Source organism: Taudactylus pleione, unplaced genomic scaffold, assembly GCF_031769625.1.
Source record: "Taudactylus pleione unplaced genomic scaffold, aTauple2 ptg001427l, whole genome shotgun sequence".
NCBI lineage: Eukaryota > Metazoa > Chordata > Amphibia > Anura > Myobatrachidae > Taudactylus > Taudactylus pleione.
In genome coordinates this window covers 486710-554861 of record NW_028285826.1, presented here as the reverse complement: position 1 = coordinate 554861, position 68152 = coordinate 486710, and the positions used below count along the sequence as shown (strand labels likewise).

The 68152-nt window shown below is 36.7% G+C and overlaps 1 protein-coding gene across 1 annotated transcript; it reads right to left on the bottom strand.

Moving 5' to 3' along the window:
* Positions 1-17294: 17294 nt before the first annotated feature.
* LOC148442652 (vomeronasal type-2 receptor 26-like) lies at positions 17295-64292 on the bottom strand. Its single transcript, XM_088463689.1, has 8 exons — positions 64204-64292; positions 59647-59718; positions 38333-38506; positions 32817-33108; positions 28196-28495; positions 26274-26501; positions 23218-23341; positions 17295-18208 (listed from the first exon to the last, which is right to left on the bottom strand). Exons 1-8 carry the CDS (start codon positions 64290-64292, stop codon positions 17295-17297), a joined length of 2193 nt encoding a protein of 730 aa, XP_088319815.1.
* Between the last annotated feature and the right edge of the window lie 3860 nt (positions 64293-68152).

Below are 68152 nucleotides of genomic sequence, written 5' to 3'. Positions count from 1 at the left end.
TTCTCTCTCTCTCAATTTATCTCAACTGATGCAATAATGCATATCAGTTGTATTTCAATTCTCTCTCTCTCTCTCTCTCTCTCTCTCTCTCTCTCTCTCAATTTATCTCAACTGATGCAAAATAGTGGTCTATCATTTAAAAAAAATATATTTTTAAGTTGTAATGTTTTTAAAGCGTGTAAAGTATTTTTTTTCAGATGAATAAAGAAGATATAAGACTATTAGCACCAGTTGATAATTATAACCTTTACCAAAAAGTTTGATGAGAAAAGTACATATGCTTACTGGCATTCAAAATAAAAAGCCCATTAATCATTGGTCATTTGTGGTACAAACCCCCCAAAATTTTCTCCAGTAAAAGTGCTTGAAATTTTAAAACTCCAGCACACATGGACCCCCAAGGTAAAAATATAATTGTAATATAACAACATATAACTAAAATAATTTTCAATAATACTGAGCAGGAATTTGCAAGTACTGTATGTACAGTAACATTGTTACACACTGGTTAGCATTGCTGCCTTACAGTGCTGAGGTCATGGGTTTGAAACCAAGAGGACATGCATCTGTGGGGAGCGTGTGTGGTCTAACCATACTTGTTTGGGGCTGATCTATATCATAGATATGTTTACTAATATCATTATTTTACCTTAAAAATATACAAAAATGTTTTCATTCAAAAGTAATGTGCAGTAAGTTCAATAATTAAAATGTAGACTAAAAATAAATAAATAAGGTAAAACTAAAGTCTTTATGAATGTGCCATGAGTGAGTACTTCTATGGATATGGGCACCAGGGTGCTGGCAAGTTACTGCAAAAATCCCCAAACTTCTGGCTGTACGCTGAAACACATCAACTTCTGGTTACCACCGGAAGCCAGGGGAACTGACTGTGCTGACCAGAATACGATGTCTTCCAGCATAGAGCTGTACACTGTCCTGAAGTAGGATGGGCTCCATTAAATACAAACTCATCCAGGTGGTTGGAAAGGATGGTTCAAAGATTAGTAAATTATAAATACAGTAAATTACTGAAATAAAAAAGATAACATGTAAATAAATATCCATAGCAATTGTATCATGATAGAAATAAAATGGATAATAAATAAAATAGATAATAAATAATAAAAGTCAAATATCTAAACAATTAAAAAAATACCCAAATAGTAAAATGGATAAATGATAATAAAGGCTCACAGGATGAAGGCATTGGAAATGTGTGGATAAAAATGCATACATAGGGAGGAAACAAGATTTATCTGACTGATCCTCTATCTTCGGATACCCATCGATGGAACTGAAAATGACAATTGTGGGATCTGGAGCACCTCAACCAATTGTTCAATTATACCGTCACACCATACAATGCTAAGCTACTTGCTTAAGGATCTTGCCTTGTACTTTGTGTTTGTATTATATTTTGCATTAGTCCATTTTGTTTGAAATCCATTTTGTTGCTAAAAAGATAATACACTATCCAGACACTGTGTTTTCCTTGCATGGAATAGCTTTTTCCGAAACGATCTTCACTTACTGCAAAAATTTCCAGAGAATTTAAAGAAACTTTGTGACATACCCAGATAGACACTAATTTTTGTAAGCATACCACCTGCAGGGGTAATGCCCCCATTTACCACAAATAATTTTATTTAATGCTTAATAATGGTTTCACCTATGTTTGTCCATATTACTCCATGTTTATTTATTTATATTTGCATATGAATGTTGAGAGAACGTCTCGAATACTTGGACCTTCTATATAAGGGAAGATATATTCTTTACTCCATTTTGCATCATTTTCTGAGCCCATCTTTCCCCACCACACTAGCGCCACCTTGTGTACCCACTTGTTAGGTGCACTGTCTGGCCATTAACTTCAATATATTTTATTTTGTGTGCTGTAATTATTAACATTTTGCATACTCTCCAATCGCAAGATATTGTCATCTTAGCCAGGTACGACAGGGCAAGGGAGTCACAGGCTAGGGTAGGGAGACGCAGATCAAATCCAGCAGATGTGACTGACTGTGAAAGGGAATACATTTCAGTCTCACTCTGAATAAGGCCCAGAGTGGTTACATAATATTTCACACCTTAATTACTTTTGTGTAAGTACTATATTAATTTATTTATATTTTCTCCTTATGTGTCCTCAGTCCCTTTGCACCAGATCTCCATCTACATGAAATGTTCCATTAGAGCAAGTTTGGAAACTCATTTTCTTTCCTGTCACCAACACTTACTTACTGGATACAAAGTCTTAACTGGTAGCCATGTTGGTGGAGCCTATTTATCTAGCATGTCAGTAATCCCTGGTCTGTTAATGCAAACATCAGAGACTGCATTTATAAATAAATAATAATATATTATAAAATACTGAACATGACTGAAAAAAATGATAAAAGTTACTGCAATGTTTTTATCTGTTTTTGCCTTTGTTTCCCCCCCAACTTTTTTACTTCCTGTGGTCCTCTTTCTAGATGTGAGGTTTACTGTATGCTGCTTTTAATCACTTCCTGGCATGGTCGCATCCTTTGCGACCACACCAGGCTATGAGTTATCTGATCTGGTCACCAAAAATGTGACCAGTCAGACACACAGTGTGGGTGGCTGCAGTAAGAGAATCTACATGCAGCTGCTGCTCTCAGAGGGATCTTCTGGTCCCTCTGCTTGCCTGCACCCTCCCCCAGTGTCTTCCATGCTGCTGTTCACTGCTAGTCTGTCAGCACAGATGTACTCCCCACCCAGCAGCTGCAGATATTAGCAGCTGCTGACAAAAAGTAAATTAACCCCCCCTCGCCCCCTAGAGTGTACCTGATGGCTGAAGCCACTGATAAAAGGAAAGTTGCGATGGTCAAATGGTCCTGATGTTCCAATGGTGGCGATCCAATGTTCTGATGCTTGTAGAAATATTTTTTTTTACAAATATTGAAAAAGAAAACATTTTTTAATTAAATAATTTTGGATAATTTGAAATACATGTTCTTCACTTACAGTACTTCACTCATTAAAAAAATGAAAATTTCTGAACGGGTTTTAGAAAATAAATTTGTCAGTTAAGTGGTTAAGGAAGTTAATGAATTGCTGGGCATATACTGTCTTAAAATTCAAAGTGGATTTATACCCCAGACAACTATTTTGGTCGACATTTCGCACCTCGGCGGACCCTTTGTCAAGACACAGAGACCACAAAGTTTGTACAAAGCTGCTTTGGACAAACTTTGTGGTCTGTGTGTCTTGACAAAGGGTCCGCCAAGGCCCGAAACGTCGACCAAATGGACTTGTGACAATATGCGAGCTATTAAAAGGAGTTTTTTCACTTTTTTAAGAAGACTGGTGAGTGCTCTCTTTATCCTACAATATATTATAGCATGCTGTGAATGATTTCTGCAGCATAGCTTGAAGTTTGACACCCCATCAGAATTGGACAGAATTTATTTGGGAGTGCCACTTTGACTGTTTGATGTGTATATATATATATATATATATATATATATATATACACACACAAGTCCACAATCCGGCACTCGCTGGTATACGTCACTACTGACCCGGGTGCCCTCCTCAATGTACCCTCAAGCTCGAGGTACACTGACACATACCAATCCCATCGGCGGCACTCTGGATAAAAAATACTAGAAATGCATAGCTATGTGAAGCGACGTTTCAGCGCCTTTAATTGGAGCTTTTTTCAAAGCGTATCATAAGCTTGAATATAGCGCTGAAACGTCGCTTCACATAGGTATGTGTTTCTAGTATTTTTTATCTGGAGTGCCGCCGATGGTATTGGCATATATATATATATAAACACAACGATGTCCCCGGCAATCTAATATACTGAAAATGGATCTGTGCCAGTGCCCTCCATGGGTATAACAGCCGCACATGTACAAAAAGCAAATAGCAGCACTCCAGGCATCTTTCCAAAAAATGCAAAAAGTGCTCAACTTTATTTCAGCATTTCAGGCTCATGCCCATCATCAGCTACATAGCTATGTGGTTCTAGTACTTCTACTGTTTCTAGTATTTTTTTCCAGAGTGCCGCCGATGGGATTGTTATATATATATATATATATATATATATATATATGGTCAAAGAAACAGAAGGGATGTGCACCACAATGAATAAAATATAACAAATATTTAATTATAGCACACGTAAAGACTTACACATAAGATATCACAGTCTGGTATACAGGGTCACATTAAGCATGGAATAACGCCGCCACATCAGTAATAATGGAAGCGCCACAGGTGATTGCTGTGTTTGCAGCAAATACAGTGTCCCAGCTCCAGATCCCGGTCACAGGACTACACTTCCCATGAAGCAACGCCATGGCATCATGACATCACCAGGTTACCATGCCCAAACGCATTTCGTCTATTGGACTTCTTCAGTGGGTGTGGTTAATTGACGGAATTCAGCCCATTTTATATGATGGGCAATCAGCGGCGGCCAATCAGCTGGTTAGTAGTATTAAGTGTTTAATCTAAAATACTTTATAGTTATTATAAATCTCGCCTCAATTAGTGCAGCGTTCTCTTTTTAAAAATAGCATTCTCTATTTATAGACAAACATGAGTACTTTTTAAATACATAATAACAAACTAAATTTTTTTTCCAAACAGCAATGACCCATAAAATAGTCTACATCAGTGGAAGCGACCATTTTGTTATAGATCAATCACTATTACGAAGCTCAGCCATATATATGCTTATCCAATATGATGTGGTTTTTACTCCTAATAATGGGGGATACCCATCCTTTTTATAATTGATATTTAATAATATAATGATTAGACTATGTGATGGGAGTAAGCTTTACAAAGAAGAATATATATATATATATATATATATATATAGTCCAGTATGCTGCACTCACGATTAGGGGTGTATCATCCAGGGTGCTCCACTACAGACCGACAAGTCCAAAATGCAGATAACAAGAAATGGGCACTCACCAATCAGTAGAAAAAAGTCTCCAATTTATTGTTTACGAATTACATGCCATAAAGTCGACGTTTTGGTCCCCAAAGGACCTTTCTCAAAACAAACGAACCACCACAAAGCTATCTTCACCAAAGAAGTCCATAGCCCAATGACCCTCCAAGCACCTTAAATAGCCACCACAATTAATTAAGCACCACCCCCAACATAATACCCAGAAGTGGAAACATATACATAACATAACCAGTCAACTGTGGCTAATGTCAATACTTACAGTCAACACATACACATTAGCCATCAAGTACAATCAGCAGCAGCTCTCTGAAGCATAATATCACCTCACTGATGTTATCCCACATGCTGTAGCACACGTGGCGCCGTGCACCGGACGTACCGTGCGTTCCACTGTGTGGAACGCACCCCAACCGGCAGGGACACGGCAGCGCACCCAACTGTCAAATAGCATTTCAAAAAATCACAATAGCCAACCGCAGAAGCGTCAACAGTAGCAGGAGTATCAATAGCAGCATTCGGATACATAACAAATTTAAAAGCCTAAAAAGCACAGCGCCGCAACCCGGAAGTGTAATGCGCTCCACAACGTGGAACGCATCACAACCGGAAATGATGCGGCTAGGCATGCACAATTGCTGGGCAACGCATCAAACAAACTGCTGCTGATACATATCGGATGGCAACATCAAAACCGCAGATCTGACTGTTAAACACAACACAAGTCAAATTGCTGATATTGACACAATAGGTGAAGCAGGGCCAGGATATACCTAATAGCGATAACATGCACTAAACATATATCACAATGGTCGTAACACATAAATATACACAATAATAAGGAAAAAATAAAAAAATAGATAAAAAGTAAATAAACATTATGTGCCAGCATAGCTAATTGTACAATATGCACACGCATATCATATTAGTGCTTGTATATATCGTAAGAAACAAATATGCACGTATAGGCCCACAAGGACACATGTACCCACATATATATGCTATATATATAAAGTTGCTTAAGAAAACATTTTTCTAACAACAAAATTCATATCACATAAAAATATTTCAATTTAATCCAAAACATATAAAATATAACATACATTTTTTTCAAAATATAACAGAGGATACACTAAGTATATAATTCATGTAGTATATCATCTGATTTTTAAGTGTAAAAAATAACAAGCTATTCAATAAATAATCAATAAATACAGATAACAATAACCAATCAAAACACTACAAGTTCTGAAAGATTAAAAATATAATAACTAAAAATATTATTACTATAGAACTGAAAGAAAAAAAGAAGAAAAGAAAGAAAATGGGGAAAAAAATAAAAAAATTCATATTCGGCATAAATAATTTGCACTTAATAAAAGGATTTATATATAGACAACCAGATAGCTATTCCATCTCTTATAGGGATACAATCTGGTGATGTATGGAGAGTAACGGGAGTAAGATATTACTTATACTTCAATCTAATAGAAATGGAACTAGATCACACACTTCATTCAATCCCTCAGGAGTCAGGGTATTGAGGGTATGTATCCAGTAAGTTTCCCTCCTGGCTAGTTTTTTTATTCAGATCCCCACCTCTTTCATCTAAGGAAACATGTTCAATTCCCTTAAACAAGAAGCCATTTAAAGATGATTTCTGTCACTCAAGAAAATGCCTTGGAACACTATGATTAAGAACTTTATTACTAATATTTCTGGTGTGTTCCAGGATTCGTAATTTAAGTTGTCTTTTTGATTTTCCTATATACTTTTTTCCACATTTACATTCAATCATGTAAATGACTGAGGGAGTAAGGCAATTAATTTTACTATGTATTATTCTCCCTTTAGTATTATCAAAATTGAAAAATTCTTTCTTATTTGCACTACAATACTGACAGATTTTACAGTGTGTGCAAGGAAAAAAGCCTTTAAGGTTACAATTAAAATTATTCATGCTTGGGGCTTTTATTAATGGTAATATGCTCGGTGCCAATCTGTTTTTTATTGTGGGCGCTTTACGAAATATTATATCTGGCTTTTCAGGGATGATTTTCTGAAGAACTGGGTCCAATTTCAAAATGTCCCAGTGCTTCTTAATTATTTCCTTAATACATTTTTCATTTCTATTATAGTTAGTGACAAATGGGACAAAAGGAGAGACTTTACTTTTATCTTCCACACTTTTCATTTTATATTCCAGTAGATTATTCCTTTCTATATTTCTAGCTCTGATAATACTATCTTGGATGAGCTTGGAGGGATATTTCTTCTCTAAAAACCTTTTTTCATATATTTTTGCTTGTTCCTCAAATTTATTTAGCTGAAAACAATTTCTTCTAAGCCTTTTCATCTGTGAGAAGGGAATAATTATTTTCAAAGACTTTCGATGTCAACTATCATAATGCAGGTAGCTGTTACTATCTACCTGCTTTATGAATATATAAAAGTTAATTTTATCACCTTCAATCCATCTACCAGTATCTAGCACTAGATCAAGAAATTCGTATCGTGCCTTTCCAAACAATGATTATATCATCTATATATCTGTTAAAAAATGCAATTTTCTCAAAGTAGGGATTATTAGTGTACATGTGATTCTGCTCCTATGCGCTCATGTACAAATTCATGAAACTGGGCGCGAACAGAGTTCCCATCATCGTCCCACGATGCTGAATAAAAAACCTATCTTCAAACCTAAAATAATTATTTTTTAAAATACAATTGATACAATCCAAAATAAAATACTTTTTATTTGTATGTATATTTGGGTCATCTTGTAGATACTGTTCAATTGCACACAGGCTTTTTTCATGAGGTATACTCGTATACAATGATTCTGCATCTATTGTACACCATTTAAAATCCTTGTTCCAATCAAAATAATTTAGAATTTTTAAAATATGCGTAGTGTCTTGAATATATGATTTTAATATATGATTTTAATTTTATTACAACATCATGTTGGATAAGCATATATATGGCTGAGCCTCCTAATAGTCATTGATCTACAACAAAATGGCTGCTTCCACTGATGTAGACTATTTTATGGGTCTTTGCTATTTGGCAGAATGTTTTACTTTGTTATTATGTATTTAAAAATTACTCGTTTTTGTCTACAAATAGAGAATGCTAGTTTTAAAAAAAAAATGCTACCCTAATTGAGTGACAGTGCAGTTTAAAATATAGATGTGTGCGAGTAATTAATAAGTGATGAAAGAGATTAAAATATATGTGAAAAAATGCACCCCTGGGCGGGTCCTGGGCTGGATGTTTTTTGGGGTGCACTGTAGGGTGCAGGGTGCAACTTCCAGATAATGAAAGATGGATGAATCATCTGCTGACACGTTGCATGATAAGCAAGTTTTCCCTCATTATTTAACCCATGGAGTGCTGCCTGTTTGGATAAATTCTATATATATACTGTATATATATATATATATAGTTCATTCAGGGGTGTATTAAGAGAGGAGGGGGCCGTGTGAATTCTCTGTCCAGGTCCCCATACTCTATTTCACTGCACATGCGCATAACGCTGGAAAAATGTCTGTGGTTACCATTTTCCGGTGTTTTGTGCAGGGGTAAGACACCCATTGTGGGATCTTGGAGAGGTAAGTATTAGAAAATATGGGGTGTGTGGTGTGGCCCCCTCCTCGACCCAGGGGCCCATGTGCCCTGCACCCATTATAAATACGCCCTTGAGTCCATTATATAAAAGCAAATAGTCCCATACAAATTGGACTATAGGGCCTTCTTGATGATATTGTCACTGTGATGTTGCATATAGCTACTGGATTTATGAACCTGATTGTGTGAAGCGTCTTGAGAAAGGTCTGAGTTTAGACCAAAACATTGACTATTGTATTGATGCTATCTTAAAGAAATAAAGGATTACAAATTGAGCTTGAACCTGAAGAGTGCCCTCTAGTCCAATTCATATTCATCATTGGAACCTTATTTTGAAAGCAAGGTAGATTTTTGTTGCTCATGACTATGGGCCATAGTGTCCTAGTAGTTTGTGATTGTAGTAGTTGTTCTCTACATGTCATGAGAACTTCTTGTTTTGATTTAAGTAGGGCTCTTTAGTCATACCCCCTTTGTCTAAACTTTGAAATTACTTGTTCCAACGCTTGATCTAAGTCTTCTTTATTGCTTTTGATTCTTGCAGATCGTAGAAGATGCCATTTGGGTAATTTCCCTTTTCATTGCTGGAGGGTGAAAACTGTCAGTATTGCGGTCTGCTTCTTTGGTAAGTAGTAACTATGTTATTATTAAAAATGTTGATGTTAGCATCCAAGTAGTTAATGTCACCATAGTTAAATTGATATGTTAATTTAATTATTTGATGTTATTAACAGGGCTGCCATCAGAGAATGTGAGGCGAATGTGAGGCGAGGGACTGTCGAAATAGGCAGTGCTGGGCCCCACCCACCCCCTCAACCTGCACAAACCCCTCCATGCAATCCCCACCTCACACAACTCCCCCTCCCACAATCACCTTTCCCCTGCTACCTTACTCATATACAATATATATATATATATATTTTTTATATAGATATATATACAGTATATATATATATATATATATACACACACATATATATATATATATATTCTGTAAATGTTTTAGTTAAGACAGGCAGCGGGAGACCCATAGTCTAAGACAGTGCTTCCTAGAGGTCCTCACACACTTTAACTTACCTTACCTCGCTCTATCCATCCGTCCTCTGTCACTTTCTCACTCTCCATGCTCTGGACAATTCCTCAGACTCCTCACACCACCTGCCAGCTCCTCTGTCATTAAGCGGCACGGCATGATGTCACGTGCGTGGCTTCAATGTAGAAAAACTTTATTGAGGACAGTGGGCACACTGGCAACTGCCCAATGCAATAAGGTAGGAGGTGGAGCGGAAGGGAAGCTGAGAAGTGACTCACACAAGTCACTTACTCACTACTCAGTCTAATGTGTGGCGGTGGCAGTGGAGGGAAGGGCCAGGGGGATAGTAATGGGCGCTGGATGCAGTCAGGCCTGTCACTGTCTGCCACCTTCAGCAGGGGGTTAGTAGTGGGCGGGCAGTACGCAGCAGGCACCGGGGGAGCCCCCTGAGTGTCCGGGTCTGGGACTTTAGAGCTGGCCGTCCCCCCTGATGGTGGCCCTGGTTATTCATAATCTTGGTTAGATCAAATTCACTACCAGACCAAAGCATAAGTAAATCACCTATATACTATATATACAGTATATACTGTATATATATTAGTCAAAGGACATATAATCAGAGGTCGCTGAGAACAGTGTATCAATTTGATGTTCATGTATTAATATTAAAAGCCAGAAATAAACTCAAATATGAAAGCTGTACAAGTGTCCTTAGCCTTATTAGTGGTTATTTGTTATCTTAGATCCTCAAGATTGTTTTATTGAGGAAATTGGTGCTCCAATGATGTTCCGAAAGGACATACCCTCTCATCAGGAATTCACCCAACAAACATGGCCAAATGGCCAAATTAGTATTATTTATTTATTATTTATTATCAGTTTCTTATATAGGGCAGCAAATTCCGTTGCGCTTTACAATTTGAATCAACATTAACATTATACTGGGTTGTAAAAGACATACATACATACATAAAAGTGAGAGTGCCCTGCTCGCAAGCTTACAATCTATAGGGAAATAGGTGTTGATACACAAGGATAGGTGCTACATATTGCAAATTGGTCCAGCCCGATTGCAGATGTTCTTGGTGGGCTGTATAATCCAATCACACTGGAAAGTTGGCCTAGGGTTAGAAGGATTTTAACTTGAAGAAAGAGAAGATGTGATAGGTGTTTACTATAAGAAGAGAGTTAGATAGGGAGCTATAAAAGGTTAGGTGGGCGGTCCTGGAATCTGATAAGCTTGTCTGAAGAGGTGAGTTTTAAGAGAACGCTTGAATGTTTGGAAAATAGTGGAAAGTCTTATTGTGCGGGGGAGGGCATTCCACAGGGTGGGTGCAGCCCAAAAAATGTCCTGTAACCATGCATGGGAACAAGTAATGCGCGGGGATGAGAGAAGCAGATCTTGTGCATAGCGGAGATGTCGGGTTGGAAGATATTTTGAGATAAGTGAAGAGATGTATGTTGGTGTGGTTTGGTTAATAGCTTTATGTGTGAGTATAAGTATTTTAAATTGAATACGGTAGAAGACCGGCAGCCAATTGAGGGACTGACAGAGTGGATCAGCAGACACTGAACATTTGGTGAGAATGATCAACCTTGCAGCTGCATTCAAAATGGATTGTAGTGGGGAGAGCCTGTTTTTGGGAAGACCAGTAAGGAGACTATTGCAATAGTCAATGCGGGAAATTATGAGTGCGTGTATTAGAGTTTTTGCAGTGTCTTATGTAAGATATGGTCAAATTTTGGCTATGTTTTTTAGATGTATGTAACAGGAGTTAGAGACACATTGAATGTGGGGAACAAAAGACAGTTCAGAGTCAAGGATGACACCTAGGCAGCGAGCTTGTGAGGTGGGGTTGATTGTCGAGTTGTCAACAGTAATAGAGATATCAGGTTGGTAACTACTATTGGCCGGTGGGAATATAATTAATTCTATTTTAGAAATATTAAGTTTGAGGTGGTGAGATGACATCCAAGATGAAATGGCAGAGAGACATTCAGTGACATGGACCAGCACAGATGGTGACAAATCTGGGGAGGATAGGTAGATTGAGCATCATCCGCATACAGATGATACTGAAAACCAAAAGAGCTGATTAGTTTGCCAAGAGAGGTGGTTTATATTGAGATAAGCAGAGGACCTAATACTGAACCTTGTGGTACTCCAACTGATAGAGGTAACGAAGTAGAGGTAGAATCAGAAAAGCGAACAGTGAAAGAGCGATTAGATAGGTAGGATGAGAACCAAGAAATGGCTGTCTTGAAGAGCTAGGGATTGTAGTGTTTGTATGAGAAGAGAGTGGTCAACAGTGTCAAAGGCAGCAGAGAGATCTAGAAGAATTAGAAGTGTATAATGGCCTTTAGCCTTGGCAGTGACCAGATCATTTACTACCTTAGTCATTGTTGTCTCAGTGGAGTGTTGGGAACAAAAGCCTGACTGAAGCGGATCCAATAAGTTGTGGGTGTTAAGAAAGTGTGCAAGGCAAGTGTAGACAAATCTCTCCAGTATCTTGGAGGGGCAAGGTAGCTGGGAGATAGGATGGTAATTTGAAAGAGAGTTAGGGTCAGAATTTAGTTTTTTCAAAATGGGAGTGATCACTGCATGCTTGAACAGTGATGGAAAGATGCCAGTAGAGAAAGAGAGATTACAGATTTTAGTTAAGTGTGGAATGAGCACAGGAGACAGAGCTTTACTGATTTCTGAGGGTATAGGATCAAGAGAAGAGGTAGTAGAGTAGGAGGATGAGAAGAGTGTTGCTACTTCATCTTCATTAGTAGGGTCAAATGATGAGAGTGTGCCACTGGGTTCAGGTAGGGAATTGAACAAGACCTTGGCTGAGGAAGTGCATACCATTTCATTTCGGATATTATCAATCTTGTTCTTGAAATAGGAAGCAAGATCTTGTGCACTGATAGTAGCAGGTGGGTTGGGTGACGAGGGGTAAGAAGTGATTTAAATGTATTAAAAAGTCACTTGGGGTTAGAGGCTTGGGTAGAGATAACAGACTGGAAATATGTCTGTTTGGCATTATCCAGTGCATTACGATAAGAGTGGTAGATCATCTTATATGTGAGGAAGTCACTTGGAGTATGAGACTTTCGCCACTGACGTTCTACTTTACGTGAGAGTTTTTGTAGGTGTCTTGTGAATTTGGAATTCCATGGTTGATGTCTAAGTCTACGCGGAATGTCATGGGTAGCTGGAGCTACTTCATCAAGGGCTAGTTCTAGGGTCTGGTTCAGGTGTGGATACAGCAGTCTCAGGAGAAGTGAAATTAGAGATAGGTAAGAGTGATTGTTGCAGAGAGGTGGATAGTTGTTCAAATTTGATAGCATTAATATCTCTGCAGGTTTGAGGAGGTTTGGTTGATTTGCTTGGCATTGAGGTTGAATTAATGGAGGAGAGTGTGCTTGTGATAAGGTTATGATCTGAGAGAGGGAAAGGAGAATTAGTGAAATCAGAGACTGAGCATAGTCTGGTAAATACAAGATCAAGGCAGTGGCCATCTTGATGAGCAGAGTAGTCAGTCCATTGGGAGAGGCCAAGAGAGGATGTTAAGGAGAGAAATTTGGAGGCATGAGGGGATTGTGGACTGTCAATGGGGATATTGAAATCACCCATAATAATGGTGGAGATGTCAGAGGATAGGAAGTGAGGGAGCCAGGCAGAAAAATGTTCCAGAAATTGATTGGGTGGTCCAGATGGACGATAGATAGCAGCAATGCGCAGAGAGAAAGGAGTGAAAGTCCTCATAGAATGTACTTCAAATGATGTAAATGTAAGGGATGGTACCTGTGGAATAACTGTGTACAGTATGTAAAAGATTGGGACTGTAGTATTCCTACTCCACCTCCTTTACTATTACCAGGCCTGGAGGTGTGTGAAGTGTAGGCCTCCGTGTGAGAGTGCTGCAGGGGAGGCAGTGCCTGATTGTGTGAGCCATGTTTCTGTTAATGCCAGAAGATTGAGGTTATTTGAAATAAAGAGGTCATGGATGGATGTTAGTTTGTTGCAGACAGAGCGTGCATTTCATAAGGCACATTTCAGTGTTTTGGAGGGTGATGGGAGGCATGTGATGTGTCTGAGGTTTGCTGGATTTATATTCCATTTATGAGTAGGGCATGTGTGTAGGGCCTGGATTTGGTGATATGTCACCAGCTAATAGAAGTAGGAGAGAGCTATAAATATAGTTCTGGGTTTTGTATGAAAGATAAGTAAATAGCTCATGTGTGTTCACAAGAGGGGAGCAGATTATTGAGGCTGCAATGTGTACAGAGGGGTGAGCTGCAGGGAGAGTAAAGGATGCACTAGCCTTAGAGATCATGCCATGGAGTGAAATAAGAATGAATAATATTAGAATTTTTTTACTCCTTAAAAACAATACATATTATTAAAAATGTTGCTTACAATTAAAAAGGTGACAGAATATCCACAACTGACAGAGAAGGAGATGGCAAATTTCACCTGCACCCTCACGGGTATGAGCTCAGTAGGTGGGTTCTTTCTGCTGACTGTGTGGGCACTGCATCAATAACCCTACAGGAGGACTTCTTTATAGTAATAAATTAGGGTACAGTCATATTAAAAATATTATAACTTGCAAAATCCATTAATAAGAATTAAGAATAAGAAAAACTGGTGATGATGGACAATCAATTAACTGGACCCAATTAATTCCAGATGAGCAATTAGTCAGAAACATGTTTCCAAGTTGTCTAAAAGGTCTTTTAAAAACAGTAATGAAACTATTATCCAAACATGTGTGACTCCGCCAACAGTGGTTAATTTTTTAATTTGTTCCCATTAATTTATTGTTCATCATCACCACTAGCACATTACCTATACTGATTAAAATCATTTGGGGGTCTATTTATTATATTAATTATAGGGAGCAGTAAAAACATTTGGGGAGACAGCTGATTTTCAGATCAGCTGTCTCTGCACCGGAGCAAGTATGAATTGATCCAGCGCTCGCCGTGAGTTACAATGTTAATTATTATAGTCCGCCTGGACTGTGAGAACACTTGGGGTTACATAGTGCGCTCAGGCTCCATATCCATGTGTTTCAGATTTTGATAAACTAATAGCAATGGCCTTTTCCCTACCGTGCAGGTAGGAAATTAAACCATGTAACTCAGTAAAAGTGCTCAAGGGAAGATGGCTTATATAGTCCTTTTTGGTAGGGTTATCTATTAGGTTATGCTTGTGTTATTACATATACATATATATTGTTTAATATAAAATAAAGTACACTTGTATTTTTTTTGTTGGTTTCATAAGTGATTCTCAACTCATAAAAAGTATTGAGTACACTCAGCCAGCATATAAGGTTCCATCGGTTTGACCAGCCAGATACAATAAGGTCATTATTGACCAGCCAGCTCCTATAAGCTCATTATTGACCAGCCAGCTACTAAAAGATCATTATTGACCAGCCAGCTGCTAAAAGATCATTATTGACCAGCCAGCTACTATAAGATCATTATTGATCAGTCAGCTACTGTAAGGTCATTATTGACCAGCCAGCTACTATAAGATCAGTATTGACCAACCAACTACTAAAAGATCATTATTGACCAGTCAGCTACTAAAAGATCGTTATTGACCAGCAAGCTACTATTAGATCATTATTGACCAACTAGCTACTGTAAGGTCATTATTGACCAGCCAGCTACTATAAGATCATTATTGACCAGCCAGCTACTATAAGCTCATTATACACACAGGTTTGAATAAACACAATACCAACCATGAAGAATTCAGTTCTTATAATAAAAATAAAATATAGATTAGGTTCCAAACAGTTTTTATTTTTGGCCAGATCGTAACTATCTGGAAAGTTTTTAAAATGAGTTTTATATATTCATAAACACAAATACACAACCAATAGCCTGGTCAGGCTACAGTCTAGGGTGTTAGACATAAGCCTTAATTGGACTGTTCCCAATAAGACTGTCTGATATGGTGATTTTTTTGTAATATTCAGCAGGGAAGGCATTGGAGTTGGAGGCATGTGGGAGACTGGTCATTGACCACCAGACAGATAAATGTATCAATCCCCTTGCAGGTGCTATACACCTTACTGCTACAGTGCATGACCCCTGTCTACTCCCTGATGGCCTCTCCCCTCAGATGCCATGGTGGGGCCATCTACCTTTCTCACCATAGCTGAAGTGTGTGAGAGCAGTACAGGCAGGAACATGAGTAGAAATGGGTGTTGGGCTTGCTTATGAGGGTGGATGTGTTAATGACCTGGATCTTCTGGGGTTATTTAATATGAAAGGTTTATTTTGAGGACACTGAATGAGATTATTAGGGGTAAATGAACATCATTGGAAATAATTGATGATGTTGTGGTTAAATTAGTACAGTTTATTATGGAGATAAGGATTATTAAGTAGCATTTTTTAATTAAGTAGTTATGATAATTAGTGTCAAAAACGTTGAAGCTGGCTCACATGTGAGTTTGGGTACGCCCACCTACTACTTGATTCTGCACTAACATTTTGTATATTGGGTTTGAAAAGAAACCTTTATGTGTTTACATGCCACCTGCTATATAGTGAGTGGGGTATGCGCTACTGTTAAACTATGAAGCAATAAACCATCTGGAGTTTATATTTTAGAGTTGACTTTTATGGAAAATATTTGAATGGATTTTTTGTTTTTTTTTTCACATGTTGCAAAATAACCCTTTTCATGAGCTGACATCGTCAAGAAACTTATATATCTGGACAATATATTCTGAGTATACATTTGATATTTTGCTTTTTGTTTCTGTACCAGTGCCATCTTGTGTTCTGCATTTTTTATTATTTGTATGATAATTAGCGAGTTAATTATTTTGAGAAGGGTTAATTAATGATGAGTGAATTATATTGTGTGGTGGCCACAAGAATGTTGTTTTATGGTGGCCACTAGAAAAATACTCACTACAGTATGTGGCAGTCACAGGATTGCATGCTTTAATGTACATAAGTCAGTTAATTGCTCTCTGTATTGTATATTAAGCATAATGATGCACCCTGTATTGTATTGCAGATACTGGAATATGCTCTCTACTGTATTGTGATCACTGCTATGATCTTTGTACTGTATAGCTGTCACTGGGATGCACTCTGTATTGTGTGGTAGTCACTGGGATGCTTTATGTATTCTATAATGGTCACTGTAATGTTTTCTGTATTATTTGTTGGTCACTTGATTGCCCTCTACACTGTATGACAGTCACTGGAATGTTTCCTGTATTGTATAATACTCTCTGAATTTTATTGTTGACATTGGGATGGTTTTTGTATTGTGTAGCAACCTCTGGCTCCTAGTGCATCTGTGAAGTGGTGACTTTCACTGATTGCTGAAATCAGATTGCAATTAGAGTTACTGACAGTTATAGGTGGCTATGAGTGTATTAGCCCAGTATAACCAGAACTCTTAATTGGGCCTTGTAAATCAGGAAGCTTCAATGTATACTTTAAAGCAACCCTTACAGTTTATAAGCAAAATACCTGATGCTCTACTAAAGGTTAACAGTTATGTCCTTAAATTTTTGTAATGTACTAACCTAGAATTACACAATCAGGCCCATAAGAAAAAAATATCCCTGTTTACTGAAGTTTATTTTTTAAACATGACAATATGTTATATATAGTAACTTTTTGGATATTTGTAGAGGTTCATTTAATCTGTTTGGATTTTAAACACATAGCTTGACTTTTACTGTTAATTTCTGGTATTGTTAAAATAGTATAGCACTTGGGAATAAATATAAAGCTCAAAAGCCCTAAACTTGAAGCTAGGATGGCAAATATTTCAACAGCTGCCACATTCTTTCCCTTAGTGCTCAGGTAGGTTGGAAAAAAGGTTATCCAGACACTGCAGAACACCAACATACTGAATGTGATATGCTGAGCTTCATTGTATATGTCGGGCAAATTGCGAACAAGATATGCAGCAAAGAAACTAATAAAAGCTAAACTAGCAATATAACCAACTATACAGAACAGGGCAATATCAGAACCTTCATTGCAGTGCAAAATTATGCTTGATGTTTGGGAGTTTTTGTCATAGTCTGGAAATGGTGGTGAGATTATGAGCCAACAAGTGCAGATAACAAGTTCGATTAGCGAGCAGAACAGTACTATTAATCGAGGTATCCTGTTACCTACCCATTTTCTTAGTTTGCTCCCGGGTTTAGTAGCATTAAAGGCAATTATAACAGTCATTGTTTTACCTAAGACAGAAGAAATGCAAATGGAAAAATTGACACCAAATGCAGCTTGTCGGAGCAAACAAGTCACTTTCCTAGGTCTCCCAATGAATAGTAAGGAGCCCAGCAAGGACATTGTGATTGAGATAAGGATGGTGTAGCTGAGTTCTCGATTATTGGCTTTCACTATAGTACTGTTATGGTGCTTCATGAAAAGGCACAAAGTCGCTAGTGTGTAAACAGAAAGGAAGACAGTAGTTGATGTTAAAGCAATTCCCAGTGGGTCTTCAAAAGAAAGAAATTCAATTGTTTTCATGATGCACTTATTCCTGTCTTTGTTCGACCACTGGTCTTCAGGACATTTCACACAGTTATCCATATCTATTTAAAGATAAGATAAGTACAAAGGAAAATAAAATAGAATTGTTAATTATTTTTATATTACATATTTCAATAAATTGTTATTTGATATGGCACAGATAAATTTAACTACTAATATAAAAGAACATTAAATAATATATTAAATAATATGAAACCTACTAACACTGAAATCAGGAATGTAGGAGACTATGGATGTGGCAGAGATGTTGTACCAGTGCACATCTAGGATTTCATTCAGACCCGGTCACAAGCGCTGAGCGTTCGCAACCAGGTCGATGTTGATCCACTGGGCATGTGCATGTCGGAGCTGGATCCAATGTGCGCATGCGTGAGGCCCAGCTAGCAATGGGCGCTCCGTCGCTACAGGTCTTGCACCAAAGGGGGTGAGCTGTCCATGTGGAATGACAGCTCGGCCCATTTGGGAGGTGGGCAGGGGGGGTGGCTGTCCAAATGTAGGCGTTCCTGATGGAACGCTTGCCATTTGGGGCGGCCCCACTGACATCAGCAAATATGTCAGTGGGGAGCTTCCTACTCGATCAGAGCAGGAAGCTCCCTGGGGCTTGCGGTTGCCGAGACCCAACCTTAGGGTCTCATCGCAAGCCTCGATGGTCGCGATTGGCTTGACCATCACGACCATCACCCTGGTCACTCGCTAGAGCTGTGGGTGGTAACCCACAGCTTAGCTAGCGACCAGGAAGCCGCACTTCAAGATGCAAGTGGCCGCCCTCATTCAGAGCGACCGCTTGCATCTAATGACTGGGTCTGAATGAGGGCCCTAGTCCCTAAGGATTTTTATGGTTGGAGAGATGAAAGGGGAAAAAACTTTGCACATTGGAAGTTGGGTGTTGATGGTATCCTAATGGATTAGAATAAATGTGTATTTCAAAACTCTCTTGTTATTAGGCTTATCTGAGTGATATTTGCATGTGGGCTTCTCCTCCTGATTGCTTATCGAATACTTTTAATTACTCTAGCAAATCCTCCCTTATACCAAAAGGACTGTTAAACTCTCTTGAATGTTCATAGTACACCATTTAATATATTCATACTGTACTTAATGTTTTCTGGATGATTTGTTTATCTGAATAGACTTCAAACCTTCCATTGGGTTTGATATTTAGTTGATCCACAGTCATGTTTATTTAGTCCTGCAGAAACACCATTGCACCAAAAGCACCCAACAAACAAGGCCAAGGGCCACTCATTGCCCAATATAACAATTTAGTAGATATAAAAAACATAAAAAAACAGGGATTAAAATTGTGTGAACAACAGAACATGTTGGGTGGCTGTACTTTGCTGGACTACAGAGATAATGACTACACCTACCATGAGTTTGCCCCCACTCCTTGGTTATATTAGTCTCAGATGAGTTGATGATTTTATGTAAGGATATTTAATTCTTGTTTTTATATCTATTCAATTTTATACTATGTAATGAGTGGTCTATAGCCTTTTTTGCTGGGTGTTTTAGTGGAATTAAAACATTCAATTCCTTCAATGTAATTGCTATGGCTAGCAGTAACTCTTCTTTAATCCCTTTTGAGTGGTCTAAGATACAAATATTTCAAGATCTGGACCCCTTCACTATTGCTAAACACAGAGATCTTAAATAAGTGACTGACAAACCAGTGATACAAGTATAAATGAAAGTTTCCCTTACATCAGCAAGTGGATATCAGTGGCAGACTGCACAACATGGGCACCATGGATGAAGAAAAATCCATGTTCCTAAATCTTAATTTGCTTTCTTATCCCTCACACCCCCATTTCAATAGCTCCAGTCTGGCTTCTCCTTTGTGACATCTCCAATGACTGCTCATGATTACTTTCTGTTGATTGATTCTGCTCTTCTGTGTATTGGAAATGCTTTGTATTGTGTCTCCTGAAAACATAGTACCATTGTTTGATCTACTTTTATTATTCTCACATGCCACTATATTTATTGGTTAAATGTTTGTGTGTTATTTTTGCACTGTATTTTTCTCTTCCTTTAACATTTTGTGTGGAACTTCCTCATCCAACCCAATTCAATCCACCACACAATTTTTTTTATCAATTACCAAAGCCCTCTCTTTCTTGGGGATCTAACTTGGTAAGAGGTTCCATTGCCTTTGGGATTCTGTGCTACTCTGTTTTCTTACTATCATCATATCCTTTTACCTTATCCCATCTAGCATTCTCTGATGGCTACTATCCTCATGCTGATTGTTAAGTCTCATTTGATCAGAATTTATGGATGACACCAAAGGAATACACAAACCTGCAGCCAATGGAGAACAGGGCACTCCCAATTTGACCCCTGAGGAAGATACTATAAGAACCAGGTTTTCTTCAGTGCTGGAAGGGTAATTAAAAGCTTAGTCTGGGAAATTGTGTCCTTGACACATATGTGAATGGTAGAATATCTCTCTTACTCACCAATTTGTTGAGCTACTGTATATAAATGAGAACCATTCAACACAGTCTATGGATGATTGCATGGTGTAACCAATTGCATTGCTCACCAGTAAATTGAGCCATATATAAACAAGTACAATTGGTAAAAAATAAAAAAAGTACACTTTTAAGGCTACATAAGCATGATGTCATGGAGAAAGAGATTAAAATGTTTTTGCACTGCATTGCAATATGATTTGTTCCTGATACAAAGTGCCTAATTCAGAGGTGGATGTTAAGTCAATTTCAATCACAAGCTGCCAATGTTTTCACTCTATGATACATGGAATTCAGCAACTCCCTTTTTCCCTCCCCTCTCCCCCCTTCCCCTTCCTCATTACTATTTTATTTTATTTATTAACAGTTTCTTATATAGCGCAATATATTCCGTTGCGCTTCACAACTGGAAACATTAATAGAACAAAACTGGGTAATAGACAGACACAGAGGTAGGGAAGGCCCTGCTCACAAGCTTACAATATATAGGGAGATAGGCATTAATACATAAGGATAGGTGCTATATATTGCATTTTGGTCCAGCCTGATTGCAGAGTTTCTATTTGAAATGTTCTGTTATTGCTCGATGCTTTCTTTTTTTTTTTCTTTGTAATTTATACTCTTACCAATTGATTTGTTACTAAGTCTGTTATGCTATAATCTGCATAATTGAATAAAAAAAGTGATAAAAAAAGTCTATCAATAATGATTCAAAATGAATTGAAAAATTGGGACTCAATCTTGTTTAGTATCTCTAATGAACCTCATAACATGTATAGACTTTTTGGTCAGTATTACATCTGGTGTCTTTATGTAGGAAATATTGATTTAACATCAATTCTGTCTGTAACTTGTACTTATCAATTGCCCACTCAAAGCTATCAAACCTTGTGGCAGACAATTCCCTTATTTACAAAATTGCAGTTTCTGTTCTAAACAACATAATATCCTACACCTGCATTTAGTATGTAGTGGACAGATGTATCATAATTTACTCATAATTTTTGTGTCATATGGCACAAGACTTTTGGAACGCCATGGGTAATAACTATCGGACATAAATACTTTTACCTAAATCTCACACTGCATAGCCTCTTTTTTTGAATCGCATCTTCATGCAAACATAATTGTAGTGTACTAGGAGACTAGGATATGTAATTTTATCACAAATGTAGCAGTGTAAATTTGCACACTGAGCATGATGCTATGTGGTAAAATGTATTGTGTGGCTCCGTCATATCAGCCCCCGATCTCTTGCCTTTTTCTCAGATTAGCATCCATGCTGCACACTGCTGTGTCATGGAAATACACTTTTGGTGTTCAGGATGCACATATTTTGTGTTTTTTGTTGTATTAAGAGTTCAAAGCATATGCATATTTGGTAAAATACTGAGCAAAGGGACACATGCTTAGTCACAATTCTTTTGGCATGATAAATGGGTGTAATTTGAGCATACTGTAGGTTAGAGATGAAACATCTGTAAGAGCTGAGAATAAGGACTGGGTTCCACTGTGGAACACGCCTGGTATCATTGTTTGGAGGTGATAATGATGAGCAGAGGTGGATGGATGATCTAATAGATGATACCTTTTTGGAGCGATCAGCTGTGGACCAACATGAGTGGATCCAAAGACCTTAAATAATGAGATAAGTGGGATTGGTTCTATTGAATACTATGGAGACTTTACAAAGGTCCCAAAAGGAACAGAAATGTCTACAAATCATATAATAGTGATTAAACATTGATGGTTCTTTAGAAGTCTTGTGAGAGCCCACTTCTGATTATTATTGGAGTAGCCTGAAGGTGTATAGCAGTAAACCCAAAAAGTAGAGGTGAATATTTTTAACCCTTTAAAGTGTACGTTAGAAGATATAATTTGTGTGATTCAGAGCCGCACACAATGCCGATGTTCATGTAGTTTAATGATTATTTGCTACTGCGCATGTGCAAAGAACCTTAAAACCTCCTATGGCAAAAGTGTTACACAGAGTGTACACACAAAGGTGCTTTTGTGATCAAAATACACAGTATCAGAAATGCCTTGGAAAAGTTATGGGTGTTCCTGGGCTGTGACTTGGAGATGGCTTAGCGCAAGCATGCTGTATTTGAATATAATCAGGATTAATTGAAAAGCTAGATACCAATAAATAAATTTTATTGATTAACTGAAACTGTGTGTGTTGTGTCATTCATATCACTCTATTACTGCACTCCTGAACCTTTTGATTCCACCGGAAAGAGAAGGCAACAAAATGATATGTACTGTGTCTTTATCTATTTTTTTTCTATTAAAATGATGCACATTTAAATCTTATTTCTTTCTAAAGTGCCTTGTGTGTGTAAGGCATTATATATAAGTGGATGCAGACTAGAACTAGCTAAAATGATAGCCATGCCCCCTTGTAGAATGGTCATGCACACTTTGGTGATGTGACATAAGTCCCCGTCCCCTCTAGAATTCCTCCATTTGTCCCAAAACTGATATGATCAATTCTGTGTATTCCAAAGAAAAACAGTCAAAAACATTATGATAATAGTTCTTAGTGTCATTTTAAAAAATTTCATACTTACCAGGTAAGGTGGATATTTCCCCTTCAGCACACTTGATACAATCATAGCAACACACTTGCATTCCTTCCTTTAAGAGTTTTCTAAATCCTGGTGGACAACTTTTACTGCATGTAGAACAAGGAATCTGAGGATTATAATTACCAAATAACATAGCGGATGCTTGATACATGGATAAAGATGAATGCTATTTTAACCATATTTGACTGCAGTATCAAACTTAACACACATCTTATATATTGAAACATATAGGTCTGATGTTAAATCTCATAGTGCAGCCCAGAACAAGCTGTGTGCTGAGCTGCTGTGAGGGAGAGAGGGTGACGCCAGACCCAGGCAATGCCAGACCCCTCTAGCCAGCCCGGGGAAACTGGACCCACTCCCCCCCTTTCGGCACCCATATATATATATAAATCACAGGGGCTCTGCAATCGCCATAATAACTAATAATAATAATAATAATAATAATAAAAAACATAATGAACAGTGGGGTTTTGGTTCATGAATTGATCAATGCATTTAAGCTTGCAGCCCCCATCATGGGACCCTGCTTTACTGCAAGTCCCTACTCTATTGCTCAGAATTATAACATGGAACAAGCCATCACATTAGTGTTAAACTCAGGGTATGCTATCAAGGTTTAAGGCTCACAGCAAGTTTGCTTTTAAGTGTAAGACAGTCACCAAGCACACCTGTTGCAAAGCACCTAGGAAAACAGCTGACACAAGTTAGATTAAACAGGTTAAAAGCTTAAATGCATTGATCAATTCATGAACCAAAACCCCACTGTTTATTATGTTTATTATTATTATTGTTAGTTATCATGGTGAGTGCAGAGCCCCTGTGATTTATATTTAAACAATATATCAATATATATTGATGTTACATTGCTCCACAAAAGAATACAACCAGAAGATTCCCTAAAAGAGTTGGCAATCTGTAAATGCTTCAATGTCCAGTCATTGCAAAGGTCAAGAGCTGCAACTAATATATACTGTACATTAATTTCATAAACAAAAAGGATTTACAGAACTTTTTTTTACCTATCTTTCAGGTGTTAAAATTGGCTAATATTCTGAATTTATTGTCAGCCTAGGTGTCACAATTAGCACTGTTAACAGTGGTGCCCTAATGCAATTTTAAAACCAATTTCACTTATTTTAAATGGAAACTGGCTTGGTGCTACAGCTTTAGGAAGTTCAAAGCAATTCCTGCAGAATGAAAGAGGTGTCAGGATACTGGCATTTTCGGAGATGAACTGTACAGTCTGCTAGCAGGATATCTCACTTTAGATACTTACTTCCTGGTGGTTTATAAGGAAATATTTCCTAGCAGTCAGTGATAGGTGATTGCTCTCTATTTTTTAATTGTGCACACTCCATTGCTTTGTGTTCAACACTGGTTTTGCTAATGTCTGGCTGTTGTTTTTTAACTAACAATGTCCCCTTGCTGATTTGTCGTGCTGTGTACTGGACCTTTCAATTTAGAATTTTAAAATTTGTTTTATCCCTGCCTGATACCTTTATTTTGTACAGACCTATTCAACATACTATTGGATTATCCTTCAGTCTACTCCTTGCCTAATGCTGTTTGTCTTAATCTGCACTGGGTCTTTTGGGCTACCTGACCACAATTAACTATGATACCTATAATTCTAGACAGATGAGCAACATTTTTATATATATTTTCCATACTATATCTAAGGCATTCCCAGTTATTAAAAAAAAAAATCACCTGTAACACTAAAACATGGAAATATTGTAAGTGAACTGATTTTAGTGTTTGGATTTGTTTTTGAGCAATATTACATTTTATAAATTTTTATTACACCTTTTTTATATTGCTTTTCATTTACCTGAAATACTAATGATTTCTTAAATAAATGCTATATGTATCATTGGAATTTGATAACAAATTTATTTTTATAGATAAAATCAGTATATTCTTCCTAAAGGTGTTCTATAGAATACAAATGAGATGAACTGTGCTTTGGTTAATAAAACTTCACCATGCACTAATTGCAAAAGATTACTATTAATAGTTGGAAGAACTTTAACGTAAAGTTATTTCATTTTCCAACTTGGTTTTGTCACAGATCAAGTCCACTCAATACGGCACATTATCTGATCAAAAAGATCTGTGCAGATGCATATAAAAAAGGAAGTTGGGACAACAGCTAATATTTTTGCCTTTTACCAAATAGATATATTTAAAGACAAAGATTTGAATAGTTGGCATGCTTCAGATTTGGCAAGTAACTTTGTACCTGGACAAACCATGTTACAATGCAAGAGGTGCAAATACATACATTGTTTTTGCATGCAGGGTAACTACTGGCTGATTTTGCATGTAGCCTACACATGCTGGACAGCTTTATTTTTACACTACAATTTAGATTTCAGTTTGGACACTTCCCTCCCAAATCTATATATCTGTGCACATTTTAAATCTGCCCCACCTTCAGTGCAGCATGGTTTTACCAAGATGCACAGTTATACCTCTTTTCCACCAAAAACCCAGGTCCGACCTGGGTTTTTGGACATGGTTCCAACCCTGGTCAGACCCATTTACACTGCAGCTTCGATCTGGGTTACTCCCAGCTCAGCCCTGTTCACACTGAACTCAGGTCTGCCCTGCTAAACCTGTGAGGTCATATAAAGTGGGAGGTGAATGCCCCACAACCACCAATCAGCTCATTTTAGGCATGACCCAGGTCAGATAACCTAGGTTGAACCGTTTACACTGCACCATTACCCAGGTCCATCCTGGGTCCATCCCTGGTAGCTACCTGGGTTGGATTGCTGGTTCACTTGACCTGGGTTATTTTTCAGGGTCCCTTTTACACTGAGCTGCGACCCGGGTAGACCCAGCAAAAACCCAGGTTTTTGCTCTGGTGTAAAAGGGGTATTACTTGCGCTTTCTTGCTCTATTCCTAAATCTGAATCAAATCCATTGTCTCCACTTTTTTATGGTCCATTAGACTCCCCAGTGCCTCTTAATTTAACAGCTTATATTTCTTTAGCTATGATAGCTAAATAATATATTACATTATCAATTACCCCATTGAAATGTGGTGGCCATAGTATGTCCTCTTTATTGATGACAAATTGTTTTCCAAGTGGCATTGATGGATCAAAGACTCCAATTTGTCTAGTTGTTATTGTTCCATTAGAAAAATAATTCCAGTTTAGGATGCTATAATGTCCGGGAACTCCACCATCTTCATCAAAATATATTTCATAACCAGTGGGAGTTGTGAAATGGACATTTCTCAAGAAATGGTTTAACTACAAAGCACAAACCAAGTTATACAAAAATTTCAGAATTGATTTAATATTTTTTTGTAACTCTTTGTGAGAAACTGTATGTATAAATGTATATTATGGTGCTTATTCTCAGGCAATATACATAGAAAGGTAATAAGTTGCTTTTAATTGCTTTGTGAGTTTTTCTGTGGTTGTCTGTGCTATTTCTGTATAATGTATTTCTAATTGTGCTGTCTTTCAACATAATTTACCAATTTCTGTTGAATGGATATAGAATAATATAGAATAAATCATTTGCACAATACAGTATCTAAGTGTTTCAGGTGGTATTCTATGAATATTTAGGAATCGGTATCCGGTCATATTGATGACAGTTACCATGCCAACATTCATAATGTCAACACCACAATATTAACACTAGAAGATTGACATGGTTCAGCATGTAGACAAGCACCATGTTGATATTATCAGAATGTTAACATGTTCCCAGTGTCAACATCTAAAATTTCACCATGTAAAATGTTGACATTGTCAGCTTGCCAACACTTAGGTTTAAGTACTGCTGGGGGGGTTAGTATGCAAGGGAAGGGATATGGTTAGGCACTAGAGGGGGCATTAGGGTTACAAGGACACATCTGAGACAAGAGAAGAAACTGTGGCTCAGGTAGTGTGAGACAGAAGTGATTGTGTACCAGTGAGAGTAATTTAGATTGTGGTAGGATAAATTGTAATAGAAAGGTTGAGTTTTGAAGACTGTTTAAAAGGTATATCAGGTTTATAAGAGAGAAATTTCAGGAGTTAGTAGGAAGCTTATCTCATCATTACCATGAAGGCCACAAATGGTTAATAAACTATCCTTGTTATGATGGATAACAATAAAAAAAATGATTTTGATTTTTCTATAGCAAGAAGAAACAAAAAAAATTATATTATTTTAACATAAAATTAATTTGTAAACTGAAACAGTGCCCTGATATACTTGTATAACTTTTCTAATAAATGTAAATTATAATGTTAAATTACTGTTAAGGTTACTTAATATTTAGAATTATTTTTTATCAAAATGTAATCGTTTTGGTGCTTATTCAAATGAACACAATGAGTTTAATCACTGGTGGTCATCAATTAGCTTGAGAATACTCAGTCCTCAGTTTTATTCATCTATGCAATACAATTTTGCATTCGAAACCTAACAATACCTGTAGATGTGTATTGGCAGCTGCTTTTGAAATCATAATATTCTTCACATGCCTGGATTTTTCAGAAAACATATTATGGAGTGCATAAGCAATGACATAAACAGCAATATATATGTTGTAAGGCTTTCTGAAGGCATTAATGTGAAAAATTGAAGATCCATAAAATTCTATTGTATGATTTTCATTACAAAGGGAATATAAACTGCCCTTAGAGTTTACAAACTCCTGTGAAGTACTGCAATAAAAGACAATATACCAGACAGCTGCAGTGAAGGTATCATTTGGAAATTGTAAAGGGCTGGCTTTTAGAAAAAATGTGTTAAACCCAGGGATTTCCTGATTGTGAACATCTAAAATAATGGATCCATTGATGACATCTTGGCAAAGTGTGCTTTCTTTTAGATTAATGGTATGTGAATCAAGACAACTCAACCACAAAATTCTTTTCAGTGGGTACGATTTTAAAACCATTGTAATATGGAAAAATAGCACCATTTGGGTGTAAATTATTATAACATGAGATGTTGAATGAGTTAGTGTTCCAGCAAACAGGGCAAAGGTTTTAGGATCTTTATCAGTCACTAAGATAAAAAATTCCACACAAATGCCTTGTTTGACAATTGCATTTTTCAATCCTTCACCAGCTCTCTTGTAGCTTTCTTCTTTAGAAGCCACAATTCCAACCCAGTTCCATTTAAATGTTTTAAGAAGGTAGATAATGGCTTCATATTGATTTTTTTCACTGACCATAGTTCTGTAGAATTCTGGAAATTTTTGCCTGTCATTGAAGATGGGATCTTGAGCCCCATGACTAATCTGAAAAGGGAGCATCATATTTTGTCTAAAATATTTTTGCTATATAAATTTTTTTTGTCAATTAATATTATTTCCTTTAAACAAATATGACTCTATTAGTCCACATTATCGGGCATTTATGGATTACAAAAACTGCAAATGCCTACTGCATTTCAAAGAGCAGGTATACCTCATGGACTTTGGAGATTCTCCCACAAAATCAATTTGTGCCTAATTTTACAGATGGTGGATGCTCCACATAAAACAATGAGCAACAGCAAAAACATGTACAAACACATTACCTCCTTAAGTCTGCCCCATTATTATTTAAACTTTCCTGTTTTTACCCTAAAACTCCAAGTGATTTAGCTTAATTTATGTATTACTTTAATCATGATCATTTCGGGACATTGGGAACTTTAGGAATGTTTAACACAAGTATCACTTTTTGGTGTCTGGTAAACAAAAAATATTGTGTTGGTGCAAATAACTTTCTTGCACTGGTTCTGTAAAATGGTCATTGCTCTTACAATTTAGCACATACTTTCACAGAAAACACAAAGGATTGTTACTGTTATTTTATATTATCTATGGTGATGGGTCACATGATATTAGATCACTGACCACACTGCATATGACTAACATGATGATGTCATAAAATAACACTGCCTGCAGAGTGATTTGAATCCATCCATATAGTGATGGTGGTGGTGGGGGATAAAGTGAGATTGCTGTGTCCCTGATGAAAGTATGTTGAATAAAGGCACTGAAATGTTAGAAGGAATTTATGACAATGTGATGATTTACTATTGAAATAGCATAGAAAATGGGCCTCAGACTGCACACCCTGAGCATATATATATATATATATAATTGGAGGTGCTACCTGTGGAGACAGACCAGTCAGAGGTACAATCTAGGTAAGTCCTGCAAATATTTAGACTGTGTAGTGCAGCTTTGATTCATTTTTGGGGCGTGGGCCCCCCTGGATTGCTTTGGTTGATCTGCTTCAGGGCACCGCATTATAACACATTTTTCCTTTATAACACATTTTGATGCTTCACTGTCTGTTTTTTATACATGTATTTCACTTTTTATTTTTATTCTTTATATGCAGCTGTGGCTGCTTTTAACTATTTTTTTTACACTTCACTTTTCTTATTAGAGCGGTGCCTTGGGGTGGCTTAGCTGGGATATTTTGAGGGTGTCCTGTGCTTTGGATGTGAACCCTAGTATGTTAGGGACCTACTCTACAGAGATTACCTGGTAATGGTGGGTAGGCCCATAACCTTGGCCAAAATTATGACAAAAACCTCTATTTACTGCAAAATGTATTTATTTATATATAATCAGTTAATTTGGAGTTGTGCACTTGTATTTATTCTTTTTGTGTATGATTTACTGATGCTCAGAGTGCTGCACCTCTAATACTATATTGTGATTTTTCAGGCCAACATACCTATTTGGCAACTGTGGGCCTGATTGAGAGATGGATGATTTGGCACAACTGCTGCATCCTTGTATGCAGAGGCTGTGCTTAAATATGAAAAAGCCATGGGATGCATCTTGTGTAAAATAACACTCATTGCAGGTTTTTGTGACCCATTGTTGTGTCTGAAGACACGGCATCGGATCAACTGCATGAACCATCTGACTCCCTCTGACTAATCATACTAATGTAGGACAGAACAAACACAAACAAGCACTATCTTTCTTGCAGGAGATATCTAGTTTATTGATTCAAATACAGTAGTAGCATAACATTTTACAAAAAGCAATGTAGACTCTTAACAATACAATATTTTAAAATGAATAGGTATCATTAAATCTTAATCATGCATGATAGATATTATTCAACCATCTTGATGTTCTAAAACCACTATTGCCTGTATAGGGTACTCAAGCAAATCAAATGAGTAATATTAGTCAGGATGTTCCTTGTTAGTGGGGCAAACTAATCAGCTGAGTTATTCTTTAGTAGCAGCCATATGAAGTCCATTCAATTGAATATATCATGTTGTTAAGATCAATAGCCACATGAATTGATTAGTAACAAAAAAATCCACTAGTCGAACCATTGAATGGTAGAAAAAATGCAGAGTTTTAAATAACCATTGAAGTTATTGATATAAAAAAGCTTCAGGCTAAATGCCCTCTCACCACTTTGAAATAAAATTCCCTGTATATGCTCTTTCTGGCTCCTGTGTATCGCATACTTTTATTCCAGTTTTGGAGAGGCTGAAACTGGTTCACCATATGTGGGAGCCAGGGAAAACAGTCAGCAGGAAGCACTTTAGAATACACATTCAAGCCTGTCACTTGTGCACAGTGTGATTGGAGCCATGCTGCACTGTCAAGTCTGATGCTTGTAGGCACAGACAGTTCCCCACTGAGTCTAAAAGCCACTGGCTAGGCAGGTGACCCTCGCTGTGGACCTGCAGCATCTGCAAACAGCTGGGTATCCGCATGCAGTTCAAAGTGGTTGGGCACATCTCAGCAACTTCTAAACTCAGTGGGAAAGAAAGGCATGATAATTATAACTAAGGTATGCTGGTATGCCACTGGATTTCTGCTTTTGCTATTAAACATTGTAAAAGCTGACTCATGTGCTTAAAGAAGTAATGCAGACAGATCTCTGCATATGGGACTTTCATATCTCCCACCTACTGAGGGACGATTCCAGGTAATAGAAAATAATTTCATCCAGCTCCCTTTATGTGTATAGTTATGTTATTGGGTTGGTTGGCAGCTTTTCCAGATAGCATTCATAGCAGCTAATATGTCAGTACAGGAAACTGAATGCAGATTCAGTATACCCCAAGTGATTTTTTTCTGACCAAGGTACTCATTTTGCTGGGACTGGTGTTACAGTAAATGTTTTATATGTTTACATGTTATGTATCGAACAACAATTACACACACTTATCACCAACAAGCAAGTAGAAAGGTAGAAATATATAATGACACCATCAAAAACAAGTTAAAAAAAATAACCTAGCAATTTGGTTTGCTGTTTCTTGAACCCTTACTCCTTGTACTGCATGTAATCATGAAACTTCCCAACTTTATGTTGATCCTTACCACAAATGTGGCAACTGCTGAAGATATGACTGTGAGATATTTAATTAAAATTACTAACCATTTGACCAAAGACAGAAGATTGTGTTATGATTTAAAGGTTTTTTTATGTTCTGGTTCTTTGGCAGATTGATGCGAAGTACCCTACCAGTTGCTGCTGACTTATTCAACATCTGTAAAAATTCAGTAGTCAATGTGGACTTACACTTTTTACTGAAATAAGATAACTCTCCCTAAGCAAGCAGCTCAAGCAGAAAATCTTTTATTCCACAACAAGCAAAGTCTAAAATTAGGTCTTAAATAAATTCTGAGATCAGCAGAAGAATCGAAGTACAGTGGTAGGTACAGATTTTCCATTTGAGTATAGACTCCAAAAGTGAATGATTGAGTGTTTGTGTAAAAAAATACTTCAGCAACATGCCTGTGACACTCCAATAACATAATCATAAGATGGGCCATTTCTGTGCATCTTTTTAACCACCCCCAGTCAAAACCAAGGAACGCCCAGCACTATTCCACTTTCATAAGCTGCATACACACACAACGATTTAGTTAATGAACGATTTTAGTAAACGATTTTCTCCCTTGAAAAAATGAACTAAAATCGTTACTAAAGTTGTTCATTTACTATGTTCATTTAAATGTAATGAACAATTTTTTAGAACTACAAACGACTTTTGCATATTCCCTTACTGAAAATCGTTGAGTTGACAAGTCTGACTGAACTACAAACTACAAACTACAAATGTGAACGCGCATGAACGAAAATCGTTCATCGTTTTATTCAGAAAGTGAACGATTTTCACAAACAATTATCGTTTAACGATAATCGTTCAAAAAATCGTTGTGTGTATATGCACCTTAAGACATTACTGACACAGTGTGTCTCAATTGCAACAGCACCTTTATGTGTACACTCTGTGTAACACATGACCATAGGAGTTTTTGCACATGTGTAGTAGCAAAAAGTTGCTCAATTCTGTGAACATCGGCATTGCATGTGGCTCTGAATCAGCAGTACCTTTTTCTGAGTACTGGTAAAGTTTTAAAGATAAAAAACACTTTGGAATGCATGAATTATCAAATTTACTATTCCGATTAACCATAACAAATAATTAATTTAATTAATTAAAAATTAAAAGTAGGTGATTGTACTTTTTTATTTCCTCTGAACTTTACACTTTATCCTTAAAAATGGTGAGAATGAAATTGTTTATGTATACTGTAAATAGCAAAACAAACATCAAATATTCTAGTATGTTACCTGGGGAAATTTGTATATTTGAGCAAATTGAGATATGATGTAAGATATAGAGGATGAAATATGCCCAACAATTGCCATTAGAGCTCCTTTCTTATAACACATGTAATTAGGGACAGCATTTTCTCCCCGTGTAAACATACTTAATATATTGGCCACTGCCTTTCTCTCATTTTTCCAAGAATCAAAGAAATGAAATCCCAAAGTCCTATTGGGCAAAATGTTGGGGTTCTTGTTGACCTCATCAATAGCAAAAATGGCAGCCAAAAGATTAATGTAGTATGCAAATGACATGCTAAAACAAAAATATAATAGTGATATGTTAGTTATCATTTCTTGTGTTGCTCTTAAACATTTTAATTAAATAACTTGAGTAAATTAATGCAGGACACCAAAAATGCTCAGACCCTTTCACTTATAGCAATATTTTCATGTGAGCTCTGTATTAAAAAAAAGTACATTTAGCTAGTAGATTGCAGGAACAGAAATGCACTTTATGTTACTTAGGGGCATATTTACTAAAGTGCAGATTTTTAGAAGTGGAGATGTTGCCTATAGCAACCAATTGGATTCTACTTAATACACATCTAGCACCTTCTAAAAGATAATAGATATAATCTGATTGGTTGCTATGGGCAACATCTCTACTTCTAACAACACATAGTATGGTAAATATATCCCTTACTACTTAGTTTTTTTTTTAAATATATGATCAAAAACCCTAACTTTCTATATACCCAATAAAAAACTTGATCAAAAGTCTACTTCATTAGTTCTATTTAATTTATCTCTGCAACACAAGAAGGTAAAATAATAAAATAAATCCTGTTGTTAAAGACTATATATGAAATGTCTTTTATAGAAACTACTCAAAAAGTATGGTTTGCAAAGGATTTCCTTGTTAATTTAGTTTCCCTCTAATGTATTAAGAGGGTAGTACAGCAGATATCTCTGATATATTCCTGTTCCCTCTATTTTCAATTTGAAAATGCGGTCCCCATAGATGTTTATAGAGACTGTGATATGGCCAAAGTCATCAATCTCCAAAAAGCTGAGCTTTTATAGTTTAGGGAAGTTAATGTTCAGAATAACAGGTTAGTTAGGATAGTTGAGCTATATTTTAAAGGTGAAGGTGTCATTGCTTTTAATTGGGATAATATGAAGCAATTTGCGGCTACTAAACATAAATATAACATATAATATGATGATTAATAATGGGGATGAGGGAGGTAATGTGGTTATGTTGAATGAGGTTCTTAAGAAGAAGCTGAAGGAGTAAATTATTTTAAAGATAGATTCATTAAAGATAAGGGTATGACATTATGTTGCTCTATTCACTGGGATGCTCTGTCTATTGTATAGCAATTACTGGGATGCTTAAGGTACTGTATGATGGCCACTTTGATATTCATTGTGCTATATGATGGTCAATGGGATGCTTTATGAACTGTATGCTTGTCACTGTGATGCTATCTGTGCTCTATGGTGGTCACTAGTATGCCCTATGTACTGGATGGTGGTCACTGGGATGTTCTGTGTGCAGTATGGTTTTTCTTTTTTTTGGGGGGGGGGCAAGTTACAATTTTTCATATGTAAGTCTTACTCAGTAAAAAAAATCACCAGAAAACTGTGATTTTACAATGTGAATCACTTGCCATTCTGATATTTTTTAATGTTCTGAATGCAAATCAGTGTAAGTACTGTAATAAGCAATGAGTTCAAAAATTGCCACCAAATGTGCAGGAATTAACAGCTGAACAACAGAGGTACCTCTAACCAGCTAAATGGCTCAAATTAGATTCATTGGGCCTATTACCCCACAAGGATGGAGAAGACACTTACCACATAGGGATAAGTGAAATAGTACAAAGTTGGTATAATAGCACACAGAAAACAATGAATTACCACACAAGAAGGAGCCTATGGAATTTTACCCACACCACCTTGTAATTTTTGATAATTTAACAATGTACTAATTTGAATTTATTTTTCTGAGCCCTGCCACCTCAAGGAGGATAGCCACAAAAGAGAATAGGAGCCCAAGTATCAGATAGAGGGGTCCTTGAAGGTAATATGTAACCAACTTGTTTGCAACTAGAAGGGCGTACATTCATTTTTGTGGTATTAGCCCCAGGACACTGTGGTTAATGTGGATTGGGAAACTTTGTTGTGGTAATTCAGTAGAAAGGTAATGTTAGACACACTCCTTTGTTTTCCAATAGTTGCAAAACAGTAGCTACTGGTTTCTTATAACAGCTGCTGGATTAAAATGATTAAGAAGGCAAATTGGCTCCCGGGGTCCCAAAGGGCTTCAGTAGTGATAACAAAGAGACTGTCACTCTTCTGAACCCAATTTCAGCTGGGGGAGCTCTGGACAATCAAGCAAGGATCATGGAAGGTATTTTTTTGGGTGATTTAAGGAAATAAATTGCCTATACTTAATGGCACCATGGTGGAGGCTGATTCTTTTTCAAGACAATAGAATCAACCTGTTTGAAAGACATCTTCTACAAGTATTAAACAAAGAATTGTATGTAGATGCATGAGGCACATAGACATTTTGAACTGTTCCCTCTATCTCATTTGAAAAACAGACTCCACAGCACACTGACAGCAAAAACCTCTGTTTGGAACCTACCTGCTCATTTTGAACTGTCTCTTAACCTTACTGTGCTCATGCAGCAATCCAAAGAGCTTGTTAGCGCCATATGATGGCTTAATAATTTGTTTCCAAATGAGCATTTGTGTTTTAGTATCAATTGGCTTTGTGTACATATGAACATTACTTTTAAATTTTGCTGTTGCCATTTACTTAATTATTGAATTTTACTATATTTTATATATTATATTTATATATTTATGCAGTTATCATATAGATATTTTTTATTAATATACATTGTGTAGTTGTTATATTTTATACTTGTTTCATATTTATTCATCCTTTTGTTTTCATTTGAATGTCTTATTCATTTTCACAAATATTATCTTTTCACCTACCTTATATACAGAATAAATATATTGTTTGTCCCCATACAGTCTAAGCACTTTATTCATTCCACATACAGTACATGGAAAAGGATTGTTAAGCATCCTGGTTCTTTCACCAGTTACTGGGCCTGATTCAGAGCCGTTCGCTATTTGCGGTCGTTCGTTCAAAAACAAGGGGTGGCTATTCAAATGATCCATTCGCAAATTGCAGTCTGTTCACACCTCTAAGTCTGAACGAGCGAGCAAAACATACGCTCGTTTATTTGATAAAAACGCCCCCTGGCCGCACGCACCATACGTCATGTCCGCTATTTATTAGATTAATCGAGTACATCGTACAGCGTATGAACTGCTCGCTATTCTTGTGGTTGGTGTTTTCAACCGCTATTTTGCGAGCAGTTTTGAGTTAAAAAAAACCAAGTGACGTGGTCAATGACGCTGCTGTATTAATTATGCACTCCCTTAAAACGCCCGTTTTGACCTTTAAGCACGCCTGCGAACGGATCTCCACTCCCCGTTTTCAAGCACCTTCCCCTGTTACCACCCACATACGCCTCCTCCTGTCATTCAAAAAAGCAGGCACTCGCTATATTGCGTACAAATGATTTTTGGCCGCACTGACTGGTTCGCGCATGCGTATTAAAAACCATACGCATGCGCAGATGTGCGAACATCGCTCGGAACGAGCGTACTGCCGCTAGCGAGTGGCTCTGAATGAGGGCCACTGTTATAATTTAAGGTAGGACCCAAAATACCCCATTTTTTTCAAGGAGCAGCACAATCCTCAAATTAAAAAATTTAAAGGGAGAGCATCTTACAAATATTCCTACTGATGATAATGATGATGACAACAGCCACCAGCACATTCTTGATTGGTGGACTGCAAATTCAATTCTTAATCTGATTAGTATTTTCTTAATTGTTTGTGCATACAGTATACTATAATAAGTATATGCATCCACTAACTCATATATTATATTATTTAGCAGATGTACATTAGCTTTTTTTTTTTTCTTCTTTTGCAGTATGCGAGAGAATTATACCTGCTATATTAAAGAGTTGCATTTACACCCAGTTTCTAAACATTGATTTTGATAGTGAAATATGCATTAATTACTAGGACTGAATGAAAAGATAAATAAATACATATTTCAATATCATAATCAAGGTGTAGAAACTGGATGTAAATGTATCTGAAGTATGTTTGGCACATATGCTACTTGAGATGTGACCAACTTTGCCAGTTCAAGCCAAGTTATTTTTTTGTTTTTTGCATTGGCTATGAGTTGTGTTCTTTTGGATATTCATTAATTTATATTGTAATGCAAACAATATTCAATTTTATTTTTTGTTTTTAAATATAAATTGATATTTAAACCATTTTGTATTGCATATATTAGCAGTTACGATCTCTTGGAACATGTCTTTATTCTAGCAAAGATCACATATGAAGTAAGAGAGGGGCACTGCTTTAAATACATTTTCAAATTTTCACTTTGTTTAGTCATTAAGTTGATCACTTGACATTGAATCATTATCAATGATGCTAATGTCAATGATTGCTAATGTAAATGTAAATAACAATGGGTTTGAAGTGAACTAACATTATATAGATTGCAATACAGTTGATGTTGTGCCTTAAAAGAGTTATCCTCTGTTTAGTAACTTATATAATTTGCCTGCCCTGTGTAGGGTGCTACCTTTGGACCTCATCTTGTATGAAGTTGTTGCACTGGATCACACAACAGGTCACATTGCAGTGTTGAATCCATCTAGTCATCTTGAGTAAAGTTCCACATCTATGGATTAGTCTACCTCCAAAATGCAGGTAACAGATGGCATCTCTGTCAGGACCCCCTTATTTGTTACACTGGTGGGACAGGTTGTAAGTGGGCTTGTTTAAATATTTAAAACACCTTTATACCTAATAATTTTGATATCAAAACAAAGTCTTTTTAAGTATGTAACATAGATAAATGGATATATTTACTAAGCATTGGGTTTTCAAAGTCACAGATTTTCAGCATTTCTGCCCATGGAACATAAAATGGCAATAATATTGATTGCAAAACAAGCCTGATTGTGCATGCAGTTTTATTGTCATTTTAAACCTGATGGAAAAACCATCAAAAATTGGCAGCTTAGAAAGTTGATGCTTGGTAAATATATCCCAAGGTTGTTCAACCATTTTTATCATTTGACTTTGATTCAACTCTGTGATCAATGGTTATGTTTTAATAAAGAATATACTTTGTTTACTCTAATGTAATGTATCATATGCAATAAGTATATTGTTCATAAAAACTATAAAAGAGTATAAAATAATAAAATGGAAAAATAATAATTAAAAAAATATATGCAATCAGTTTGCAAAAAGATGATCATGGTGCTTTATCCTAAACAACAGATTTACCCATACTTTAGGTATTGACTTATAGGTTAAGGAATACTGCCATAGTAACTGTATTGAAGGGTCAAACAAATAAATAAACACCTTATTTTATAATGGAATTAATACAATCATTACTTACATATTAAAGCTTGTGTTTGCCTTGGTAGGCTTTTGTGTAAAAATTTCTTGCCTGACATTTTGGCTGAAGAAAATATCTAGGAGAAAACCTAAGACAAGGTCACCTTCCTGCAAGTAACTCTCCACACTTTGCTCTTCTAGAGAGCAGAAAGATGGCTTTATTGCATTTTGTGATCTGCATGACACAATTAAAAGTACTAAGAAAATAATAAATGATAGTGCATCAAACTGCATGCAAGACATCACTGTGTTCTGGATTTCCAATATAACCAATGTGTAATTATTATCTGGTTAATTACCAATGGAATCCTAAGGATATTAGGAAAAAATAATATTTATCTTAAAGTGTACAAGAATTACTTTTCAAAAGTGATTACAAGCTAAGGGAGTTAATGAACTTTAAGATAATACAATAGTATTGTTTTAGGAAAGGAATGGTCAGTTCAAAATGAGGGTTTGTGTTTGAACAAATAATACAATTTGTAAGAATAACTTGATTGTTATTATCCTAACAAGTTTCAAAGGCAGGAAAACTAGAACAAAAGCCTAAAACAAAGGTTAAAAACTAGAACAAAAGACTAAATAAAGGCTAAAAACTAGAACAAAAGACTAAAACGAAGGGGAAATAAAAAAAATATTTAAAAATCACATTATTTATTGCAGCCTTTCATCTCATTCCATTGAAGTACACTATATTGAGTATTTAATTTAGCAGCTGCTTTAATGTTTAATTTGTCTGCTTCCCTTTACCACTATATACTGTAGATACAACAGAAATATGTTTTGTATTGTCTCTAATAATCAGCACATAGAATGTCACATTTTACAGTACTCACAAGTTAAAATGAAATGATTTTCCCAGGTCTATCAGGTCTGTTAGTTTAGCTGAAATAAATATACAAGTGTAGAGATAAGAACCTTTTAATAAGCAAAGAATAGTTTAATTTTGCAAGCTCTGGAAATAAATCAAATGTTGATCTTTTCCTAAAAGTTATTCTGCAATTCATCAGAGGCTAGACCTAAACAAGGGTCAATAAACATGTTTTGCAATCTAAATTTTGACTTTATGGATGTACTAGGATAATACAAATGTGAAAAGAAATGATTTTTTTAGAAAATATATTATTCACATAGCAGTAACAAAGATGATGTATTATGATTTATATTACTATTCAACATGTATAAATAATGCATTATACAAATGTATCATGTTTTACAATTTTGCCATATTAGAATAAATTGTTCTCAAAGTCTCTTCACTTTCTAATATATTTTAATTGAATGCTTATCTTGCTATGAGCATTGGTTTTGTAAAACTTTTGTTAATTATACAGGCCTTGCCTCATCAAGAGGCCCAATCTGTTACATGTTTAAATAACTATGTGTTAGGAGCTGTCATCGCAGTGGCTCACAGGTCCGGCGAGTCCTGGTTGTTTCTAAGTGACCGGGACACTGTGTCATGCTAGCCACAATGGCTGACTGTCCTGATGGTTGCTAGGCAACTGAGACTCTCTGCAGATCAACTGCCTGTTGGTCCTGGCTGCTACTACAGTCAGGATGCTTTCTTTGTACCTGCAGCTACTCAGCTGCGCTATAATTAATTGTAAGTGGCCTGTCTCTGTTTGTGCAGCTACAAAGCTGCAGTTTAATTGTAAGGGGTCTGTCTCTGTATGTGCAGCTACCCAGCTGCAGTGTAATGATTTGCAAGGGGCCTGTCTCTGTACATGGGCTCTAATTGGCTCCCTGAATAGTTACAGCAGAAGAGTTAGGTCATGGAGGCAACCTAGTACCGGGTAAACATACTTCACCTGGCAAAGGCAGCTGTTATAGAGGAACACCTTTAATAGTCTTCAGGAGTCATGTGGTAATCTATGTTTCTTTTTGTTTCCATTGAAAATATTTGGTTGTGTTAAAAAGTTTTTTCCTGACTTTAGTCAAATACTACTAAATAGTTGGTGGAAGAATTGGACAGAAACCCAATCCTTACTTCATAACAAATTTTGAACTAAGGGTTGAAATAAATTTAAAACAGTTTAAGGTAAAGCAATCAGTTGCTTTAAACTTAAGATAAGAGTGTGTCAACAAAGATCTTGAAAGATAATGAAAAATATACTTAAATTACTTTTTAGGCAATCCAGGCTCAATAGAGTTAAAATAATTAATTTTTAGTACAAAGAAGTCTTACATTTATCTCTTGCAATCCTACAACCATACCACCTCTTTGACATCTTAATTTCCATCCTCTGATTCTGTCCTCCATCGTGATATCTCTTTCATAAACTCTTCTCTTGCTTCTAACTCAATTTTTAATACTAGCCATCTTAACCTGTCCTTCTTCTCCCCCTGATGAAGTTCATTCCCTCCTTTATTTGTCATCCCCCTTCACATTGATACATTCCCTCCCACCTCATACTCTACCTCTCCCTCTGTGCTTGATTCCATCCCATTCATCACATCAAACTCTTTCTCTTGCACTGAGCTCAAAAATATCTCTGGATCCAGACTCCCTCCCTAACTCCTGCATGGTCTTTCTACCCCCATTTGCCACCAAACTATTGAAATGACTTATCTTCCAATGACTGTTCATTTTCCTTTTTTCTCACTCCCTCTTTGAGTCACTTGAATCTGGCATCTGCTTCCTTCATTCCACTGAAACTGTCCTTTTCAAAGTCACTAATGACCTGCTCAATCTAATGACCATTTTTCTATTCTCACACTCCTTAATGTCTGCTGACTTTGGCACTGTTTACAATATTTTACTTCTTCAAACTCTACACTACTCTTTCTTGGTTGTACTCCAATCTTTCTGACCATTCATTCTGTTTTTAATGCCACCTCCCATTTTTTTATTTTCCTTTTGGTGTTCCTTGTGGCTCTAGAATTGGTTCTCTTCTAGTTCTACATCATCTCCTGCCATCTACTTAACCACCTTTATGCTGGCAATACTCATAACAAATTCTCCAGTTGAAGGTGCTTATGAGCACAGAAACGCGTCAAGTTTTGTTCATCCTTGGAACATATTATATCAATACCTTTATGCTGCTATATGGGTGTCGAAGCCGGATGATTGGCTGAGACCAGATCTTAAATTAATATTGGGTGACGCCATTTTGTGTTGCCCCTGATGATGCCATCTTGCGTCTTCAGCATGAAACCATTGTGTGAGATGCTATATGAGATTATTAGCATCGTGCGTCTGCATTGCTACCGCATACTGTTGAAAGTCCTACCATACCCCATATGCACATTAAATCATACATATAAAATATACAAGATGCACAGCGCACAGTTGCGCTGTTTAACAAAAGCACTCTACTCATAAATGCACCATGCATATTAGCGACTATACGCAAATATTTTCACACTTACACATACAATAACTTATAAAAAGGTTCCTCCACATTAAAAGGTAAATATTAGAGGTTTTATTAACGAAAACTTATGTTGTGAAATGTAATGTATATGAAATTTAAGGTACATAAGCTAGTAGACATATCATGTTTGGTACCATTCTAAATCACTGTTTATTTGCAGATTTCCAGTTTAACCCGCAAGGAAATTGCATCATGCGTTCGCAAGATATGAACCATATGAAAATAGTGGTTAGAATGTGAAATTCTATGAAGTGTTTTTTTACTAGTTTAAACCAGTTATTCAGCGGGAAAACCACACAAAGCAACATCTGAGGAACTGGGACATGCAACTAGTGATGCTATATGAACTGTCCAATGATCTGCATCATACCAGAATGTCCAGGAGCCAATGGAAATCCGTTAACTAGTTTCTTTGTTCTGAGAGGGTATATAGCTTGCATACTGGTTCTAGTATACAGCCATTCTCTTTGGATGACCACAGACTTCTGGACTGATGACTGTATGCTGGGACCAGTGGGCATGCGTATGTATTGGGCTGTATCGTATATTCTATATTTAATTGTCTTTGCGCTAATTGTGCTAGATCAAAGCGTGTACCTTTCTTTTTGAATGCAATAAGAATTTTTGTGCTTTGGAACCACAATTATTGTCTGGACAGCGATTATTTCTCTCTAGCAATTTAAGAGTATTCATAGATGGGGGCTCGCAGTTGATATCACGCCACCGTGATTCGCATGATAGCAAACAGCCTTCGCTTCCACAACAAAGGGTGGAAGGCACCATAAGCAGGCAAGAATGCACTGTGTTCGAAATCCTGCTACCATTCAGTGTTGTGGAATCGATGTCCTTTATTGTGTGATCTTAAGGGCACTGATTAGGAATCTGGGGACAAGAGAGAAAGATGTGTTTCTTTTATTGTCTGTCCATGCTTTGTGTGTTAGTCACATTATTGTGTATGCGACTAGTCACAAAATAGCATAATTTTTATTTCCATGCTTTTTTGTATCAGTCGCATTATTGTGTATGCGACTAGGTGCACAATAACGTATATGTGTTTCTGGTATTGCAGCCACGTGTTCAAACAAAATTTTTAAGATTGCATTGTTGTATTGATAGCGTGATTACATTGTTTTGAGTCTCTTAATCATACTGCCATATCTGAGAAAAAGCTTAATTTCTTTTCCATGCAGAAAAGGTGCATGATAGATGTATATTTGTGGTGAGAATAGGGGTACTGTGTGTTCCCTATTACTAGGGGTACTGTGTGTTCCCTAGAGCAAGGAGTACTATGTGTTTCCTAGGGTACACATAGCAGGTGTACTGAAGAAAGGGGTACTGTGTGTTCCCTAGTGATAGGGGTACTGTGTGTTCCCTAGAGGTAAAATTGGCTCTCAGTGTGATTGCAAAATCCATTGATCAGTTAGGTTCTTTGGGCATTGTGCTTGAACCACACAGTTGGGGCAGACCGTGATTGTGAACTGAGTTGTGGTGGAGGAAATCACTGCTAGCAGTGGAAAGTACTCGAAAAGGGATTTGGTTTGGGGTACTGTGTGTTCCCATTGGTTCAGGGTACTGTGTGTTCCCATTGGTTAGGGTTACTGTGTGTTCCCTATCCAGAAGGCAGGATATTGTATAGGCAGCATTCTGCTGCTTGTTGTGTAGGTTAACTATAATGATTAGCAAGTTGGTTGTAGGTGAGTGGACGCAGCCTGTGAATTCATCCACCGGTCCACATACTAGCGAAAAGTGCTTAGCATTTTCCCAGATGGGTGCCAGGCTGACGCTGGGTATGGAGGACAATGTGCTGCTTTTGGAAGGGCCCACAGGATCGGCAAGGCATATAATGCATACAAAGTACGGAGCGTATGCAACTACACACTGTAATGTATGGGTTAAGATGACGAGAAAATGTGTGAAATCTTTTCCGAAGATTGGCAGTTTTGATGAGGAAATAATGAACAATGTTAGTGATAGCATCTGTGTGGTGAAATCTCTGAAGAAAAGAGTAAAATATAATGATTGCTTGAAACTATGGCAGCAAGAGGGAAACATGTGGCTTAGTGGTGTGCACGTGATACAAAATGGTGTCGCGCTAACGATGTAAGGGAGCGCGCATGCAATGCACAATAGCATTGTGTACGCGCCGCAAGGGAGCGCAGATGCAAAGCAAGGTAGCATTGCCAAAAGTACAGTTAGTAGCACAGGTGCACCTCCACCGCCCGACACGGTGGAAGGTGAAGAAACAGCCCATACCAAAAATGATAAAAATTTAACAAGTAACTTGTACCCTCTCCTGAGTAATTATAAGGAAAATGTTTATGAAGCAGATGATGAACCTGTTGTAATGTCAGCCATTTCTCATGCAGTTCAAATGTTAAATGTTCCTCCATAGCAGTTACAGGAAATGCCCTCACCAGTAGTAGTAGCAGAAGTGCTACCACCCGCAGAAGCCATAGCGGAAGCTGGTGTAAATACTATTATACATTGCAGTAATAGACTGAACCCCCCAAATACCAAGGCCAAAGGCCAAACACCATCAAGCGTATAATGTATAACTTCTAGAAAGGGTACCTCCTGGGATCAAGAATCTACCTCCTCCTTCCTGGTTAGCCTGGTTACCTCCTCACTGATTCACCAACGCGTTTCTGCTTTGGAAAGCCTTTATCAAGGTGTATTTGACTAGACTGACTGTTACCTTTAAATACCCCTCCCTCCTCTTTGATTGGTTCATTATACTGGAGAGGGTCAACACAATTAGTTCTCTAGTATTCTCACTTAAAATATATAGACATCCATTCCCTTTCTAATACCATTTGAATTTAATAATCAATAAATTTGTAGATCCAAATAATCTCTTTCATTTAGAATTCTGCGTGCCACTACGTTATACGTGTGGAACGCAAATTATTTCTGGTGCCCGATCAAGGGTTAAATTTAGTTTTTACCTGGACATATTTCATTTATGGCTGGTGGTCATGAATTCCCAGTATAGATCCGGCACATCTATCGATGGTTTACCTCCTCTCCACCGGGCTAAGACCATTAATTTTGTTGCGTTCCACGCAGTAAGCAGAGTGACCCGCATCTCCTTCCGGTTCTATGTAGTGGAAGTGATGTAAATCACACGGTGGAACGCATATTTGCCGTGGAGTCCGGACTCCCTTGACTTCCGGTACAACCCGGCGGATGTAGTCAGAATTAATTAATGCGCTCCACCTGATGTGAATGGAAATGAAAAGAATCTATGAACTGGGCACCTTACACCCTAAGGGAATGAACATGGACTTTGAATTGAAATGGTTTTATGAACATTTTATAGTATTTTTACCTGAGGTTCTTATGTGGTTTTATATATTATATTTTTAGATTTTTATGTATTCTATCTAATAGGGATATTTTTAAGTATATTTATATTTGTGTACCATATGTCTATATGATAAGAACCCATTTGATAAGGAATGAGCAACTTCTGAGGATAACCTTAGTAGTATAAGATTTCATGACTCAAGAAATTATTTAAGCGGAATAACAAGAGGAAATATTCCTATTTTATATTGGATTCTATGCGTTCCACCATTCACATCAGGTGGAGCGCATTAATTCATTCTGACCACATCCGCCGGGTTGTACCGGAAGTCAAGGGAGTCCGGACTCCACGGCAAATATGTGTTCCACCGTGTGATTTACATCACTTCCACTACATAGAACCGAAAGGAGATGCGGGTCACTCTGCTTACTGCGTGGAACGCAACAAAATTAATGGTCTTAGTGGAGAGGAGGTAAACCATCGATAGATGTGCCGGATCTATACTGGGAATTCATGACCACCAGCCATAAATGAAATATGCCCAGGTAAAAACTAAATTTATCCCTTGATCGGGAACTGGAAATAATTTGCGTTCCACACGTATAACGTAGTGGCACGCAGAATTCTAAACAAAAGAGATTATTTGGATCTACAAATTTATTGATTATTAAATTTAAATGGTATTAGAAAGGGAATGGATGTCTATATATTTTATGTGAGAATACTAGAGAACTAATTGTGTTGACCATCTATAGAATAATGAACCAGTCAAAGAGGAGGGAGGGGTAATTAAAGGTAACAGTCAGTCTAGTCAAATACACCTTGATAAAGGCTTTCCAAAGCAGAAACACGTTGGTGAATCAGTGAGGAGGTAACCAGGCTAACCAGGAAGGAGGAGGTAGATTCTTGATCCCAGGAGGTACCCTTTCTAGAAGTTATACATTATACTCTTGATGGTGTTTGTATACACCTGGTTTTATGGTACATAGCCTCGCTGTTGTTTTAAATATAAATTTGTCTTCAATAAAACCTTATCACACTATTGGCGACCTGTGTTTGCCTCCTTTTATCTCTTGAGGAACAAGGGGTTATTACACGTCGGTGTGAAGAGGAAACAAGAGACAATTTCATTTGGCAGACTGACTGGACTGTGAAGTATTGTGAAATACATTTATTACACTCATCTAATGGTGCATACACACGGTCAGATTTTTCCTTCAGATATGAACGATAACGATTTTAAAATCGTTCAGTCGTTCATATCTGAAGGAAAATCGTTCATATCTGACATGCCTGAACGATGGACGATCAACGATGCGCGTTCCCGATGGTCAGATAACGATTTCTGACATCTGATGTGTTTGCAGTCAGACTTGGACGATTCCATTCATTTTAATGCAGTCAAAAATCGTTCAATCGTTCAAATCGTTCAAAACTTTGGTAAAATCATTCAAATCGTTCAAATCGTTTAATCGTTCAATCGTTCATCTGACAAATCTGACAAGTCTGACAAATCTGACCGTGTGTATGCTCCATTACTATTATTTCCAGATATTTTAAAGGATTTTATGACTATTATTCATAAAAGTGGAAATTTCACTTAACTATGACCCCAATTTAAGGTTTCGCTAAGGGTTTATTTCTATATTTTCAATTCTCAGATTTGTTGTTGTGCTCTGATTCGTTTATGTCATGTTTAAATGATACTAAGCTACTGTTGCTTCTTCTCTCACAAACAGGACACAAGGCTGCTGAGGACAAATTATACCCATGCCAGACCAGGGTTAAATACTTTGGACACTGCCTAACCCAGGGGCTATGACATCTGACTACTGACAGAATCCAGGCCATACAGACCATGACACTGCCACAAAACCAACAGCAAATCTGTACATTCTTGGGCATGTGTGGATACTGCAGATCATGGATCCCAGGTTTTTCTATTTTGGCTTTACTATTGCAGGACTTAGTTTCTTCCTCAAAACCCGATGGTGTCACACACACTGAGGAAACAGAGCAGGCTTTCCTTAACCTTAAGGATAGCCTGACAAGAGCACCTGCATTGGGAATACCAGATTATGAAAAACCTTTTGATTTGTATTGTATGGAAACTAATGGCTGCACAGCAGGTGTCCTCACACAAAAACATGGTGATGCTAGTAGACCTGTAGCATACTACAGTGCACAATTAGACACTGTGGCAAGATCACTCCCAATGTGTTTAAGAAGTGTAGCAGCAACTACTCTTTTGGTCAGTAAGAGTGAGGATGTAGTATTAGGCCATGAGATGATTGTTTATACACCCCATGCTGTATCTGCTTTGCTGAATTCTGCCCAAACCAGACATATTTCCTCAGCTAGGTTCACGAAATGGGAACTAGCTCTAATAGCACCTGCAAATATCACCATTAAATGGTGCAGTACTTTAAACCCAGCAACGTATTTACCATATGTGCCTCAGGATGCACAAAGGGTGGAGAGAGGTGAGTCGTCGGTGGAAGGTGAGTTCTGCAGGTATACTGATGCAGATGACTGTATGGAATATTTGAATCAGACCTTTACTGCAAGACCTGACATACGTGATACACCTTTAGATAATGTAGATGTGACATTTTACACGGATGGGAGTTGTCATAGACAAACTGACACTGGAGAGTTATGTACAGGTTATGCTGTTGTAAATGATGAGGATGTTATAGAAGCCGAACCCCTTGGTCCACCTCACTCAGCCCAAGTGGAGGCGCTAGTGGCACTAAGAAGAGCGTGTGAGTTTGCAGAAGGCACATCTGCTAACATATACACTGACTCTAGGTACGCCTTTGAGGTTGTACATGATTTTGGAGCTCTATGGCGTCTTAGAAATTTTATGACAGCAGCAGGCACACCAGTAGCACACTCAAAACATATAAAAGGACTATTGACAGCGATCCAAATGCCCAAGGCCGTGGCCATCATTAAGTGTAAAGCCCATACATGTGAGGATGATCCAGTGTCACTGGGCAATAATAGAGCAGACAACGCTGCCAAATGGGCAGCAGGGTTAAGAGTTAACATACCAGTTGATCAAATGATGATGTTTCAAACTATTGATATGCAGAAATTAATTGAGATGCAAAATTTGTGCTCCATTTATGGAAAGGCAGTCTGGAGATCCAAGGGATGTGGGCAAGATGGACAAGGTAAGCTGGTGGCTCCCAAGGCATACTATCCAAGCTTGGCTGAGGCAGCACATGGCCTGATTCATCTGAGTAAACAAGGTATGTGCAAGTTGGTGAGGGCGTACTGGTGTGCACCGGGTTTTTCTTCTCAAGCAGAAAAGAGGGCGATGTCCTGTCTGACCTGCTTGAGGAAAAACGTTGGAAAAACAATACCAACCAAGCCATGTCACATCCCTCCAACAGACGGACCTTTTCAGGTAATACAAATTGATTTCATCCAATTACCACCCTGCAGGAATCTCAAGTATGTATTAGTTTGCACCGATGTGTTTTCTAATTGGGTAGAGGCATATCCAGCTGTCAATAATACTGCTGCGTTTACTGCTAAAAAGATTGTTCAGGAATTTGTATGCAGGTACGGTATCCCTAGAATCATAGAAAATGATAGGGGTACTCATTTCACTGGTGATGTCTTCCAGAACATGTGTAAGTTGATGGGTATTAATAGTAGACTTCACACCCCCTATTGACCGCAAGCCAGTTCCAAGGTGGAGAGGGTAAACGGTACTATTAAGAATAAACTGAGTAAGATCATGGCAGAAACTGGACTAGGATGGCCTTACCACTAGTCCTTCATAGCATCAGGACAACTCCTAGACCCCCTCTTAATTTGTCCCCCTTTGAGATACTGTTTGGGAGACAACCTCATCTGATTGTAAGTCCACAGGAAGACTTGAAGAGTAACAATGAGGTTACTGTAAAGTATCTTATAACAATGAGTAAACAGTTGAAACAGCAGCAGCAGCAGCAGCAGAAACTGAAATTGTTGTCACATAATATGCCAGAAACAAACTGTCATGATGTTGAACCTGGAGAATTTGTTATGATCAGAAATTTCTTACGTTCAGGTTGTATGACAGATCAGTGGGAAGGTCCGTATCAAGTGTTTCTGACAAGTACAACATCCTTGAAAGTGGCAAAGAGAGATACCTGGGTCCATTCAACTCACTGCAGGAAGGTCAACTATCCGGTGGAGATACAAGGCGGAGTCGATGCAGATAACGCAGACCTGGCAATTGCGAGCTTGTTCCGGGAGAGTTAAAGACTGCAGTGAGATACCTGAGCTATGGAAATTTACAGCCCACTAATCCAGCAATGGAGTGGCGGGCTGGGGTTGAGTTCCTATTTTCTTCCAGAGTTCTCATCATCCTTGTTTGGTTCGGGATGTCCTGTTTCTGTAATTGTGGGCAGATGATGGAGGGAGAGGTTGATGGTGATACCGATCGAGTGGAGTTGGGAGAAGGAGCAATACATTCACAAGGGTGGTATCTGACCAAACTCAGTACAGTAATTAAGAGATCTGTCATTCTAGAAACTCGGAGTCAGTGTGAATGAATATTGTCTTAGGAATACTGTATGTGTGCAAACTGTGGATCTCTAATTGATGAAAAGTGCATCCAGCGATGCCAGTCCAAGAGTAACCTGTATTTGGGCGAGCATCCTTTAGAGGATTACCATTCCTTAGTGGGTAAGGTCTTAAACCAGACTGTGTATTGGGTTTGCACTCATGTGCCTAAGGGACAACATAATGTAGGTTTAGTACCACTCCCGTTAAATGTCTCTGAAGTTCTTGGATCACTTAATGAATTTCCCATCCAGCATTTTCCCCTTAAGTCCAAGCCTCCAAATTTTAAGCTCCATCAGTACCAGGTGGATAGATCCCTGTTATGTTTAAACATCACCAATTCCAATAAACCAGGAAATTGGGAGGTGTCTGGGAACGATCAGACAATTACCTTCTCACACAGAGCTGATAATGAACCAGTAGATGGTGGACTTCTTCCGGTATAAGTATACACTTAGTTCTACCAAGGTAATGGTTGGCAGAGTACCTGAAGGGTACTGTGCGGCTATTGTACAACCTAAAACGTGTATCAGTCAGATGGGAAAATCTGGGGTAGGATTATTTGTTAGAGAATTGTGTCTGATGATAATGATGCATTCTATCCCTTATGTACTCCCAGACGATGTGTATTTTATATGTGAAAGGAAAGCGTACACGTGGCTCACTCTGAGTTCTGAAGGTTTATGTTATGTGGGAAGGGTACTCCCAGGTTATGACCCTTACACATGGTGAAATGCTTGGTATTCATAAAAACACACCATCACCATATCTTCACACACAGCATGAACACAGAGACAAAAGAAATATGATACCTGGTGATGTACATACAGCCACACAGTTGATTAGTGAAACAACTGGCTTCCAAATTTTGGTAGCATTATATCCCACCAGGATTGCTCGGGGTACTTTAAATTTTAGATACATTCAAGACCTTGCTAAATTAATAGATAATATTACCGAGATGTATGATGACACGTTCAGGTACACTTGTAAGGAGCTACAGGCCTATAAGAAAGAACTTGTGCAACATAGACTAGTATTAAATTATTTAACAGCTGTTACTGGTGGATACTGTATGACTCTGGCCACCCAAATTGGTGTCAAGTGTTGCACTTACATCACAAATAATACTGGCGATCACAAGGAGGTGATAGACTGGAGAATGGATGAAATTCTGCAGCTGAAATAGGAATTTTGAAAGAACCATAATGCCTCATTGACTGAGGTAGAGGGAAATGTTGAAGAGTGGTTCTATTGGTTGAACCCTGTAAAATGGTTCTCCGGTCTAGGAGAGTGGGTCCAGGAAATGATTGCTAGTGTAGGTGAACTCCTGATCCTCATATTGGTTGTCATCTTAGTAATTGGCTTATGTGTCAGATGTGTTCCTGCTGTGTTGAAGTGTGGAAAATGTAATGCTAAGGTAAACCTTGAGAATTAAATTATGATGGTGGTTAGTAGTAATAGTATGCATACTAAGGTAAATGAAGAACTGCATTACAATCCTGAACTAGAATGTACCATCAGATGATGTATAGATTTAGCCATGCATGAAATGTATTATTAAATGTTATTTTAAACATCCTAAATAATGTAAGTCCCTATCCCCTTCAAGACCTCCTTTATAGGTTAGGTGCATCCCCACATCTTTCCAATGATCTTCCAAGATCCGCGGTGTGCATATGAGGGTAGTTTTATGTCCCTCCCAGGGACACATTATTGATGGTTTAATGACCACATTGTGCCATCCCCTAATATAACTTTAAATAATATTTCATAGTGTATGACTGAATAAATTTAAGACCAGAGTGTGATAGCGTATTATTTGCTATCAAAGGGTGGACTGTCAAAGCCGGATGATTGGCTGAGACCAGATCTTAAATTAATATCGGGCGACGCCATTTTGTGTCGCCCCTGATGACGCCATCTTGTGTCTTCAGCATGAAACCATTGTGTGCGAAGCTATATGAGATTATTAGCATTGTGCATCTGCATTGCTACCGCATACTGTTGAAAGGCCTACCATATCCCATACACACATTAAATCATACATATAAAATATACAAGATGCAATGCACACAGTTGCGCTGTTTATCAAAAGCACCTACACATAAACGCACCATGCATATTAGCGACTATAAGCAAATATTCTCACACTTACACATACAATAACTTATAAAAAGGTTCCTCCACATTAAAAGGTAAATATTAGAGGTTTTATTAACGAAAACTTATGTTGTGAAATGTAATGTATATGAAATTTAAGGTACATAAGCTAGTAGACATATCATGTTTGGTACCATTCTAAATCACTGTTTAATTGCAGATTTCCGGTTTGACCCACAAGGAAATTGCATCATGCATTCGCAAGATATGAACCATATGAAAATAGTGGTTAGAATGTGAAATTGTATGAAGTGTTTTTTTACTAGTTTAAACCAGTTCTTTGGCGGGAAAACCACACAAAGCAACATCTGAGGAACTGGGACATACCCCTAGTGATGCTATAGGAATTGTCCAATGACCTGCATCATACCAGAATGTCCAGTAGCCAGACCCAATGGAAATCCGTTAACTAGTTTCTTTGTTCTGGGAGGGTATATAGCTTGCATACTGGTTCTAGTATACAGCCATTCTCTTTGGATGACCACAGACTTCTGGAATGATTACTGTATGCTGGGACCAGTGCGCATGCGTATGTATTGGGCTGTATCGTATATTCTATATTTAATTGTCTTTGCACTAATTTTACTAGATCAAAGCGTGTACCTTTCTTTTTGAATGCAATAAGAATTTTTGTGCTTTGGAACCACAATTATTGTCTGGACAGTGATTATTTCTCTCTAGCAATTTAAGGGTATTCATACTGGCATCCAGCACAGACTGCATCTATTGAAAGGGAAAGTTTGCTAGTGCAATCACACCAGACACTCCAATGAATGGTGAAGCCTACACTACCACCCTAAAAGAGTAGTCCATCCAACCGGGCTGTCTGTGGATCCCAGCAACAGAGTTCCATCACTACATCAGGTATATTACCACCCTGACAGCCACAGCACTCATCGACTGAGGTGTACTGTGCAGAGCAGACTGGAGATAGATCACTGGATCTCAGCCCAACTCCCCATCATCTCTTACTACAGAGCCTTGCCTTTACCTCTACAGGCACTGGAGATACCACGGGCGTTATACGCATCACGGTTGCTGCCACCAACAGTGCACTGTGCCGAGTACACTGAAGACAGGTGAGATACTGGCACACAGGACATTGACACTAGTCATCAGTCCCTATTGGGTGGTCATACTCACACCATCCACATCATGTGAGTAAGCAGTCAGGACATGAGTGTGATCCATATTTGGCAATAACGGCATCAATTAAGGTGACACTTTAGAGACTTTGAAATTCATTCACTCTTCTATTCACAAGCGGTAATCAGTATTTTGTTTCAGGACATTTTACTACAGCCATATCAAATTGTATTTTATGTTCCATGTAGATTCTATTTTTACTCAAAACTTTTTTCATACATTAATGTTAATTAACTCTTAATTTTTAGGACAGTAATTCGTAGCTGTTCAAGACTGTACCATATGTTTTTATATACTGTGTTTGATTGTTAATCTCCATACGGGATTTATTAATAAATGTTTTTTTATACATACAAATTGTTATTGGTTTGACTAGACTGCGCAGCCAATTCACCATATGTTGTTTTTTGGAGACATTGCACAGACTTCTTTGATTGGCAGCTGCACTCTGGTCAATTAGTATATATTATATCTTTGCAGTTGTGAGCGCCATTGTCAGTAATATACATATATATATATATATATATATATATATATTGGAAGACAGTAGACCTCTGGTTATTTGCAAATTAAAATTATGTCCAGAGAAAGGGAAATATTAATTAATAATTTCTCTATTTTAAATATGTAAGAATGTCAATGTTACTTAGAACTCAACATTGTATCTGGCTGGATACAGGGATACAAAATATTGAATGTAGATGCTAAACTGTAATGTTTGTATTAAATTGTGAATGAAGCTGGGTTTATACATTTAAAATAGCAATCTGTAATGATCTGGATGAATGAAACCTGGCCCTATTGTATGCATTACTGAATTGAACTGAACTGAATTGTATGCACCAATCTGATTCCAGCACAACCACTACAAATGGCACTGTGCAGGAGTAAAGGGGACTGTCACTTGATTGTCCATGCTGATGACACCAAACTCAAACATATCTATGCAGCACTCTCTGCATTATTCCATTCTAGAATATTAAGTCTCACTGTTTTACAACAGTTTATCTGTTATTGTATTGGATTTCCTGTGTACCAGACACCTGCTTGCTAGTGACTCTGAATATTGCTATGTTCCTCTGACTTAAGCCTGTATTACCTATTGTGCATATAAAATTTTATTGTGGATGCCAGGGTCATTTATTGGTGGAATTTCCCAGCAAGTCCAAAGGCTATATTGTAATGTAGAGGCTATTCTATATTCCCTCTGTTACTGTCCATCTTTGAGAAATTTCCCTCAGTTTTCCACAATGGTATCTCTCAGTACACTTATAATACAGTTTTTGAAACATCTGCTCTTTTTGACTAAAGTATCCAAAGGCTCCATTTTATGTAAATCTCAATCTCTCTCCAAGTAGGATACCTTCATCTGAAAAATATGTCTTCCTTATAATTCATAAGGTCTTAAATTCCATCATCCTGCACTTACCAAGGCTTCAACTTCATACCCCAATTTGAACAGGAAGACTAGTCAGCTACTATCTTGGGGTTCCATATGCTATAGATAATGTACAATTAAATGTTTTTTACTTTGTGATTCCATGGTGATCTGTAAACCAGTGTGTAAATTAGTGAATCCACCACAGTATATGGTGTTCACTGATGTTTTTAACAAACCACGAGCAGAAAATAATTTTTTTGAGACTTTCTATATTTGAGTGTTGAGATTTATTTGGAAAATATAGTAATTTCCTCACAAACTCTACCTGCCCATTGGATCCATGTTGAAAAAAATCATTACCTGTGTTACTAATAAAATCCTTTCAGACCAAGGTCTACAGATGGAACCAGAAAACCTCAATGCAGTCAAAGGATAGCCAGATCCTTCAGGACTAAAATATATCCAATGTATTATAGGATTCAGTGATTATTCTTCTGTAGTGGCTCCCACCACTACAGACTTGTAAAAGGAGCCAGATATAATGTTTGGCCATAAAAGGCCATTCCAGTTTTCAATAGCTTGAACAAAGCCTTTCCTTTGGAGTAGGGGAACGTCTGTCCCAACACCCAGGCAAACACCATCCTCTTGCTTATAAAAATATGAGATTTGTAACAACAGCTATTAGCAATTAATCTTGCTCTTGAGGAGTGACATCATCAATTGGAAGTAACAGTATTTTCCATATATATTGATCATAAAAATTTACTCTTCTTACTTTTCTTCAACATTTAAATCCCCATCAGGTGAGATGGACATTCAACTCTTTCCCATTTCAATCTGGTCATCACCTTTAACACTAAAACTAAAAATGGAAAGGTGGATGTACTCTCCAGATTCTTTGACCTCAACATTGAAGAAAAAGTTTCTGAACCTAAGAGGGATTCTAGAACCAGATTGCATTATGCTGACCAACACCACCATAAGTCTCCTCCTTCAGGGGAAACATGTGTGTCACCCAAGGTCTAATCCAAACTAATGCTCTGGTCCCCCTGTTCATACATTTCAGGACATGTGATAGTCAAGAAGACCCTAGAACATGTCTTTATACATTATACCCACACCAGAAATAACTTTAGATACCTACCAACTGCTATACTCTATTGGACTTTATTCTTTCAAGTGTTCCTCAATATATTTATTAGGAGTATCTTATAGTCCACATATGGTATTTTTATGTAATAATTATTAAGGTTGCACAGCACACTTTTCCGTTACTCTGTGTGCTTTGCACTATTCATGTTTTTAATTTTGTCCTCCATTTTTTATGTCTTATTTTAATATATGTTTACATTATTAAACTTGTTATATTATTTTGACAAAACTGGTCTATTGAAATTCTTAAATTATTCAAGTTATGATAATATTTTTTTATACATATTAGCACCATTCTTACTGATAGGAGAATAAACAAATATTCTTGCATTTAGCCTGGCAGCTCCTAATTATATTTTTATCACACTTAAGGGCCTATTCATCATAACATAATTATCACTAGTGATAATTATGTTTTAAACTCGCTGCAAGTTTAAAAAATCTTTTGGAGACATTCATCATGCCTCACGAACAAAAGTATCACTTCTGAAAAACTTCTCTTTTTATGGAGTCAGCTTTTCAAAAAAGTGATACTTTTTCCCCTACAGATGAGGTATCTATAAGAATTTCCTCACTGCGACTGCCCCCTCTCTCTATCCCTCCACTGTCTTTCACTCGTCCGCAGCCTCCAGTGTCCAGTGCAGCCCCCCTCCCACCCCCAAAGCCTCTGGTGTCTGACTTAGCCCCCCTTGCCGCCCGTGTGGGTGAGTGATCCAGCCCCCCATGGCCACCAAAGATGTTTGATCTGGACACACCTCCCACCCCCTCAGCTGCTGCATTGAGGGTGTCCGATCCTGATCACACCCTTCCACTGCTTACTCTCCCTCCACTCCCTCTCACCTGTCTCATATAATCAATCATGAATTCCAAAATAAAGTTGGACACCCAGGAATAGTCCAAGACCACTAATTAAGGATGGTGTAAACTGGTGGTCTATATTATGCAGTCACTATGGGACCATGTGATGCAATCTGATAGCGTGCACAGAAAAATTGTAAATATGGATAAAAAAATAGCATACAGATGTGTCTTCATATATCTAGCCTCAATATCAATGTGGCATGAGATGCCTGGCTTGTGTGAGCCACCAGGTCCTGTGTGACTCTGTTAGTGTTGAGCAACTTTTTCACTGAAAATGCATCATAGTCACAAAATGATGCAGCTAAGATGCACCAGAAAAATACACTGATTAATTTGATATGTAACACTTGTATATCTGTGTTTCACTGAGTCTGTAAATGAAACACAATGGAACTTAGTGTAAGAAAAAAGCTGTGGCCGCTGCAATGTAGCACTTTACATATGATTCAGATTCAATCACACAAAGATATACAAGAGTTGCATATCAAATTAATCAGTGCAGTGTCCTGGTGAAAAAATGCAAAAAAAGTCACAGTGTAAGCAGAGGAGCTGGCGAGCTGAGAGGGGTTGTTTTGCTTCACTGCAGCAACAATGTATGAAGACACATCTGTATAGTATTAATATTACCCACTTGAAGAAAAATTATAGACTCTGTGCAGTCTCTGTTAGCAAGAGGTTCTCACATTGTAGTGTACGCTGACAGCAAATGCAGCTATGAAGATAGCATCCAAAGATGAGGCTGGTCAGAATAGTTGGTAGCATGGATACTAAGGTGTCTGGATTCAGTGTCTTAACAGGTTTCATTGTGGAATAACCCCATTACTTCCTAAGAAGCAAGTGACTTTACCTTGTAATATAACATTGAAAGATTCAAAAAGCATATATTGGAGAACACCCAAAAAAAAGTTAAGATGAGATCTTGAAGATTATAAAAATTATTCAGTGACAACCTACACAAAAATAATTTACCAAAATAGAGATAACAATTTCTAACAGGGTAGAACTAGTTCATACACTCAGTATAATTCAAGGAACATTACACACAGAAATGGGAGGAGTGCTAGACCATAATAAATTAATAGGTTATGAAAGGAGAGAGAAAGTATCTTCTCTATGGCTTTTTAGTAGGAATGCCCCTGTCCCAACCATTGGGATCCAAGACCCCAGTCCCATAGACACTTACTGTAAGTAGACCCAAGAGACAAACAGACTGAAGCCTAGGGGTAGAAGAGTAAGCATACTCACAAAAGAAACATCTAATAAGATTCTAACTAAGAGAAATATCAATATAAGGAATGAGGAATTCAATTCCCCATGTGTTTAATATTACATCTAAACAGTTAGACCAGGACTAACTTTCCATATTAAGTAAGTGTCTTAAATGTACAACAATGACTGGCCCTAATATGTTGGGGATCTGAACAGATATGTTCATTCTCTAAGCCATAAGTGATATTTTGCCAATAAACATTAGGATGAGTCCATACTTAATGTTTTATATTCATTTGATAGTGGGTAATATTCTATTTTGTAAGATTTATGGGAAGAAGGTAACATCAAACCCCTATTTTTGGGAGATTGATTTATTACGTTAATACACAAGGGACTGACAGCTTTAAAACCAAAGCTCACATTAGAACCAGGCCATCAACCAGGCCATTAAATTTATGTAGGAAGGAGAAGAGAGCTCTTAAAATGCTCATGCAGGACAACTTAAATATCAACTAGGAAGCAGATAAGGATGGTCTAGTGATCCAGGAAAGGAATGATTAGATAAAGGCAGCCTATAACCAATTGGATAATTAATCATTTTACCAAGTCCTGAACACAGACCCGACCTTTCTAGGTGAATTAAAATCTCTCCTTGATTCAGCCATGGCCGGGTCATATTCAGGGAGACATGGCTATTTCTGTATACTATCACCTCCCCAAAATCACCAAATCCCTCACCTAACCACCTGGCCAACCCATTTTTTTCTGGCATCAATTCTCTTCCCTCTAATCTCTTCCTTTACATTAATTTTTCTACAATCTCAAGTCCCTTTGCCTAGGTCCCACCCATTTCCTACAACGTATTCAATCTATAGTGTGGAAGGACACATATGCTTTCCTCACTTTATATGTAAAATCTTTATACACCAAAATTTCACATCAGTAGGACATTCATCATATTTACTTTCAATTGTATCGACACGGTGACCTAACATCGGGAGAGGAGTCCTTTTACGTGTATATATTTATTTGTTACAGGTTTTTTTTGCTGACACTTTTAATCTCCAAGTCATGAGAGTGGCCATAGGAGCTAGGTTTGCACCCAGTTACACCAACTTCTCCATGGGGGAGTTCAAGGACCTCCATCTTTGACGTTTGGTGACATTCACACATCCCTGGTTCTCTGTGGTCACTACATAGCTGATCTTTTTATTATTTAGGATGGGGATCTTTACACTGCACAAGATGGTGTTTCTTCCTTTAACAACAACACTTTTAATTTATTTTTCACATTCACCTACTGTACAACCCTTGAGGCTGCTGTATCTACCATACAGACATCAAATTACATAAAACCAGTTAGCACCTATTCATATATATTTCAAAAGTGCACATCACAAGTCCTGGAAGTTGAATATTCTGAGTGGCCAATTAATGTGCCTTTGAAGGAATTGCTCTCCTCCTGATGTATTCTTGAAACAAACTAACAAGATAATTAATAATTTATGTCACAGAAGTTACCCAGAAGCTCCTAGTTACTTAAAAACTTTAAGGACATCCAACAATGAGAATATGCATAATACCCACCAGCAATTGGTTTCTATAGATGTGCGAAGACATGGTGCACCATGTGATCACAAATGTTAAGGAAAACTACTTAACACTGAGAATGATATACATTCCACCACCAGTTTAGATGTAATTAATGATACATAACAAGGTCCCTTGTTCGTCTAGAAAAAACAAAACAACTTTTTGTTCACATTCTATTTTTTGGGTTACAAAAAATATATCCAGCATCTATTATAGACTATATCTAAAATAGCATTGTCACTTTGTTTTATTTTTCAGTGTTGTTGGGATTCTTAACCTAAAACAATTTGACCATGAATGTTATAATTTCCTTATGTAATTTAAAGCTAAATAAAGTAAATTGCATATAGTTTAATTAATAAATTAAGGTATTTATATCTAACTGGTCTACATATTCATACAATACCACATAACTACATTTTGATATCCTGAGGGATTCATTGAAATTTACACATTTCCATCCTAATATAAAAACAAATCATTACTTACTATAATGTAATGTAAAGATGAGACCCTGTTTTCCAATTAATTATAAATTCCACAAATACTATTAATAAACACACCTGGCAATATCTCCAGAGGTTTTAAACCAATCCATCTTGTTGAGTTTCTCTAGCTCCCACAGGATATTGCATCTAGTACATAAAGATGCTCTTGAGAAAGTTTATAATTGTAATTTAATGTAGGTTGTTTTTCATAATTCAAAGACATCAAGTTTGAGTTTCCAGGTTAGTATTTGTTGCACATTAATTCTATCATCTGAAATAATTAAATCTCCAGACCCATTATAGACTTATAGTATTGTGACAGTATATATATAATTTTAAAATTTACAGGTTACATTTTAAGCCATTGTTTTGATTGTGAAAGGTATTATTAATATAGTCTTTAGTTTAGAAACCAGTATTAAAATATTTAATGTTGTTCTTACATTGCAAAAAAAAATTTTTTAATTCTAAACTATAAAAAATAAATAATTGTGAGGCCAACAATTTGTTAAAAATGATAGCCTTAATATTACTAAAGATTTTGTTTAATGATTTTAGAAGCAACAAGTTTATATAAAAGGTACAAAATCTAAAATATTGATTTATAAAAAGGTAGATCATAAGTAAAAGTATTTATAAGATATACAGAAACAAAATACATTTGTATGGGTTTTTTATGATCGTGTTTCTTGTGTGTTCTCTTCAAATTCTCTTTTTCCACTGTCTTATGACGTGTTGGTGCTGTAGGTTAACTGGGTTCTTCTAATTATGTGAGTGTGTTTGATGAGGTAGAAAATGTATCCATTATATAGTACAAACAATTTATTGTACAAAAATTAGTTCACAAAATGTTGTTTCAATATAATTAAGAACAAATTAGTTAAGGCAAAAGAAGGAATTTGATTTATATTAGAAAAAGAACACAATTTGCAAAGCAGTATATATCTTATATATAATTACATATTTCCAGAGAAACATTACTATACTACATAGGTAGCTTTAGGGTAGATACAATCTAAATAATAGGTAAAGAGTGCTGAGTTAAGGAGATAATGTCTCATAGTAATTGATATAGATTGGCAAATAAATTTGATTATTCTGAAGTTTGTCCACATTTAAGCTATTATTTATTTTTTTATTTATGTATTTATTAACAGTTATTTAGTGTATATAGTGCACACATATTACACACCACTTTATAAAGGATATTTGTTTAATCCACATCAGTCCTTGCCCTAATGCAACTTGCAATCAATATTCCCTATCACATACTAGGGTTCAATTTTTTTTGTTAGAAACCAATGAAACTTCCAGTATGTTTTTTGAAGTGTGGAAGGAAACTGGAACACCCAAAGGAAACATGGGGAGTACATACAAACTCTGCTCTGATAGCACTTTGGTCAGGAATTAAACCCTTGACCCTAGGACTGTGAGGCAGTAATGCTAACCACTATGCCAACCATGCTTATTAAAACAATGAATTTAAACATTTGGTAATATTTACCAATATTTAATAAATGAAGCACACTCATTAGAAAGTCAAGCCAAACAATGCATGGGATGTGCAAAGGTCAAACAAAAAGATCTACAGTCCTTTTAACACACATTTTTTAGGTGATTGTGTCTGTGTATGCTACTATTTGTAATTATGATAGTGACTTGAGGTGTTATTTATTTTTGGTGACCTGAACTCTAACTTTTCTAATCTTCATCTTCAAATCCATTAATGGAAATTAGGAGCATTGCTCAATTTTTAATTTTATATCTTACTTTAGATCCACACTATAGGAGTAAAGTTAGGGCATTAGAAAGGGAGTTTATTGTTTTATATTAGCACAACATGCCTAGTAGTTAGTCAATCAAAAATTAAGAATAGAAAATGTGTCAGTGTGTCTATAACAACTTCATAGTAACAAACATAATCATAAAAACACCAAAACTGCCTTCCAGGTACTGTAAAAAGGAAATCTACCAACAAACATGGGCAAAGATTATGGTGAACAGAGCAAAAGTGTTTTTCTAAATAAGATTCAACAAATAGAGAGAAAATGAACATTCAGTGGCCTACCTTTTCTTTATTTTAAGCCCATCAGATATTTTTTTTATTTTAATAAACTTGACTCATAGACAGAATTATCTAAATATGACACATTTTCACCATTCTACATTAGCCATTTTATTGGCAATATTATAGTGTACAATCTGAATATTTATTTAATACTGTTTAGAATAGTAGCTTATTTTAAAAACTGTGAAATTACTCACATTTATTGATTACTTCTACCCAACTATCCAACTGTTGCAAATACAGTATAATATGTGTAATTTAGTCATCCATCAATTTTCAAAGCCAAAACATTTTTGGCAGTTTTGTACATTGAATTTAATGGTGCAATTATATGGAATACAAATTCAGAAGTCTTTTGTATTGAATATAATTGCTGACACAAAATCCAGTGAGTCAAATCTGCTAAAGGTGTCAGAGCTTTGTAAAAGTGTTGCTTACAATATTTAGCCCTTCCTCTGTTATGTGAAATCTTCCCACAACCATCAAACTTCTCTTCCCACTATAACACAGCTAATTTTACAATTTGTGAAGCAACAGCAGGTGTGTCTACTTTGTAACATTTATAATTATTTTTTGATACATTTTTATATTGCTAAAAACATAAAAACCATAATGTATAAATTATGTTGAAGGAAGAATCTTTTTTATTATGTCAACTTATAACTTATTTAACTTTTTAACATAAGCATAAGTATAAGTTGTTGCCTCTCAATAGAAGTTATTGATGCATTTCAAGGAAGAGATGATGGTGTCAACTGGGATATACAGTATTTATGTGTTCTAGATTCTAGCTTGTCTCTGGTTTTCAACATTAAATATTATGACTGTTGTAGTATATTTATTTTCCATTACTGTATATATATATATATATAATATATATATATATATATACAGTATATACATGTATTCAGTATGTATATTATAAATACACACATAGACAGTATATATATATATATATATTGTTTGTGTGTGCTATAAAGATATACAAAATATAGTAATATATAATATAACAGTGTTTAAATTACCAATTCTTATGATATTTATGTTTACTGTGACATGTTGAAACATTCTTTCTTTTTATTTTTTATTTAGGGTGCATATTTCACAATACAATAATACAATATGTACAAGAACACAAAACACCACAATTATTTAGAATTCTGAAAAATGCAGTTTCAGTATTTACAAAGAGAAATTAATATCATTAGGATCTGCCTTATTCAACTTTAAATTGACCTACAAATACTGTAACAGCTGAGAATTCCAAATTTAACACAAAGTACAGTTAAAACATTTGAGAATACATCTTATTATTTGAATGCTGGTCAAACACACGATGTTGATATAGTATAAATACATATCTTAACATATACTTTAGGCTCTTTTATTGTTAATGCCCTAAATAATTATATAAATAGTTATATAATTAACTTAATTAATTATATAATTAATAGTTTACCCTTGTATTCATTATTACATTAAATAATAATAATAATAATAATAATAATAATAATAATAATACTATCTAAATAAAAAGGCAATGAATAAGAAGCTATACCAAAGGATACATATTGGAAATATCTGAAACTGATTTACAAGCAGCAAGCTTAGGTTATTTTGACTGTATTTGTGATATAATACTGTTTAATATATGAGATATAATTGTAACACTTATATGTGTGCATTTCCATTTGTAATATCAAACAGTGCTCACTGACATGTAATGTGACCAAAATCTATCACAATTATAAATGTGTACACATAGGCTGTAGCCGTGTCCTGTAACTATTTGTCAGTAGTATGCTTGGTTCTTGCTTGCACAGACTATATTTTACATGCCATGTACATATTTGAAAACCCTAACACTAGTGAATAATGTGTATATAATGTTTTGATGATATATTATTATTATTATTTCATCCTATCAATATAGTGGTATAATTTCTAATTTTCTTATTTTTCGAGTCAGCCAATTGAAATTATTTGTCCCCTGGAGAAATTTGAAATTAAATATTTTTTCTTGATCAATCCACGCAATGTACAATAATCAGACTGTCAGTACATTTGTCATATTGGGTTTCCATAACATAATTCAATACCACAAGTTTATTTTTGTTGTATTTCTTTTACTCTATATTTTTATCACAGCTGGCAATGCAATTATATTACTTGTCATCTATTTTGATTCTCATCTCCACATACCTATGTATATTTTTATAAGTATATTGTCTGTGGTTGAGATAAGTATCGTCACAACAGTGTATCCAACGCTCTTTGTTCTATTCCTAAATGGAAAGGCATACATGTCTTTTAATTGCTGCTTTTTGCAAATGTATGCTTTTGATGCATTCTTAGTAATGGAGAATTACCTTCTGACTGTTATGGCTTATGATCGATTTGTAGCTATTTGCTATGCTCTTCGATATCACACAATTATGACTTTGAAGTCTTGTAAGATATTTATATGTCTATGCTGGCTCTTTGGTTTCATGAGTCCATTAGCCATGATCATTATGGTTTATAGGTTACCTTTTTGTGGTCCAAATGAAATTGACCATATATACTGTGACTCTTCTCCTCTGTTGACACTAGCTTGTGCCAGTAGTGAACTTGATGTTACAATGGACTTAAGTGTTAGTTCTTTCACAATCATCTTGAACTCTTTATTGATTGGTATTATGTATATTAATATATTGCTTACAATACTGAAAATGAGGACATCAGAAGAACGGAAAAAGGCTTTCTCCACCTGCATATCCCACCTCATTATGGCACTGATTTTCTATGGAAGTGTTGCTTTCATGTACATACAACTTCAAGCAAGTTACTCTTCTGAATATGACTTAGCCACAGCCATCCACCAATCTACTCTGACACCACTTTTGAGTCCTCTCATCTATAGCTTTCGTAACAAGGAGATTAAGAATTTCATTAAAAAACAGTTTCCTTCCAAAACAATTGTTATTAGAAATAACATCTTTGCTGTAAGGCTGAGCAGAAATATCTAGACACTATGGTGTAGGAGAAGAGTTATTTTTCAGTTTAAGGATATTAAAAGTATGACAATGAGGTTTCAAGAGTCCTCATATCACAGTGACAGTCCCTTAATAGCTTTAGTGATTCACACTGTCTCTCATTTGCCAAGGATGGGTATGGCTTTTTGGGTTGGGTAAAGGATCCCGGCGATCAGGATGTCTACAGTCAGAATACATACAGCAACATCCTGACAGTCAGAATCCCAACAGAATTTGGTAAATAACTCTAGCCCTTACACTAATCTTCCCCCTAACCCAAATCCACCCCTCCTGCAGCCTATCCCACCCCCCCGCAGCCTAACCCTCCCCCAGTAGTGAACCCTAACCCTCCTCCCCACAGCCTAACACTAACCCTCCCCCTGTATCCTAGCCCTAACCCTTCCCTCGAATAGTCCAACCCACCCCCTAGTGCTTCACCATTGGGGTGTCAGTGGTTGGGATTCTATAACCAAGATGCAGACTGCTGTCGGGATGCCAACTACATCCCAGCTTATCGACATTCAGAATGTCAACATGCTCAAGGGGGCAACAGTATGTTGAACACGTCATGTCGACATGGTAGTAAAATGATATACAGCAATATAACAATGGTTATTTATTTGCTATATAAGTACTAATATCCCATTTCAATCAAACTTATCACACTGCACTTTTAGATTCTGGCCTTTCTCTTTTAATAATTTTTGTCAAGTATACATTGAGCCTGACTAAATAGTTAGACAGATATTAAGCACATGTGCTCTTGCATTGCATTCACAGAAATAAAAATTATATATTCTCCAATATGCAGCTTGTAATGTGCCACATCCCCTATCAACATGCTTGGTACTGTATGTTACTATTAATCATCATTAGTAGCACCAGCCTTACAAGTATAACACCTGGAAACAAACATATTTCCGCACACATCCAACTCCGTTTCATTGACCATTTATGTTGCTACAAAGAACATTGCAAGAGGTAAAAGTGTAATTATCACATGGGGCACTGTACTTGCTTATCCTGAGTCACAACTGCCCTTTACATTCATTGCACTAGATAATTCATATTTATATAGCTAATGTGGTACATCTAAAAATCATTACGTTTACCTTTGAGAAAACTTATTATTATTACTACCAGTTATATATATAGCGCACACATATTCTGCGGCGCTTTACAGAGAATAGTTGTGTCCCTGCCCCAGTGTAGCTTACAATCTATGTTCCCTATCACATGCTCACACACATACATACACACACTAGGGTTAATTTTATGTTTTGGAGCCAATTAACCTACCAGTATATTTTTGGAGTGTGGGAGGAAACCGGAGTACCCGGAGAAAACGCACGCAAGCACTGGGAGAATATACAAACTTCACACAGTTAGGGCCATGGTGGGATCGAACCCACAACCTCAGTGCTGTGAGGCAGTAACGCTAACCATTAGACCATCTGTGCTGTCCTAAACTTGTAATTTAATCTCACTGTGAAATTAAAATTACAAGCAAAAAAAATGTCAGACTCATAAATGGCATTTTTATTAATTCTCTGGATCATTTAAACAAATATTTAAAAATCATAGCTACAACTGCTATTTCTAGTAAGACCTTCATCTACTAAATTTTTTAAATACAGTTAATCAATCTGCTGTTAGGACCTCCTGGATATCCTAAGTTAGGCCTCATTTATTGTAAAATATTTCCACTTATGGTAAAACTTACATTATTCTAGTAGCATATTATGGTTCCAGGTCCCATGCACAGTGCTGATTATAATAATTTGAATAGTACAATTAATGTTTTATGTGTATGTATATATATATATATATATATATATATATTATGAACTTGTAGCTTCCTAAAGAAGAGCACATATGTACAGAGAAAATGTTTTATAAATATATAGTGTACACTGATTGCTAAATATATATAAGACAATTCCCGGGTGCAGATAAATCATCAATATCCAATGATTCTATGTCAATGAATTAAATAATCGAAGCTCCTAAATAGATATTTCTGATTACCAAAAAGACAAAGAAAATAGGCAAATGATTAATACATTATTAATAGGATCACCAGCTATATTTGTCTTTAGTAATATATTATAGCTGGAGGATGTGCGGTTCTATTAATGATTTATTAATCACTTGCCTATTTTGTTTGCTAAATAGTAGTCAGTCACAATCAGATATATACAGTATTCATCAAAAAGTTTCCCCTATTTGTACAGTATGTGACTAAAATAGAGGAATTAGTAAGTGGAGACATCATGTGCAAAAATGCATATTTGTTATCTACAACATAGAAATAATAAAAATGTAAGTGCAAAAAATATTCAATGAATAAAAAACAAATATGTGATATAATCACATGATATTAAGAACATATATAAAATACAATGCAACAAGATTTACATGTATGTAATAGTGACTCCTAATAAACAGAACCAATATACTAGAAATATGAAACTCTGAAAACAAAATCGGAAAAATAGTTACAAAATAATTACCCACTAGGAGGTATATTTATTAAAGTGTGGGTTTATTGAAGTGGAGATGTTGCCCATAGCAACCAATAAGATACTGCTGTACTTATCATTTATCTAGCACCTTCTAGAAGATAATAGAATCTGGTTGGTTGCTATGGGCAACATCTCAATTTCTAAAAACCTGCATATTTAGTAAATTTACCCCTAGGGGCTAAAAGGAAGTCAGTCTCCAATTATTAATAGCTGTTAGCTGTTTCTATTGGTTTATCCAAAGTGTGGTTTTAGGGCCTGATTCATCAAGGAACGCAGCTGAGAATTTGCATACACATGACCACTGCAAATATATGATCATCAATGCATTTGCACTGCTTCCGCAGCACAAGATGCAGACACCCAGCACTACATACAGCCGCCCACTTACCTTTACTCACAGCCTGAAGAGCTTCAAGAGAACAAAAATATTGGTAACATCGAGAACCATCAGACCCACTTCCTGTGTGCAACTAGACCTCTGGCTGTGTATGCCACAGGAGAGGCTTAATTATGCATGCCCCTGTAACGGCATCCCAATGCACAGGCACGCCTGCGCTCGCCCGACCACACCCAGTCACCACCCCCAAACAGAACTTCCTCTCACTCAGTATCAGAAGGGTCTGCATACACACTGTGATCCCTTACCCGATCACAGTGGCTAGTTCACGCATGCACAGTGCAAAACAATTGAACGAGTGCGTGCAAATTCGCGGCTGCATTCCTTGCTGAGGCCCTTAAATCAATCACTTAATCTTTACTCATAAACGGTTGCTTAGAAACTGTAGCAGACATACCTGTGCATACAGCAGTAGGTATTTGAGTGTAAACCAAGATATACAGTACTTTGTTAACAGAAAGCCAGTTTAAAACTTCTAAAATGTTTCTTTATCTATTAAGATAAACACCGCTCTATGATTATCTATAATCATAGAGAGGTGTTAGGCTTAAGTGTAAATATGACTGCCATTAACAGG

Excerpts from the sequence above, each read along its gene's own strand:
- LOC148442652 (XM_088463689.1), bottom strand. The coding sequence starts at position 64,292 with ATGATTGTGAAAGAACTAACACTTAAGTCCATTGTAACATCAAGTTCA. Across the intron at positions 38,507-59,646 it reads ACCTCTGGAGATATTGCCAG|ATCACAAAATGCAATAAAGC; the intron begins GTGTGTTTATTA and ends TGTGTCATGCAG. Across the intron at positions 18,209-23,217 it reads GGAAATATCCACCTTACCTG|ATATGGATAACTGTGTGAAA; the intron begins GTAAGTATGAAA and ends ATCTTTAAATAG.